This window comes from Dryobates pubescens, chromosome 11 (genome assembly GCF_014839835.1).
Source record: "Dryobates pubescens isolate bDryPub1 chromosome 11, bDryPub1.pri, whole genome shotgun sequence".
Lineage (NCBI taxonomy): Eukaryota > Metazoa > Chordata > Aves > Piciformes > Picidae > Dryobates > Dryobates pubescens.
Window position 1 is genome coordinate 17,745,670 of NC_071622.1, and position 72,089 is coordinate 17,817,758.

Below are 72,089 nucleotides of genomic sequence, written 5' to 3' on the forward strand. Positions count from 1 at the left end.
ACAGTCAAAACAGTGGTCTAAATTATGTATACCATACTCATATGAAGTGGACATGGGTTTATTCTTAGACATCAGTAGGGACAGTAGCAGAAACACCAAAAAAAAAAAAAAAAATAAAAGCTTTTAAAAGATGAATCAATCCATGGTAGCATTTTGTGTGACTCTGCTATTAAACTACGACAAAAAAAGATGAAAACCCCCCTAATTTTCTAGATACTTTCATTACTTTGTCATCCTCCACTCTTCTCCTCCCTCCTACACACAACTTCTTGGAAGTTGAAATGACACTCAACGGCAGATACAAAGCATACATCAATAGTATATTCCACAGTTCTTCTGAAGAGTCAGTAGTCCAGCAATTGTAAAGTGATCTATGTGCAAAAAACAAACACATGGAACAGTTTCTTGGGGAAAAAAAAAAAGAAAGAAAAGGTAATCCACTGCAGCCTTAACTGCTACTTAAAAAACATTCTGAGGATTAGCACTACATTTCCCAGTGGAGGACACATCAGTTAACTGCAAGCATTCTCCCAAACCTGTGATTTGCTCTTGCAGGACTGTCAACATCCCAAGTTTACTACCTGCTGGCAAGTAGAAAACATTGTATCCCCAACAGAAGGGGGAAAACCACTGTTCATAAACTGGCCTTCTGATAAACTTACCACACAGGTATGTATTCGGAGACTGCTACCTACAGCTGAGAGCAGTCCTCCCAGCATGACTAACAGTAAATGATTAACAATATAATGCGCAAGATTCAGAAGAGCAGTATTTGAATTGTTCCCGACTGCTCAATGCCCCTAGGCTTAAACTATCCCATCATGAATAGTGGTATAAGTCAGGGCAGCTCTGGTGAAGTTACAGTAGAAATCACTGTGCATGAGGATTTCTGTGTGAGAACAACAGTCCCTTGAACTACAGACTAGTTCAGTCCTGACTGCACTACAATAGGGAATTGTGTTTAAACCATGAGTAATCATGTAATCATCTCCCAGCATAGTACTTCTTTTCTGCACACATGGAATGTAAATGGCCAAGATTTACAACTGATGATACTGCAGATTTAACGGATTATATTTCTTTAATAGTTCTGGCAATGCAAACTCAGTTAAAAAGAAATACCAGCAGGGAAAAAAAAAAAAAAGAAGAAGAAGAAAAAAGAAGGGTTAAAAAAAACCCAAACCACCCCAACCACCCCACCCCCCCATACTTACTGCTCTCTGCTTTCTTCTTTATTTGTTTGATAAATTCTCTGGCACACAGTTAGGGTTCTCTAACAGTGCATAAGTATTAAAAAACATCAAACTACTTGGGCTGGGGTGGGGGAAGCAGAGTGGTTCTATGGTTTAAGACCAGGTGTGGAAGCCATACCACAATAGGTGATAAAGCTAAATCCTGTTTGGGTAAATCGTACCTCTTATGTCTCTGTCATTAGTCCAGTAAATGGAGCAGATGCACCAGTTCTTAAGCAAGGGCTGTGAAATAATACAATCACCAACTTAAGATTTACCAGATGAAAACTCAGAAGAGTGGCAGAACATGAGCAGTGAAGTCACTTGGTGTTTAATGGCTTTCAAAGTCACCTTGAAAACAGTTCAAAACTATCCCCAACTAGAAAGCCAAGTGCCAGTATTCTCGCTTTTACCACCCACTGCTGTGTGGGACAGAGGGACATTACAGAAGCTGAAGGGAAAACCAGCTGCAGAGGTGAGACCAGTCTTTGCAGGTGTGAAGGAATAGCACACTAAACCACAGGAGGAACCTCATCCAACAACATGAGGCCTTGAGAATGAGGAATGAAGGCGAACACACTGGGCCTGATGCAAACCACATACCTTAATGCAGGAAAACAGTGAATCTGGTGCAGTTCAGGAGCACAGCCAAACTGGTTTAATTTGCTGAGAATGGCTAAACACTAACAACACACGTTACCATGTGTTCCAAGTGCTGTTAGAACCATACCACATACAACATTTGTCCTTGTTTCCCCGCCCCCCATAATGCACTAAAGTAAATCCAGACCTTAAGGACTAACTTGCATAGTAAGAAAAGGTCAATTTAATCATTTACTTTAAGCAGGCAAGCAAATTTGTAAACATTCAAAAGCGGCAGCATCCAAGTTACAAACAATTTAAGGAAAAAATAATTGAGATTATTAAGGTTCTTTATCCTTTCAAAAATTTTGGAAAGAATCTTTTAAAACACTGCAAACATTGAACACTCAGTTACACCTCTTCTAATTCTGCTAGTAGCCCTGCCTCCCAAGGAATTTTGCTTTCTAAAATGCATGGTCTCAACAACTGCCATGCTTCTCAGCATTTGCCATTTGGAAGTCTGCTACCAAGCGTTTCACCTCAGCCTAAATCCCATTAGCAAAAGGAATGCTTGTGTCTTGATTCAACATCTCTTTAACTTTTGAGGGCAAAGTGTCAAAAAGGTGATCTTCCACCACGAGCCCGCTTTTCCTGAGAAGCTGACACTGCCCCAGAGTGGCTGGCAGATACTCCAAGCAGTTTCCCTTCAGTTCCAGATGAGTCAGCTGCAACAGTTGACTAACTTTATCTGGGATTGAGGTAATACAGTTTTGTCCCAGACACAAAGTCCTCAATTTAACACATTTAAACAACTGTTTTGGCAAAGTGTCGATTTTATTTCCCGTGATGTAGAAATGCTGCAGATTTTGAAGCAAACCTATTTCTGCCGGAATCAACGCGATGGAGTTGTAGCTTACATCTAAACACCTAAGTTTCTGTAAACTGAACACTGCGGCTGGTAAGGATTCGAGTTTGTTATTGGAGAGATAGAGAGACTCTAAATTCCTTATGTGAGTAATGGAGGAAGGAATGTTAACTATTTTATTGTGCCACAGCTTTAAACAAGTCAATCTTTTTAAGTGCTGGAAACTAATGATTTCTTCAATTGTGCGTATGCTATTTGACTTTAAATCCAGTTCCTGTAAGTTAGAGAGGCTGAAGATGGCGTGGGGGATTCTCTCCAGTTCACAGTTCTGCAGTTCCAACTCCGCAACATTAGTCATCTTCTTAAGGCTATTGAGTACCACGAGCTTAGTGCCGTCATTCAGAATGACTAGCTTGGTCAGATGCGGTGCCACATCTGTGATATTCGGGGGGATTTTGGTCAAATTGCTCTTCACATAGAGAATTTTAAGGTGTCTCAACTCTCTGAGAGATTCAAGCCCTATCATTTTATTGTTTTCAGAGTTCAAGTTGCCTATCAAGTACAATTCACGGAGGTTTTTGAGCAAGTACACCCACGCGGGAATTTCTGCAACATCTGTGAATTTCACATGAAGGCATCTCAAGTGGTCCCGGAGGAAGCTGAAAGCAGTCTGCTCGACCTTCGCAGGGCAGTGGCAGAGATGAAGCTCTTGAAGATTTGTCATCTGAGAAATTTTCGCTGGTATCTTTGCTTCAGGAATCAGCTCGAGCTTCAAAACATCCAGGTCCGTCAGGTCGAACACTGCATCGGGGACCCCCGACAGCATGAAGAGATGCAGCTCCTGCTTGTCTTGGGCGTTGCGGGAAACGTGCTGCCGCAGCTTTTCAAAAGTCCATTCGTGGTTTAAACTGATTTCCCGGAGCTTGTTCTCACTCACCTCTGACAAAAAGACACCGAATCGCTTAGAATACAGCTGGTCGTACTGATCTACCATATGCAAGAGAAACGCAAAGTCATTTTTGACATCGGGAATATCACTGAAGCTACTCTCTTCTCTGACCTTTTCAAAGGAGTATTCTTTCAGAGGTATTCGGAACAGCCAGAAGAGTGTGTAGAGACAGATAAAACCATACACACAAATGAGGGAAATATAGCTGATAAGCAACTTCTTCAACATGTAAGCCATGTTGTGCGTACATTCAAACTGTGTGTAGCCAATCAAGTGCTCCACTTTTGGGTTGCATATGTGTTCAAAGCTAATAGTGTTGACGAAGTTTGCAGTATAGCAGAGAATAAATATGAACTTGACAGTCTTGATGATGGTCTGGCCAACATAGAGCTTGTAGATCAGATCACTGTCTTCCACATGAGCACGGAACTTGCGGACTTTCTCAAACAGCGCTTTGGCTTGCTCTCCATCTTTCTTATCTAAAATAGTGACACTGGGAACCTCAATCATTGGCTTGTCTGCTGAAAATTTGAAGCCAGACTTTGTAATCATGGCAGTGTTGGCACTCGGGCTTCCTTCATCGCTGCTAGTGGAGACGTACTTGGGCAGGGACTGGGCACCAGTTAACCTCTGTTTGTTCTCCTCCGAGTCTTCACATGCCGTTTCAGACAATGCTTTTGTAGTCCATGGGGACTCAAAACACTTCCCTAATATAGACACAAAATGCTCAATTTTTGAGCAAGTCTTGGGATACTTGAACCAAAAATTGCTACTGACTATTAAAATGATAGTATGGATGAGAACCAGATAGGGAAAGTACTTCGAATACCAAGGAAGAGCCAAATGGTAGCACATCTGATTAATAAATACGTATTGCTGAAAATCCAAATTTGTTTTACGGCCTGAAGAATCTTTCTGCTCCTTCTTCAGCTGCTGGCCCGACTCAGGGGGTTGAAACTGATCTGAGGCAGGTCTGCTCAGATGTACATTAGGTGTTACCGTAGATGCACTTTCAAAGGAAACCGTTCTCATTGACATGTCTTCTCCTTGACCAGTGGTTGTTTCAACAGTGGTAAAGTCAGCCTTCCCTGACATGCCAGGTTGTGCTTTTGAATTTACAGTAGACTGCAAAACGGGCAAGCAGACCACCTGGTCTTTGGTCAGCTGCATGGTTCCAGCAAAAATGGCAACCATTAACATTACAACTGCTAGATAATCCATAAACACATCCCACCATGGTTTCAAGATACGATAGGTTGGCTGGATGTCATTGAGCGATGCAACTTCTGCAAGGGTGAACATTCCTAGAAGAGAACAAAGACAAAATCAGTATTGTTGATCAGGTTATTCTCCTATTTAATATCAATCACACCATAACATACAGATCCTCAGAAGGTTCCAGCTTTCACTGTTTTGGTGCCTGTCACAGACTGTCCATCATTCCATTCAACACTGTTAGCTCAAAGGATATGTACTGAAATGATGCATTACTTCAGCAAGAAAATAGAAGTCTTCTCATTTCAGGACACGCGATATTTACAAATATTTGCCACTTCACAATACAAGCACTAAAGGCTTGGTCTGGACAGATAAAGTGCTGTTGCTGATATGTATTAATAATAGGAATAACTGATCACACAAAATAAATTCTGTCACAATGACTGCTTGTGTCTGAATGTGTGAAATCCATTATTTTGTGTTTAAATAAAACAGCCTTGTATTTTTTTTTTTTTAACATGCTTTGCACCATGTTCCTACCTAGCACAGCACATTTCAGATCATACTGCATTATGAGCAAGGTCTCATGTTTGTTTTCATCTAACAACAACAGTCAGTATATCTCCCACTCCTTGCTACTGAGCATCCACATTGCTTACCAGATTGACTGGGTCCTTTCCCTCAAGTAGCACTGCACAAGTTAAAGTCTTGCAGTCACAATGTGAATATTTGCCACATTTTTTTTTTTTAAAATATGCCTAGATGCTTTACAATGATAAACAGTTGTCACTTACTCATTGGACCAAATTGTACTGTACACATTTTTTAAATGAAGAAATAATCCTCTCTCAGAAAAATCCAACCCAGATAATAAAGGAAAAACTCTTCTAACTCTCTTAGCATAATGGGGGAAACGATTATATTGTTTTCCCTTGACTCTCATCCCAGGTCGTGAGTGTAAGCAGCTGGTTTTTTTTCTGGGCTAGGAGAAGGTTGAAAAGCCTTTCACTTTAAATGAAACATACGCACTGTGAGACAAAGTAGCAAAGTGATGATGTGAGACTCCAAACCTCTTTGGAGCTTTAAATAGCTTGCTTTGCTTTTTGTTTTGACAAAAATCGAGGACTCAACTTATCATCTTTTTTAAAAATAAGCTTCCTGCGCAAGAAGGATGTGGTAAAATCATCATTTTAACTGCTGAACTTATGACCCAAATTTGCCATTTCTGAAGTAAAATATGCAGCTTGTGTGCACACAGAATAGGGAGGCAGGCAGGCAGGATATACATTATCACAGTCTGGTTCCCCTTGGTTCAGAGAAGAAAGGCTTAGCAGAGCACAAGGAGATCAAAACATGGTATAAAGATGCATGAGATTAACTTGTAACATATCAGTTAGTATAGACCTGCACCTTACAGACTGTAAGGGACAATGAACACATAACATGATAATTATTTCTAGCCTACACAACAGACGTTTTAGCAGAACTCAAGTATCAGCCACTGTTTACATGGTCAAAGGCATGTATTAGCCCCTCTCCTTCCCCACACCAGCCCAAGCAACTCCCATGACCTCAGTCTCTGGGAAAAGCCAGTGGTCACTGTAACCGAGGTCAGCACGGAGCTCATGAAAGTGCCTCCTCCAGCAGAAGGAGGAATACAGCCCCTGGCCTCCCACACACCCTATTCCCGGGAGCTTTTACCAGTTCTGCATACCTAGACAGCATTTGATGAAGGCAGCCAGACAGGAGAGGGTTTTATCTCACTGCAGCACTCCTCTCAGTAGCTGCTCTTGGCACAGCTGCCAAAATACAAAAATTTACAGCTCAGTTTCTCCGAGAATGGACATAAAGAACTTCCATCTCTATTTATTTTCCAGTGGACAAATAAATGTCAAATACTCATCTCTTATTAGTAACACAAGTTTGTTGGGGTGTTACATTTCTCCTAGCTCCACAAGAGCTTCGTTCCAGCAGCACGGTTCCTGAGCTTCACCCCAGGTACCTTCTCAGGGCTGTAGTTGCTACAAGGAAATGCTGAAGGATACAGACCAGTAACACACCCCACAGCTATCAAAGCCTCACAGTGCTCGACTTAAAGTTAGCTACCAACTCCCCTTTTCTTTAATGTCTCCCAGTGCTTACCTAGATTGAGTCACAGCATGACTGCTTGCCCTAGAATTGCTACCTTTGACATTTAAATAACAATCGTGTGCAAAACAATAGCATTAGTCATGTGTACTCATGAGAGTAGATAGATTTAAAAGAACCCTCCTTAATCCCAAGGCACAACTACCACCTGCCCAGGACAAGAGAACCACAGAACAGCAACAGAGGTGTCAGGATTTTTTTCTGCATGGACTTTTCTTTCTTGGAAGCTGTTTGGAAGGGATGCTCTTGCAGATCTCTAGGCAATTTTCACTGTGGTCTTGATTACCTTGGCAGCCACAAGAACTTCTCAGTCACAAAGTAGTGCAATAGTTCAGCAGAAGAGCACAGCCAAACGCTTAGCAAAGACAAATCATCCACAACTAGTAAAGCCATGCCTCTGCACATATTGCTGGGCACCGTGCAAGGAGGAGGCAAGCAATGAGATGCCTGCTGTAAGAACATTGATAGCTCCTACTGCTTGTGCCTCTGGGGCTAGTCTTTCCCTCCACTCTGTACTAACTAATCACATGGGAAGTTACTTCATTGTGGTTTGGGGCACAACACGTAGAATTCCTTGCACAGAAAGAAGGTGATTTCCCCCCTTCTCACCGCCCCCCCCCCCCCCCCCCCCTTACTTACTTGTTCTTACAGAACACGAGTAATACACTGAAACCGCAGATGGGGTTGCTCTAAGAAACTGAAATAATGGGAAAGAAATGAGAACACAAAGTGGTTCAGACAGACACTTAGAAAGAACGATAATAAAAGCCAAAGCTAAAAATCACTTCTACCAGACCTCTGTCTTGCCCACATGCCAAATGATTTCAAAAAAGGTTAGGAGACACAACAGAGCCTGTGTAATCATCTTTCTGAGGCTGCAGGCAGCATAGTGTAATAGGAGCTTTACAGCGAGAAGCACCACATTCAATGCTCTGAACATGTCTTTTCTTTCAAGTTACTGATACTCACAGAGAGCTGCTGTTTTCACAGAGATTAGCAGTTATAAAACAAAAAATCCCTCTGTGGCATTGCTGTCTAACACTGCCTCTCATGAAAAAACAAAAGAGGCAGACTGTTTTCTAGGTAGTCAAAAAAAAAAATCAATTTCAGGAGCTGAAAATCTGTCATTGCAGTTATTTAACTGCTTTAAACAACAACAAAGTGAAAAGTATAAACCTCTATGCAGTGTAAGACAAATTCTGACTGACAGAATGCAAATAAATTTGATCTTTTCTCTCTCAAGTGCATCATTATATGTGATGGTGTTTGATTATACTGAAGTTGACATTTCTGCAGATACTAGGAAATCAAACTATTAAGAGGTACTCCAAACAAGTCTCCTACACTATTGTAATGTTTTGGGGTTTTCTTTAGTCCACAGATAAATATAAACTATTCAAAGCTTTTAAAACCTATTTTACAGCCTACTATCCAGACCATTCCCTGGAAGCAGGTAGACAGCATTTCACCACTTCTTGTAAAGGTACTGGATTGGGGATGGGGGTTCACAAGTGACAGTGATTAGACAGACCAAAAGAACCCACCAGTCTGTGTCTGGCAGACATAGCCAGCAACTTCCTGCTGTAGGTACCCTCGACTCAAGACCCATACAGATGTAAGCAAAAAGTCTGTAAGCAGGTAGTTGGAGATGGAGAGCAAAGTACTCTGCAGCTGAAAAGCCAAAATGTAGAAAACTGGTTCATGAAGAATTTTTAATTCCCAATACAGAATTTCAAGACAGTCTCCTTTTTAAAATACCATATTTCAGTTTAGTTTTAATAAGCACAGATTTTAACTCTGTAACACTGCAGTATGATCTTTTGGGCTAGACAGCTACACAAAACGAGGAAGATCTTTAATTTCACAAATAATCCTTTTCGTCCCACACCCATTGTCTCCAGTTATGTAATGTGGATGACACTTTGCTATGACATTGACCTCTTCTGGCTCCATCTATGACCTCTAGCTATCTACTGGGTGCATTCTCCCTCCTGGAGGGAAAAGAGAACATTTGCATTTGTTGAAGCTGAAGAATTTCCTAAAGCACAACTCTTTCTTGCTACTGTCTAACGAATAACTTGAAAAGTTCTGAAAGCATAATACTGCCTCCCTTTTCACTGTTAATGTGATTTGGAACTCTAGAACTAAACCCACTTTGTTTTGCAGAGAAAATGGAATATAAAAAGAAAAAAAAAAAAGTGACAATACAGTTGTTCTAGGTTACAGGCCCATATTAAATCATCAAGGGTAACAACTAACTTAATAAATCATAATTCCTACCCAGTTATAATCCTTTCATTGAAGAAAAGCTGTAACAGAAAAAGCTCAGAATGTGATTAACCTGCTGACTTTTTTCCTGACGTATTTCAGACTGTAAGTGCTGAAATACAAAGTAGATATACTGTTGGTTTATTTTTCCTAAGAAACTGTTCTAGCTTAAATACAGAAGTTTGAGGAAAAGGAAGAAGCAGATTGCTATGTCGCTACTGTTTATTTTCATCCTACTTCTTCCTGTACTTCATGATAAAAACTTCATCCATCTGCCCCCTATAATTCACTGGCCCTCCTGTTTTAAAAGCGTATTCAAACTTAAAGCAAATCCAAAGTTAGAACAAACAAATAGCATTGTAACACATGAACTCCTCATTTTGCTTTCAGGTTCCCAAGACTCTGAACAAGCCCACTTTGTTTCAGGAAACAAAAAGATTCTTGAATTAACCTTGTACCACAACTGGTCAAGAATTTCCTAAAGAAAAAAAACAACCATTTCTAGTTGAAAAGAAAAAGTGCTACCATGAACAAAATTGTTTTCTCCCTTCCCACAGGAAATCAGGGAGAAGAGAAGTTTTCCCATAACTAAAAGGCTTTGCTAGCTTGCTTTTGATCAGGAGACCATAGGTTTAAATTTATTTCCGCTGTATATTTTACTCTCTCTTTCCACCAACTATTTCTACTTCCTTTGTTTTTCTATTGCCATAATATCCTATTAAGGCAGACAATTAGACCTTAATGTGATAAGAATGGATTATGAGATTCCTCTTAGCCAGGAGCTGAGAATATCAATTGTTTCACAGACAATCTGCAAAGATCATCTTTTTTTCCCCGTTTCTTCCCCCACCGAACAAAGCAGCAGCCCATTTGAAAGAGAGAAATTAACTATCTGCTGCTTTCTTCTACAGAGGATTATTGTTCAGACCCAACTGAAGTGACAAAACCAGTTTTAGGTACAACTGTGACTGCAGCTTCTCCTCTCAAGCATTGTGCAAATCAAATCCCCAGATTCAGCTAAGCATAGATTTTGATGTTGAGTGCCTCTATTGCCTGAAAAACCCAGGAAACATTCCACAATAAAATACATCACAGGTAATTTCATAGTGTTTCTCTATATGTTTTACTACTACTTCAGCAACAGAAGTTATCAGCAGAACATTAACACCAAATACTTTCTGATTAGTGCTTTTGTTTAGGGAAGACTAGAAACAGATTTAGCCTAAAACAACCTGCATGGAAACATTTCTGTTTTTCTTTCCCCACCAAATTAGAATGGTAAGTTCCCGCTTGCTATTTCTTCCCTTAACATCCGATAGTAGCCCAATCTACCTTGTTTAGATCCATCTGCAAGATCTGGGCTCGTTCAGTTTTGTTTGGCTACCTCTTGACCAAACAAATAGTTATTTGTTTGGCCTATCTGATGTTCCAGCCTAAAGGCAAAATTCTGTGGGATGGGATATTTAACTGCATGGTTTGACTTTCTTAAAATCAATTGCCTATCATCCTGAAGGTAGCATTTTAGAGATGGTGTACCACAAGATGTGAATGAAATGGATGACAACTGAGTAAGGAGAAAGCAAAACACACAAAGCTGAAAGGTTTCCTAAAGAGAAAAACACTGCAACTAACTAAATTTCATTACATAAATATATATGAGAAAACACAATGCTGTTATTTGGTAACGTACTCTTATGATTAAGGATGGTTAATTAGCACCAGTCATGCACTCGTAACTTGAGACACAAACAAAACCCAAACCCCGTAACTAGCCCATATTCCCAACTCCCCCATCCCACTGCCCAAATTTTGGAATTTCCCTTAAAGGGAAAACAATCTCTGATACAGAATGTAAATAAATTCCCCAACTAAGGTATCATCTTTATGAACAACGGTAAGCTGACTCGGAGTAATTTAGTAATCAAAAACTTATCAAAATCCAATTTCTCTCAGACTGCATGCAGAAGTATTAGGCTTCAGTAAGCCAGTGACAAAAATAAGATTCTTGCTTTATATAACCAATGCAAAATTAGTGCTCATTTACAAAAATTAAATCTACAAAACCTTTTTTTTTGGTTTTCTAAAATCTTAATTCTGCCCTTCAAAACTGGGCTTTTCCAGCCTGTGTAACACCATAACCTACTTTTAGATACAGCTATTTCAGTGTTTACACTGAATTTTCCTTGTTTACCAGCTCTTTGAAGGTCTACGACTATACACCACTCCTACACAGATGGTTTTGTAAATCAATGTGATATTTAAAAAGCAGTATTAATTTGTCTAACAATAAACTCTTGACTCATACTTCATTCTTGCCTTGCTGTAAATGACTGGAGAGGTCTGTTTTAGGATGACTTTTGCAACAGAAGCCAAATGTACTTCTTACTAGCTCTCCACAGCACCCTAAGATTATTAACACAATTAACTCTCCATTGACCACATGGGAGGTGTGTTCAGAACTCATAACTTCCCATTTTTGCCTGCTGCAGTACTCACACTCTTATGAAATAGCTGCTTTGACCAAAAGTGTAAACTTCAGTTTTTATTCACATTTATCCCCAGGCTTCAGATTTCAGTGCAGGAGGGTCAGTATCTTTCAGAATATGACTTTTCAGTTTGTGACCTCAAACAGCTTGGAGAGATCTGAACGTTCAGGAAAACTGCTCCATCCTTACTTTGCACAGGTAGCATCAGAGATCATAAAGGGCATGAGATGGGAGAAGGAAAGAGTGGAGAATGGCCCCTGAACATCCCTCTGCAGCTGACAGAGCTCAGTATTGTAATTATCTGTGTTACAGTTCAAGTCAGTTAACCACATGTTATTTTAGTTATAAAGCAAGCTACCAAGCAAGGCAACATGCAAGAAATTGAGAGATGACTAATGAGGTTATATCCCAGCAAGGGTAAATACTGAACTTAAGTTTCATATCTGTAACAGTCCGTGAGTGCACTGACATTTGACAGGCAATTTCTCTTGGGAAGAACATGAATCTTGCATAGTTCAACTGCCTAAATCCTACATCAGAGAAACAAGGACTTTGCAGACAAAGGCAAAGTACATAGCTTGGTGTAGCTCAGAAGGTGCATACCAAACCTTACATTGCTGTTACAACTATCATTATTTACAACAATAGCATTTTACCCTTCTTTTATCTGAGGCAGCACATCACCGCTGATCGTGAAGGCCGAGCAATCCATATTTCCAACAGCATTTTCTGTTTTACCTCGCCAAGCTAGGGCAAAAACAATGAGCCAACAGCCTGTATCTCATTTCACAATTTCCTAAGCATGTCAAAAATTAACCAGCCCAACTTGTGTGTGCAAAAGCCTCAGTTTAACACTAAGTGCTTATATTCAAGTACAAACACAGCTGAAAGTTACTGCAGTTGATTTAACTTGTGCCTACATGGATGAACACACAATGCAATTAAAAGTTACACCATCCAGCAAAAGCCTAACAGCTGCTTGCACTCAAGTGTTAAACATTTAATCCTTTTGCCATTTCAAAAATCTGCTGTTCCCCTATCTTTTAGCCAGTGATGTTTCTTCACTGTTTTCATGTCTGCTATCAGAAGTACAGCAACACGTAGTAAACATCTGGCACTTCTACTGACCAGAGTACTTTGGGAATTTAATCAAGATGCAGAAGCAAGCTGCACCAAAATAAAAGCACATCTGGTAACTCTAGTCCCTAGAGGCTGCCTTTTATCTCTAAAAAAGCCTAAAACCCAGTGATATGAAGTTTTTTTTTTTAAAAAGTAATAAGGACTGGAAGAGGAAAAGGAAGAAAACTGTAAAAAAATTTTATTTCCTTTTTTGTTCTGAAATCTGAAAACAGAACACTTAATGGCTTAGACCTTAAGATGTCACTTAAATTTGCTGTTATATAAATAAGTCCACATGGCTATAAAGTTTGTTACATGCAATAGTTTGATCTCAGGTAGAGATGGCATTGAGCAACTCATGCAATTACTCTGAAAATTACTCATTTCTCCTCTACAGCCACAGGCTGTCTCATCTTGTTCTGGATTCAACTTGGAACTGGAGCAACTTCAAAACCTGTAAGAAATTGAACTGAGCTGCTAGTTTGATGATTTTAAGCCACAGAATACAAAGATACAAATCTTACTACAGAACGTATTACTACCTTTAACTACACATCCTAAGCATACCTAAACAATAGGAAGGAGAGTCTACCAAACAGAAATGTGTTGCTGAAGTTCACATTGTTGTAGGCTTTAATAGCCCCGCTTAAGAGCAAAATGACCTTTCCACATTAAGTCATGGTACTCAAGTCTAGGTTTACTTAATTTCTAGACTGTATTCCCATCAGAACGGTAGCAGGTTTACTGAGTAACTCAAGTTATTTTCAATGAACACTTCCCTTTTTAATAGACATGAGAGCAACCTTACACTGGAGCATTTACAGAATCCTCATGGAGATCTACAGACAAAAGTAGGGGAAAAAAAAAAGTTCCTTTAACTAAAGAACAGGCTCAGTTGTTCCCTGCCTGAGCTGGTTCATCTCGTCAGACAAAGGAGCAAATACAGTGAGTGACTCTCACTAGGTTACATATATAGGAAACTTCTGTTTAATAAGATTTACACACATATAAGCTACTGTATTTTTAAGTAGCTGCAGTGACACTTTCATTACAACCATTCAGTAAGTGATCTAGGACAGGTCACACTTAAATTTTATAAAATAAACCAACAAAGGCAAATTAAACACATTCAACACCCCACATCGCCAAAAAGCACAAGCTACAAGTAAGCACTAGCCTCCTACTTGCACATCTGAGTTCATCTCTTTCTGCCAATATCTTTTATGCGGCAAAATGCAGCACAGAATCTGGGTATGAAAAAGCAGACTAATTCCTGCTTACTCACTATGCCAACATAGTGGCTTGACTAGGGGGAAAAAAAGAGGCAACTTTACAACTCAACAAATTGGTTGCACCCTTAGTTTTCAAATACACAGTGTCTTCAACTCTTTAAGGGACAATAGTCAAACGGTGCTCCTACTTAAGTGTCATACACCTTATTTTCTTCCCAGGGAGACAGGAAGATTTCCTCATTCAAGCCAAGGTCTAGCTGTAAAGCCATGTCACAGAAACTGCTCAAGGTTAACTGCTATGCTGCCTCCAACACCACCTCTCCCCACCATCCTGTCTCCCCCCACCCTGGGTAGACTCCACACAGTGAAGAGCCCAACCCTACCTGCTCTTTATCAAGTGAAGAGGTCTTCTATACTTTGGACATCCTGACAGAAGGATAACAATGATGACTTCTCACAACACGCTGATCATCAGAAGATGAAGGATGACTTATTAATGTTACTGCATTCCTGCTAAGTTTCAAATAGCTGAATCTCCAGTGGTTTTGTGCCAGGAAAAATGCCTGCAGCTGAAGCATTTATCCTCAAAGGGATTTAAGTTTACTATATTTCTTTTTCCTCCTCTAAAGTTAAGCTGCTTTCTGTAAGAGGTAAGCTATTTATGTAGTCCATCTAGGCCCCTAATTGTTTTTTTCAGGGTGTGTACTTCAATCTCAGTACTTAAGCATAAAAAGAAATTATGCTACAACACATATTTTAGAGGCTGTAATTCTGAAATTTTGCTGACAAGTTCATACCACCTTCTTGCTTTTTATGCTTTATTTTCTCAAAACACCATTCAAAATCTTGCCTTAAGAACAGCAAGTTCCAAAAGGCTTGCTGTCTTCCCTGACACTGCAGCTACCAAACAAGCTTCTAGCTCTGCAAAAAGGTTCAATAAGGCTCCGTTGTGTTACTTGTTGCCATTCACCAGCACAAACAGATCCATACGGCCCCCAATTTAAATATTTACTACTGCTAATTTTATATTATGATTTGATCTAGATGCTCCAGCTGGAATTGTAACCTCTGCACTGAGGCCTCTCCAGCAGGGAGTGGGCAGACAACCCTTGCCCCTGCAGGCTTATAATCTAGCAGTGATTATTTGTTAGGCAATGACAAGCATGTCTGTGGTTGTAAAATTCAAAGCAAAAAACCAAACCACATCAGGCTTCCAGAAAAGCATAGGAAATGTGGGACAGCAGCATGATTAGAAGCATAAGCAAACTTAACATTTTTAATGTACGGCTATCTTTGAAAAAGCTTATCATGTCCAAATAAATCTATTTACAGTTAGAGCATTCCAACATACTTAGCCATACTCCTTCCCACTAGCTTGAGGATGATGCTGTTTCAGAAATAAGGCACCAAACATACCAGCTTTTGAAAACTACCTCTCCAGTAAAATAGACAATGAAGTTTTCATTCCAGTCAAATCTGGTTTAAAGCACACAATGAAGCTTTCCAAGCATGCTCTTCAACTCAAATGAACTAAATAAAAATATAGAAAGAAGATGTTTTACTCAAATCCCACTTATAGACAGATGCCACTCCTGCTCCAGCACTTACCACCTTGTCTAAATTACTACAGGCTTCCCTAAGCACTAGCAATAACGTTTTTGGCAGCCACCTTCACAGACATGCAGTCATGTACCATGTCACTGTCTGTCTGACTTTCACAGCCAACTTGCTTTCTGCTGGGATGGTCAAATGGGGAAATCAGTTCAGAAGCAGCTTTTCTTGTTCTGCAGGCAGCTTCCCCTTACCCCAGGTGCTCAGCATCCGAACTAGTTTTGGCAGGTTACTGATCACTTAGAGCAGCACAATAGCCCCTTTCCAGTTGCTGCAAGAAGAAAAGGAGAATTGCCCTGTAACTGGAGGAAAACAAAACAGGTTTTGTTGTCGCCCTTGTTTCAAAACGCATTCAGACTAGTAATTTGCACATCCTCCAGCAGCCCTAGTCGAGTTCCCAGGAGTTTTTGTGCAAGCATGGGTAACCACCAAGGCAAGTTTAAGACACAGCACTAGGTATCATACTGACCTGGGCAAAGGGTCCTCTCCTTCTAATTCATCTGACCCTTCCACCAGCATACTCAGATTTCAAAAATACTTTGAGAAACTGAAAGCCTGAGCTTGTGCAAGTACATCACCACAGATTTCAGTGTCCTGGCTTTCACTGTGCCTTTCACCAAGCACAACGCCAGGCCTTCTGAAAGAGCTGCAGTCCAGCCGTCTTGCTGCCTCACTGTCCTGTGCAGAACAGCAGAGATTGAGGAATTATCCCAGAGCAAATATTGGGGCTTCTTTTTAACATTATTTCCAGCAGTATTTCTATAGTCATGCATGACGGACAGGGCACCACTTACTCACATAAATGAAGTAGGAACGTTTGGAGCAAATCTTAATTTATCTTGTAACAGCACTGGAAAACATCAGTTCCAGTGCAGTGATGGCAGTGGAAGACAAGACCACTACAGTGCCTCTCTCCTATAGGCATGCTGAGGCCTCCTCTCACTCCTGCATGATCAGGTGGCACAGATCTACGGGCCTGCAAAGACCCCTCTCTTGGAACAGGCTGAAGGCAACCTGTAACTATCAAGGGACAGCAGGGATTACTTGAGCTCTTGGTCTGCATTTCAAAACAGCCACAAATTGCCCACGCAGTGGTCTTCCATTCACCAGATCTATTCGTAAGGCTGACTGGCACTAAGTTAATAAGGATCTACTCAAGAATGTTAGGACAACTAGCCAACCACTTTATTTATGAGTTCCTGTTATCTCAACCGCACACTTGGATTACTGCCTGTGCATGTGGGTGTACAGCAACAATATACATATGACTACATTCCCATAAACCATCAGTTAAGAGTCTAGGATTTGTCATGGCCAAACCAAAACATGAACAAAACTGTCCATCTAATTCATCATCAAGTTTTGTAGTAGCCTGTTTCTGACAAGAATTTGACTGTCAAATTATGCTTCAAGGATGTGTTTTTTAATAAGAAAAATGTTATCAAGGCCCAGAGCTCCATGATAGATTTTGTTCCCCGTTGGCTAGACAGCAACTTTAATCTCCAAGTTCCTCAAAGGCTAACGATAAAATCCCTTTCTCTTAGATATAAAACCATCAAGTGACTTTGGATTAACAAAACTTAATTATATAACTGCTTTAAGCCTTCACTTGTTTTAGTGTCCCAAGAGCTGACTTGCTTGAGGAAGCCAAAATGAGGGATTGTTCTCTATCCCTGTCACAAGCCTGAGACATCCATACACACCATCACAGGCTTAAAATGATGACATTTAAAAGGCAGGTGATGTGGTACTTAAGCTGTAAATTCTTGTACGTGGATATGACCGCACCCATGTTCATAGGGAAGCAACCTTAGATCACAAGGCTTTTGCAGAAATATTGAAGTTGGATCCTTGCTCACCACTCATAAGCAGATGTGAGATTAATGTTATTTTGGGTTTTAAGCCATGAAAAGGAAAAATTGCCTGGCAGTCTGACAGACATTGTCTTTACACTTGATATTTCTATCTTTATAGCCTTGCCACAAAATATGGCTAATAGCTTATTGTATTGCCTGCTCTGTTACAAACAGCAGGGCAACTTTCGGGTTAAAACATTCTTTGTAAGACAGACCATTATAGCAATACTGCTAATGACTCATCAGGGGTGTCCTCTCTGCCTCATCCTGCCACGCATCAGATACCACTACCTTTCACAATACCTGCATTGTGTGCTCTGTGTTCCTTGTCCAGTGCACATGTCCCGGACCTTGGTCAGAGTCCCTTCATATTCAAACAAAAAAAATACTGTGATTTTTGGACTAAGAGCTAGACTCTGCTAGCACTTGGTATTTACACTGTAGGAAAGGTTTAGTTTGTTACTCCGTATCAAAGCCTTACTGCATTATGCATTGTGTAATCCTGTCTCAAAAAGATTACAGCCCAGAAATTCCGTTGAATTGCATCAGACTTCATACTGTATAACATGGCAGAGTGTCTGAGGAAGGCAAAGTTTTGAGTGTGATTAGTCATAGACAGAAGAACCTTCAAGTTTATGCTGTGGGCTAGAAACAGGAACAAACATCCTTTTATCTTTTACAGTAGCAACACTTAGACCACATTAAAAAAAAAAAAATCACAAAGTAAAGGCACCCTAAAAGAGCTTTGCCAGGATTAGCAGAGTGTTGGAATTGTTCCTTAATATGTGAGGCTTCTGAAAATTGATTTAACAAGGAAATCATTGAAAGACAGAAGATAGAAGGAAATTTTGCTATTTCCATGGGAGTGTAAAATTCACAAATAGAACTATTTCTCCCCAGTTCTTTGAACTCTTCCTCAGGGACTGTAACTGAAGTTTACACAATTAATCTGAGAATAGCACTTCTTAGTGCTCTGCATAGACTGACTTACACAACCACCTACAACTACCTGAAAGGTGGTTGTGGCCAGGAAAGGGTTGGTCTCTTCTCCCAGGCAACCAGCACCAGAACAAGGGGACACAGTCTCAAGCTGCGCCAGGGGAGGTTTAGACTCGAGGTGAGGAGAAAGTTCTTCACCCAGCGAGTCGTTCGTCATTGGAATGGGCTGCCCAGGGAGGTGGTGGAGTCACCGTCCCTGGAGGTGTTCAAGAGGAGATTGGACGTGGCACTTGGTGCCATGGTCTAGTCATGAGGTCTGTGGAGACAGGTTGGACTCGATGATCCTCGAGGTCTCTTCCAACCTTAGTTATACTGTGATACTTGCTGAAGCTGGCCCTATTCATTGATACTTGCCTTGTCAAATTAAGAGAAAATGAATTGTAATAAAGCTTTACTTCCACCCCGGAAGGGAGAAGACACAATTCACTGTATTTGTATAAGAAACAAACAAGTAATCATGAAGTAGCTTTAAAACAAAACCAATCTGCTATGAAAAAAAATAAAGCATTCATGGAGGTAAAGGCCAACAAGCTTAGACAAGATCTCAATTTATAAAAGAGAAATTATACTATTGTGACTCATTTATTAGGGAATCTTTACTGCCTTCAATTAACAACAACAAAAAAGTAAGTTGTGTGATGATAGCATGCTTGAAACCATAGTTACATGAATGATTTATTATTTCTGAGCTCCTGTTTTGTGAATAGCTGCAATTTGAACAGAGATCTGAATAAAGACCCTTATACCCACTCAAACAGAAAATATATTAGTAATAAACAAAAGCATCAGCACATGAACAGAAAACATTCAAACTTCACAGGTTCGACTTGCATTTAAACTTTTTGATTAGGTGCTCAACACCTGTATAGTCCAAGGAAAAGGTCAGCAAGGAATAATCTATTAGGTTACATCATCACAGCCAGCTACTCTACTCTCCTCTCCCCTTTGAGACGGCTGTCACAACCAACTACAGGTCTAATCCTCCAATTCTTATACAGGGACCTCCTGACAACTCTAACACCATCTCACCAACTACCACAGGACTATTTCTTATTCCAGTTTAAGTCACTGTAAACCCACATGGAATAAAACTAAAAATTACCACAACTATACCAAAAACCAGTATGTCCAAAACCTATCAGCAAAGTGGTTTTTCCTTTATACAAAAAACAAAATGGCAGCATGTTCCTTGGTGGAAGCCCAGAGACCACTTAACAAAAAAGGTCTCTGTTTTCAAGATGTATTAGGACTACAAAACTTATTTCACTACTTTCCCCCCCCCCCAAAGGACAAAAGCAGCTTCAGTTTCCTCTGTAATCCTGTCTGACTCTTGGAACTCCTGCAGGCAGACAAGAACACCAAGAACTATGACTATAGCTCATATTGGGCATTAACTGAGTATTTTTAATTCAAGATTTACACCTACACTACAAAAAAAGCACATTATACAAATGTGTCAAGCCCTCTTTCCACAGTTACCAAGTAATGCAGACATATTCAGTCACCACAGTCCAGATCAGACCGGTGACACTATAAGACATCACACAGGCAATACAACACCACACACTGAAAACTCATTTAACAAAATCCATAAAAAAAATAAAATCCCATGGGAGTCTTTTGCCTCAGTGTATCACCTGCTTCAGATTCAGCATTCCAAATATTTAAGCTTTTTCTACAACAAAAAAATTTTGTTGGAATGACTGCATGCAGGGAAAAATGGAATTCATACCAGAGCCAAAAAATAATCACACTTATCACCTGTGCTTCTTGATGCCGCTCTTAAGACCCAATTCATAGCAGATATGGCTTTCACAATGTATTTTCCCCTGTTCAAAGGACTAGTATCCTTACTTGATGCTTTGCCAGATTAGTGCTATAATCAAGCCAGACTGTCCAGGGAGGTAGAACTGAGCTGTTTCTTTAAAGCTCTCTGTAAGTCCCCTCACTGCCCACCCTTGAACCATGAACAGGATGACCATAAAATAACCATACCCACCTACAAGAACAAGAGATGCTAACATGCTTCACTTTTTGCATTTGCTCAAGTTTTAAAACTTTGATTGCATTAACATTCTTCTGATCTCATTTTAAGACTTCCTTCCTGCTCCTTGCAATTCTGCAGCTTTCTTTCCACCAAGACACCTTAGAGAGTACAAAGATGTTGGTCACAAGACACATCCAGAAGCTAATTGGTTTTCTTTGAGCATCTATATGTGTTTTTGTATGGACAAACAGGGAAGAGCTCCCTGCTCTTCAAGTGACATCTCAGGAGCATACCAAAGTAGACAACGACACAAGGATGAACAGCTACTCCCAGTGCTTGGAGACCATGAAAGGGAAGAAGCAATGAAACAACCCTCAAGTCATTATGCCTGTACTTACACCTTCCTGTGAAAAATTTCTACCCATTAGGATTTACCAGACGCAGCTGTCTTACACACACACAAGAAAAAAAGAAAGATGTGAGCACACCTGTGTGCGTCTGCACAGAACTTTGTGTCACATTACAGTTAAGATCCCAATGTCTGACTGTTTCAGAGTCCAGGACATTTACTGGACCTATTTGATAAATTTAATATTTGCCTCTCCTTTTCCAGTGCCCCCAAAAAGGCTTGGACTTATGCAGGTTCATAAAGTAATAAAAATGTTTAATTTATTAAATATAAACATAGCAAAAGTTAAGCCATATGGTGAATGTGCAGTTCTTAACAAGAAAGGGTTCCTGTTACCCCAACCCCAGGTGTCTCTACCTTCTAGGTGATGTTAAGCATGATTTGGGTGGAGAGTTGAGTAATATAGTCATATATGTTCAGCATGTACTCAGTTTGGCTCATCATACTGTGGGGTGTCAACTTAGTATTAAAATTGCAGTTAATTAGGCAAAGGTCTTCACTTGGGCACAAAATTAACTTTTCAGGCTCTCCTTGTGGTACCTGAACATCACCCAGCCTTCAAGTATCTCCTGACTTTTCAACAGGGTGCTCACGACCCCCAAATCATAGACAATTCACTTTCTCCCACCTGTTGTCCCTCCTATATATACACCCAAACTGATACACATTTGCTGTCCTGCAAGAGGGCAGTAATTTCCAGTTGGTTACTTACTGTACCCCCAAGCAGTCTCTTCCCCTCAAGACCTTATTACATCACTACATTGAAGTGCAGCACCTGAAGACTCCATGATTGTGCAAACTGTATCCAAATGCACTTTTGATTCATATAGCCCATTAGGATACCCAGATCACTCTGGAAAGGCTTCCCTGTCCTTGCTCCTTACCCCACTGCCTAGCATGATATGGCCTGCTATTTAAATCAGTACAGATCCTGTCTTGTCTCCGTGTTCTTGATTAAAAGTTTCAGTGCAATCTGGCCTTACTTCAATCCTCAAAACAGATTTCTAGAAGCATTTCCATTTGACAATGATTCACCACCATTGACTAACTTTTGAACATCAGTTAGTTCTTAATTCATTTACTTTTGCAATAGCACTGACATGTCAAGACAGGAGTCCCAAAGAAGTATGTGTCAAAGTCCTGACTACCTCTGCTGCTGCTGAGAGCGCACTATAGGTTCCACTTGGCTGGAGCTAGGGAGTACAGGGGACTGCAAGGGTTGCACTGTCTCCCTCCCCCTATATCAGGTGCCTCTTGAAGACACAGCTTCACTAACATCTCATGCAGGTGCGTCTCAAGCAAAACTCAAGTTCCCAGCAAGTCACCCTATTTGCTAAGACATTTTCCAAGGTGATGCAGACTGATATTCTGGATAATGCTTTATCAACTGAATTTTGCAATAACTTTTCCAATCTTTTGATGAGCCTCAATGTCAAGCCAGTTGGAACATGGTTAAATTGGTCACCCACCCTTCCCTTGTCTTCTCTGGCCCAGTTAATTTTAAGACACTCAATACCAAGCTAAAACAATCAAGTCATAGTGTTGCTGATTTTAAATACATCTATTTGTAGAAGGCAATAAATCTGAATAAATCTGTAGGAATGGCATTTATGGTATCACATTCTGCACCTTCCTAAATACAGAACAGTACTAACAATATTTCTACTTTTCTTGCATTCTTCTTTCTTCCTAATGTACTTCAGCTGTAGAAAATATGCAGATTTAATTCTCTAGCTTGCTTTGTAACTTCTAATGTGCACTAATTCTCATGTATGCATTTTTCCCTAATCACTGTACTTTGCTTTGAAATGTCTAGATGTGTTCTGAAGCCACAGGGCTGTTAGGGGAGTAGTTGTCTTTTTTCTTTAAACCAAAACTCCATTTTTTTGGCTATTTAGTATCTTCCATAGAGATCTCCGTTTCTAGTCACAGGTTTTTTTCTTCCTACAATAACATCAAATTCTCTATGATGACAAATATGCTCTTTCAAAGCAACAAGTATAATTTCTTTGGGGCTGCTCTCTGTTTGCCCATCCTGCACATAATTGAGTCCCATGGAAACCATCAGCTTCCAGTTGTGTGATACCAAAGTCCACAGTAGCTCTCAGCTGAAGAGCTGAAACAAGAGCTGGCCTGCAATTGTCCAAGTTTCCAAGGCACGGAACACGCTTCCATGTTGCAAATAGCACGCTCAGCACCTCAGAATCAACAAAACAAGAGTGCGTAAAGAGAAACAAACGTGTATGTTTACTGATTAGTCAATTTGGACACCTCCAAAACCCATTAAGCAAAAATAAAATCTGTGTTATTTCTTCCTCTTCCTTGACTGTAAAGGTAAGGCATTTACCAAGTCACCAATCTGTGAGTCAGACTGGACTACAAACATGTTCAGGCTCCTCCTTCTCAGCTTGACCCTCACCCAGGTTAATACCTTCTGCATATTACCAGCCATCTGCTGCTTGTTTACTGAACAAGGGAAAACAAACTGACCTCAATTCCACCCGAGGATGGCACAGAAACTGCAGTGCTCCTCAGCAGTCTAAGCAAAGAAAAGCAGTGCAAAGCACACACTCCCGAGTGTAGGCACAACACACCTTAGTTGCCCAAGGTAGAAGCACCTATGTTCTACCTGGATTTGCATATGCGGTCAATTGACTTTAGTACAGAATCAGTGTTTAGCCTCTAGGATCAAATCTTTCACAGGGCAATAAAACTTCAAATATTCAAGTGAGAAAACCACAACATCCGGTTTTGTGATAGCCACAACAGTAAGAAAAGCATTCAGAACCTCCCAGTTCCACAACTTTATTTAAATAAATGCTAATTATTCACATCTCTGAAGTCTCTTCAGCATGGTGATAGCAGTCTACAGATTTATTGCTGCAGTTTAACATACATGGTAGACTTTTCCACAGAATCAGTAGTCCCACATGGCTCTTGAAACACACACATTGCAAGCATTTAGTTAGATTAGAAATTCCTTATGATACTTAACCAATAGCTGAAAAGGAAATAACCTGGGTTCTTGCTGTACAGGAGGCAGTGCAACATTCTGCACAACCAATAATGACTTAAGGAAAAATATGTACAGCAGTTCAGTCATTTCCCTTCTTATTAAAACAGCAAAATGGAAAGGAAAATGAAGGAGGGGGGATAAGACTCCAGCAGTAAACTAAAAAGCAAAATCGAGAGCCTCACCCATACTTTCCACAACAAATTCCCCCTAAATTAGGCAGCGAGTATTCAAAACCACCAGTCTGCACAGACAATTCAGTCTAAAGTCTACACTCCCTGTGCTGGATTCCTCTGTACCCTGCTCTCAGGCCTAAGGTAAGGGTAGCTATGTGGGTTGCCCAAAGCCTGCCCATTCAGCCTCTCTCTTCTGTTCAGATTTTGATAAAGTTCTCTGTTTCATACACTTATCTAAAAAATGGCTTTGTAGGTGATGGGAAGAATAGAAGTTGAAGATGAGCTGGCAGGGCTTGTACTCCTTAACTTCCTTCATGCTCCTCCCCATCAGCTTAGAAAAATCTCACAAGGAATCAGTAGTTTTACCCACTTAAGTAGCTTGTTTTATTTACTATAAAATATCAAATATGTGAAGTAGACGCTTCTGCTGAAACTGTCAGTCACCAGAGTTAATGACAATTTGAAGAACCATAACAGTGTTTCAAAGGTCTAGCACGATGACTAAAATCAGTTCACATTCCTCTCATAATTTCTGATTAAGGTTAGCAGAGTCTGAAGGAGTTGCCTGAATATTAAATTCAGATGACAGCACAGAGTGACTTTAAAATACAAGTGCTATTCCTGATTAGTAATACACATGCATTCACATAAACCTCCCAAATCCTTATGATCAGCCTTCCTATACTATAATCCACTTTGGATTACTTCTTAAGAGACAAAAAAACATGCAAATTAAAAAATTGATTGATTAAACTGCTTGAGACTCTTCAGATACCCTTATCCAGATCCAGAGTGACTCTCGATTTTTCTGCTTGATACGTAGGGCAGTTGAAGCACTTCACTTTAAATTTAAACCTTCAGCTGACTCAATTTCTCAATGGCATGTGAAGACAAGTCCTAAGCTCCAGAACCACACAGAGGATTTACTCAGGAGTAACTGTTTGAAATATCTTCCTCAGGAGACAGACAGACAACACAACACATCAGAATGTTGGTTCAACACCAAATCAACAATGCAGGAAACCACACAATCAGAAAAGCCTGGTTCTGGTAAGTAAATGTGTAACTATTTGCCAGGTTTGTTTTAGTGAAGCACTTCCCTCAGACACCTACCCTTAGTTTGAAAAGCCTCTTATTCTGACACAAATTTTCAAGGCTCCTCTCTATTCCTTCCCTCCCTCCCTCCCTGTCCCTACCCTTCCTCCCCAAGCTGCATCCCCCAGCTGCTCTTTTCCAACCTCAGCCTGTAGCTCTGACAGCTGACAACACACAGGGCACAATCTAACATTAAAACACATCAGTCCCTTGTTTTAAGGTTTCAAGCATCACCTGAATCCAACTCAATGCAGCCTGGAAAAGGAATTGAAGGTTCAGATCCAGCAGAGAGGTGCCTTGAATTCGGATGCTCCCTCCCCCGCAGCTAGGCTCACATTGTTTTTTTTCCTGGGGATACATTTTCAGATCAGAGGCACAGCCTGCTGCAGATACAGATCAGCTTTGCTCATCCCACAGTTCTCTGTCGATGACAAAAAATAGCTCTGGAGGGAGAGGAGGAGGTTTTCAGCTGTTTCCTTCTCCAGTCCTCTCTAGCTCTTTCCTCTTTGTCCTTTTATACCTTGCAATAACGGAGAAGCCACTTTCTCATACTCATGGTTTGATGTCAGAGTAACTGACTGCTTACTTTGTGGAGCCACTACATACCCAGATGTGCCTTTAAAATGAGTTTAATAGTAGCCACAATGTTCCAGCAGCACCCTCAACAACACGATCACCAGGATTTTCATAGAAGAGCTGAAAAAGCTGTCACTTTGTTTTCTTATCAGAGGCAGCCTAGACAAGCAGCTGCAGGCAAACTGAAGTGGTCCAGAGACATGCTTCTACTAGGCATCACTGAAACTCTACTGGGCTCAGAAGAATCACAGAAAAGGGACATTTTCCTGAACAGGACCAAAAATAGATGGCTTTAAGATAGCTAGAAAGCATGTAATTGACTAATAGTATATTTTCCTCATAAGCAGTAGCTTTATTCTTCCTGAAACATTGATTGACATTTGGTCCTGTTACAAACAATTCCAAGGCCTCCCCCACAGAGCATCTAAGCTGCATCACACTAAAGCTGTTCCTTTCTCCTTGCCTCCAGCATATTCCTAACATGTAAACAACTCTGCTCTGCACAGAAGCAAAAGCACAGCTAGCTAGTGAAAGCTGCAGCACTAAGGACACTATCGGAACCCATGCAACCCTAATAACCCATTATTTCCACAGGGCACTGTATTTATTAACTAGAACTGCTCTTAATGCAAATGTACATGTGAAAAATTATTCCATTAGAACTATTTTTCAGATAGTAATGGGCTTTGTAATAGCCAACCCACACCCGCATCATCCAAATGCACAAGAGAAGTCAGTCTGAACGATGGAAGAATTGTGATGGAAGGCGAGAAGAAAGGCAAGTGTCAGAAAATCCAAGCAGGCTTACTGTCTGAGGATTTCTTGGTTGATGTATCACCACAATGACAAGTAACTTTCTCATGGCCAATCCTGAAAACCTATAGGGACTATTTCCATCTCAGCTTAAAATAAAGACTGTTTGGATTTTTTCCCCTCACCTATTCAGCAGTGATTAGCAGAAGAGACACTAACAGAAAAGCCACAGAAGTTTAATGCAAAAGCATTGTCTAGCCACACGATTTGTGCATGTTAACTCTTGCTTTACAGGCTTTGGATCAAGCATACAAGGTGAGCTGCCCTGGTAAGCTGTGCTCCTTTGGGCAAGTTTCAACAGCCAGCTTGACCTACTCTGCCACAGAATGCCCTTAGAGCACCACTGCTCAACCCACAAATTGCTCTCCGCATGCAAGTCTGCAAGTACAAAAAAACTACGGTCTGGAGGAAACAGAGGTCATCTCTGACCTCTATCTCATCCGTCCAGGAGTTCTGCAGTGATCCCACAGGAAAAGCAAATGTGACTGCAACTACTTCTGTTTGGAGCCTTCTCTGCATTAGGTTTCCAACGGCAGGAATCCAGAATAATGCAACTCTGGAGTTCTGAACTGCATATAGCTGCACTGCCAGGCTCAAATACCAGGATCTAGAGCAGGCCAGGGTGCCTTGAGGCATTTCCTCCTGACCAGCACAGCTGCATAATCTTTTGCCTCTCATGTTAAAACATAGCCCAGTGATTTCTGGCTGTCCTTCTGTCCATACTTACTCTGCAAACTGGGAGGAAATCAGTCATGTCCCAACACCCACTACCTTCCTTTGGCTTACTTTACACGTTCAAAAACGTCAGACTACAAATTCCAGACCCTGCTTCTTCCTTCCATGATGCAAAGCATCAACCTAGTCACACATATCCTTCTACCCTCCCACTTCTTGTCAAATTCCACTGCTCCTAATGCCACCAGATAAAGTCTTATTTAACTGAAGCCATGAAATCATGTACTTGTGCCCAGCACCTATCAAGGGCAAACTGCTTCCCTGTCCTACTCTCTCTGCAGCCCAGCAGGTAAATACCCAACCCAATCTTGCACATGTCCTTTATCCAAGCAAGTTCCACTGGAATAAAACAAGCATTCAAGGAGGTCTAGTTTTATAAACAAAATTACATATCCTTATCCACAGCAAGAGTTTCTTCATGATCTCCACATTTCCCATTTTCCACCCTTTTAACAAAAATTAAATAGAACCCCCCCCTTCTCCTTTCACAAATGATTTATTACAAAGGCCAAGCAACCTCTTCTTACAAAACTAACTGTAGTCTAACTTGGATGCTCTCCTTGCAAAGCAGTCCTGCACACATTTTTTCCTGCTCTAAAAATCCTACTCATGGTAATGCTGCTTCACACAATTGATTTTATAAAGCATTCATACAGCAGTGCAACTAAATCTTAACTTCTGACTAAAGCAAATTAAAGTTCATGGTTAAAGTAGGCCAAAGTGTATCGCTATCTGAAAGATGGAAAATTTAGACATCTCTTCACAGATTCAGGCCTTGAAAAGTGCAAGGTTCAGCTGCTGCACCCTACATATCTGATAAAATATCATGTCACAAACGCCAACGCCAAAAGATTGTAGCTATCTCTCAGTGCCAAATACCTGACGGCCATCTCCTTTTTTAGCGGATACTGATCAGACAACTGCAGCTGAGCCATAAATCAGGATTTAATGGCTAAGGGGACCACTGAACTGAAAACATGAAGCTTTTCAAGTTCAAATTATGAATGATAGTGACAGTTCAAGTTAAAATCATTACACATTTTCATTTGCCTTTCACATTTACAAAATAAAAATGAAATGAAGGTTGGAGAGTGGCTTTTTGTACGCTGTCACCTAACAAATACCTTGGATGTGTATTCACCAGGCCTTCAACGTTCAAAATTCAGTACCAAAAATGCTCAGGACTGTACATAGCATGGTTTTCATTAAAAAAGCAAAACCAATTTTATTACCTCAAGATCAGAGACTACCCTTGTATCAAAGATCTGCCCTGGATGGGAGCACTCAGCGGGTATTGATTTACATCTTCAAGGGTTTCATAGGGTTGCTGAAGCTTCCACATCTTTCATGAACTGTTTTTTATTGACCCCCTGCCTTTGACCTACTATAGCTGAAAAACTCCTGAAGTAAAGATTATTTATCTTAATTTACCTGAATTTAAAGGGCCAGTTTTGAGTCATCCTTTCAAGGTCACATTGCCAACTGCAGCACTCTCCACTTTTAACACAAAATCATAAAGGCAAAAAGGCACGATAGCCCTAGGGCTTTCTGTTAGACACACAGCTCAAAAAAACCTGTATAAATAGAAGGTCCTGACTGACAAATGCCTGTTGAGGAAAAGCTGATGAACCTGTATGCAAGAGCATGTAAACACTGAAGTACCAGAATGCCTTTATCCATGAAGCACCTAGTATGCCAGTGCAATTCAAAAAGATTATGAAGCAAGTATAATTAATCCTAACACTCATAGCAAAATGAGAACATTTGGCTTTTTCAGTGTGCTCTAACCTCATCAAAAAGTTTTAACAAAATTTGACATCTCTCTCTCTTATAAGTAACATATAAGCCAAAGTAAAGAAAAAGCAAATTTGCATTCAGGGAAAGACATTGAAACAAACATCTATAGACAGCAAACATGTCACATGCTAAACTGTATGTGGGAATCTGATGGATCTTTCAAATGGCTGAAAGCTGGGACACAGGAAAGGGCTTCTTGTTTTCAAATTAATTATTAATCAATCTTTTGGGCCATCAAACCCTATAATGACTCATCCACTTTCTTTACCAAAGTCTAAATGGTTACGAGAAGACTGAAGTTCTACTGGTACATTACCCTCCTGAGTGCAATACTTAACCCTGCATGAGAGAAAGGATTTTAGAAAGTTCATTCCTCTCTCCCACAAAAAAAAAGAAAAATAACTTTTAAAAAAATCAATGAACCTGAAAGGGGAAAAAAAAATAATCACAAATACTTCCATAAAGACAAAACAGTATCTAGAACTTTTGCAATGAATGGAACAAGAGAAGGCAAAGTCCAGCTCAGTTACGCAGAAAATCCAGTACTCTTGCAGTACCAGTATGCACTGCAAGCAATGACAGAATTCACATAATCAGAAATCCTCATCCCAATAGTTTAACATGCATACAAAAACTTCCTCCTGTCTGTAAAGGAACTGAGCTTTACGGAGATATGGCTTGACAGGAATTGCTTTTTAAGCTTACAAAATTAAGAACTTGATCCTATATCCCACATCCACATAAACCTCTTTTCAGAGTTAACAGCTCTATTAAATAAACTAAGCTGCAAGACTAGAGCTCAGTTGATGATACCTATGTACAGAGCTTGCTCTCTTCCTGTGCTAAAATTATATCAAAACATTAAAAGGTATTTCCATATCTCCCACATATGCAATTTTTTGCCAGCAGTAACAAGAGGATGACATCAAGGCTCAGAAAACATACCAGACACAGACAGAACAAGAGGGTGGAGTTTCCTGCAGCAACACCCAGACTTAAGTCCAGCAGCTCCCAGGGAAGGTGTTGCCTTTCTACCAGCCCAATGCCTTTGGAGCTGGCTCCCACTTATCAGTGTCAAATGTGAAACTCCATCCAGGAAACAAAAAGCTTCCTATTGTTTCTCCCTCCTCCACAGCCTCCTGGCTACTATCTATCCAAGCTACTATCTCTCAACCCTTTTTCCACGAAAACAGCTTCAATTTTTGACTTTTGCTATGCTCAACCTTGGAGCTACAGTAGAAAAAAAGGAACAGTAAAAAGCAGCATCTGCTGATTTATCCCCCACTAGCCTCTATTGCATGGTTTTGCTAAGACTATTTCTTGCAGCAGTCCACATAGCTGCCCTTGAATTTAATCATGCAGAAGTAACACGAAATTCACATGACTCTTGTCAGTTTTCCAGCTACGCCAGTTTTGCAAAAATGTCAATTAAAACAATCAGACCTTCCAACATTACCTTTGCAAAGGTATTAAGAGGTAGCAGACCTCTTGAAAGAGTTTGATTTACACATTGCTGCACAGTTACTTTCAGAAAAGCTTTTAGTTCAAACATAAAAATGACGACAGTGCTGAAGATTGCTGGGTCCTTGCCTTCTCCTAAGCTGCCCATAAATAAATAAAATAATGTTAACTGATCCAAGTAAAAGAAGTAATAAAAAGTTATGCTCAGAGGAAAATACCTGACCTGCCGTGAATAACGTGTTACTACAGTATGAGGTAAATTCAAGTGATTTGGAAAGTCAGTAGTGGAATCCAGTGCTGCAATTCAATATGTGCTACACACTAGAAATTGTAACTAGAATGCTTAAGTTGTACAAGCCTTCCCTCTTTATAGGGGCCCATTTTTCCCAGTCCCAGCGTACCATGGCATCCCATTAGCAAAGCTCAGTTAAAATACAAGTAGAAGCTGCCAATTAGTCTGAAACTCAGAAAAGTCTCAAATATTGTGCAGGAAACATGGCAAACAAGCCCACACAACTGAGGCAGTATAACAATAAGACTAAATTGGATACCCTCACAAATGATGAATAATAAGTTTTATTGGTGAGCATGCTAGCTGCAGGGAAAGTGTCTTCATACAATAATTTGATGGAAGACCCAACTAGAAAGAAATCAAATAATTAAAAAAACTAAATTGCATTTGCCAGTATCTAATCAGCCTGCACACACATCATGCACATGGGGCTGAGACACTGCTCTAGGAAGCAGGCTTTCTAACACCAGAACACTTTATATCTATATTACCATGGACGAGGGAATGGAAAAATGTAAAACCACATTCAAGAAAGGCAAAGTCTGCTTACAAAACAACAGTGACTCAGCTCCTGAAAACCAGTCTATGACTGGTCTGAAAACAAGATGTGCATTCCTTATGTGCCCTCTGGTTGTACAGAATGAGAACAAGTCCATCTTGTAAATACACTTTTAGGATGATAGATGATATTCCAGAAAAGGTGTTAAGAAACATCTGCAGCATTGTTTAACCCATTCAAACTTCAGAAAACATTTTCAACCAGTGCTGATCGATACCACCTTTTAACTCTGTACACATCTATCAATGTTTGATGTATTCAATAAGCAAGAAACACTCATAACCCTGGCCTCAGATCAATCAGAAACAGCTTATCTTGGGGACCCCTCCAACCCTAAGAGGTCATTCAGTTATTTTTAAGAGAATCTTCAGTTTTTTTAAGAGAATCTTTCTCAAATGCCATGACCCTTAACCTGCTGAGTTCCATCATCTTTGACTACCCAGCAAGCAAAGAAGCAGCTCCAAGGTCTTTTGTGACAAGCTGTGAAGCTCAGCCATTTAGTATTGTAACAAACACTTGGTAACACGGCTACTCAAAGCATTTATTTGTAGAACCAACTACATCTGTCCTCTTTCAAAAATTAAAGATAACTGTCAGGTTTTCATAACCCATCTCTCCCTTAGCAAGAAACTTTGGCTGCAAGCAGCTCTCTCCTTGACTGCTTTATAGCTCATTATATTGTTGTTTAGCGTCTAGGGGAGGGCTTCCAGGTCTTCTGCTCTTTTTTGTTGTTTTCTAGTGTTAATGGTGACTAGGGCTTTTCCTGGTACATTATTTGGGGGAAAAAAAACAAACAAACAAACCAAAAACCACAAGCAAACAAAAACAATAAACCCCCAAAATACATCTACTAAAAGAATTACTGCAGCACACTTGCAGGGGAAAAAAAGAAAAGGCAACTAAATCACCCCTCGATATTACTTTGCTGACAAGCATTAAAAAATGCTGGCTCCTGAGTATCACTTCAGTATACACTGAGTGAAAACACCCTCTCCAGCCTCTCCCAAAAGAACAGAAACCTTGAAACTGGCTCATTCCAGGGAAAAGATTAAAGGTTGCTTTTTCAGGTGTTGTTCATGCACACTGAATCTCTGTGCCAGACAGCGCCATTTAGCATCGCTAAACAGTTATACTGCAGAAGTACCTAGAGCGCTCAAATAGGTCAGGGCCTCAGCATACAAGGTACAGAGTATATGCATAATACTTGACACCCCTTGCCTTATCATATTTTTCTATTTCAAGTGTTTGTCTTGCCACTAACACAGTTATGTGAGCAATCCACACAAACAAAAGAAACTCAATGATACCGAGGCGGGGGGGAAAAACCACCACACCACAAAAAACCAACACATCCAAGTCCTACCAATGATGATATGTACTATCCAACATACAAGGAAAACAGAAGTAACTCTACCCCTCATACTGCATACAAGGGTCTAGCTAAATGTCAAAATAAAGCGGGTTTGTGGCTTTTAGGTTGGTATAACTCCGGTTATTATAGCAAAGACAGAAGTGGCTGTTGAACTAAGTTTTGGTAAATGCCTACTGATGACAGTTCTCATTTTCCCATTCCTTTACAATTCCCTTCCCTTCTAGAGGTGAAAGTTTCTCAGTTGTTGCCTTCAGACTGACCCTGGTTGAGGTAAATCAAGGGTGCAAAGCCCAAACCAAAAAGTTTGACAAGAGCTGCAGGGAGAGAAACTACAACCAGAGTGCTAAAAACCACACTGGCATATCTTTAACATTGACAAATATGCCATTGCCATAAATTTGGAACGATGCTTAAAAAGATAGAGCTCTTGGCAACCTGATTATTTTACCAAGCCGACAGCCAGACTGTCTCAGTCTAAACACACATACCAGGACAGCACAATCCAGAGGAGAAATGAGTCAATACATTCCCATAACTTCACCAAGGTTTTTGCTCCACGATGCTGTCCCTTCCAATAGCTTCCTGCTCCACCACTACCCACCTCTGCCTTCTCAAATACTCATCCATATCATGCAGAGCTTCCCTGCAGTTCCTCTGCCACAGTCACTGCAGGGTCTTTGGGTTCCTTTTGGCACACAGCAGGACCCCTGTATTGGTTGTGGAGGCAGCTGGCAATGACTGGCACAAGGCAGCCTTGCCCTCCTCCCTCAGCCCAGGCTGCCAAAGCCACACCAACCACTGATGTAATTAGATATGTGAACAGACAGACCTGCAAAGAGCTCCTACAACATGGTGGAAACATATCTCAGTGTTAAAGTAGCCACTAATCTATAGGCTTAAATATCTAGGGAAGTCTGCCATTTACAGCACTTCTGAACTGCACACCCTCCCCCAGAGGCTGGGGAATGCTTCAAAACACACAGCTCTTCAGGACACCCATCTTTTGTTTGCCCTTTCGTAGCCATTGTCCAAAATTGACTTCACTTTCACAAGCAAGCTAGTTCCAGGCTCAACCTCCACCTCTGCCCCAAACTTACATGGCTGGAACACATGAAACACTAAGGACCATCTGGCACTCACTCCATGAGCAGATCAGAGCAAGCTAACAGGTTGCCTCCTAACATTAAGTTTGTCATCAATATATTCTTTACAATTAACTAAATGAAAGTGCTGATGTATAGCAAGCAAATCCATCAGATTTGCCTACCTCTGGAGAAAGAACACTGTCGTAGACCACACGAAGGAGCTGCACGCTGAAACGCCAGTAAAGCGGGACAAGAGAAGTTAAAAATAACCAAAGCAAACCCACTCTTCCCTGGGTTCCTTCATTCTGTGAACAGCAGAGGAGGCACCATGTGCCAGCCCTGTTGTCTCCCTGCCAGTACCTGGTACAGCAAGGGGACTGGAGAGCAAAGACTGTTCCTCTCAGTGTTTCAATACCAGAAGCAATAATTATTACTTTATGAACTGACAAATAAATTAAATTGACTTAAATTCCCCCCCAAAGCAATAAAGTAGTTTCTACTTGCAACAATGTTATTGACAAGGCTGCCTCAAGGCAGAAGTAAGTTTTTCCTTAGGTGTATATATAGAGATGTAATTTTGACTTAAGCTCCACTAAAGAGGTTTCCTGACAAATATATTTTATATATACACACATACTCCATTACAGCAACTGAATACAGAACACTTGCACTGGAAAGCCCCTAGCCACAGTCTAACATTTTGCTGATTTAGCGGTATCAGCCCAAACTTTTTCTTTTTTTTTTAACTTGCTTCTCAACTATGCCAGCAAAAAACCTTACTGCAGAAGCCTTTCTAGTGGCTGTGAAATCTTCCTGCCTGTATAAACTCCCCCTGTCACAGTACACATTTTAAGCAGCACCAGCCACCAGCGGAAAAAATCCTCTAGTAGCCATAGCAGCACCTCAGGAGGAAGTGGCAAAATTGGGTAATGAAAGCATACACACAGGAGGGGTGAAGGCAAAGGAGAGCATTGCAGTAGTCAATGTAAGGGTGGAAATTGTCTGCCTTCACACCAGATTTGCACCAGCAGAAACTAAACTGCAGTCACAATCCTCCTACAAGAAGTTAACAGCAGTAAATTCTGCACACAGGTTGGTACCGACCAACTTTACTGTGACATACACGGTGTTTCATCTTCTGTTTGGATTTTTGTGTCATGTTTTGTGTGCAATCTATAACCTTGAGAAACAGTCTGCCTAAATATGTAGATGCAAGACATTCCATTTATGTCACATAGATACTAATCTTATTCCTCCCCATCAAGAGATGGTTGTCAGCTGGGACAATTATTTCCCTACCAAGAAAATATATATTTTATACATTATGTCTCAAGAGATGCATTATTTCTAAGGAAAGGCTGAGAGACCTGGGTCTATTTAGCTTGGAGAAAACTGAGAAGAGATTTTATCAATACTTATAAATATCTAAGGGCAAATGTGAGGAGGACAGGGCCAGACCCTTCAGTGGTGCCCAGCAACAGGAGAAGGAGGATCGAGCATAAACCGGAATACAGGAAGTTCCATCTGAACGTAAGGAAATATTTTGGAGGTGACAGAGCACTGACACAGGCTGCCCAAAGAGGCTGATGAGTCTTCTCTAGAGATAATCAAAACCCACCTCAGCAAGTTGCTCTGGGTGAACCTGCTTTAGCAGAAGAGTTGAACTAAAGCTGCAGAGGTTCCTTCTAAACCCCACCACTCCGTGATACCACCATTTCTTTACTAAAGCTTATCTCACAACTTCACACCACCTGTAAAAACCTATTATGAATAAAACCACCCATCCTGGAGTAAATCTCTCCACTCTTCCTAATGAGTGTCCTTACAATACAAATGCATCCTGACTGTATGAAAAGCACACAATGTAAAAAAACATAGAGAAGTATGGGTTAGAAAACAAAACTTAAGATAGATTGAGTAGTTATAAAGACTGCCTTGTCTGTGTTTTTACTCAAATATAATTATTTTCTGTCCTCTTGTTTTTTCTAAAATCTCAGACCTGCTGCAGGTTATCCAGCCTGTCATATCACATCATCACAGAAACCAGTAAGGCCTGGCTGCAGAAATTAGGTCAGCTTGCCTATGGTCATAAGGTCTTGTATACATAAGGTCTTGTATACAGCCATGAACTTCCTAGTAATGCTTCAGTAATCCCTCTTCATCCTGCCATGCAGCTGTTTTACTAGTAGCTGCTAGCTTTCTTCTAACTCCCCAACAAAGCCTCTCCACAGGAGGGATGTTTGCAGGCGAAGGAGCCGCTATCTCTTCCTTGGGAAGCAGGAAGCTGGATGTTAAATCAAATAAATGCTGAGTCTTATTTCCCAAGACAAAAAAAGAAAGGCAAAGGATTCCCAATGCATACTATAAAAGGACTTCCTTTTAACCACATAAGGAAAATAAAATTGGACAGGCCTAGAAATTATCCCTAGACTATTAGGAACAATTTTCTTAAGAGATCATCTAAACAAATACCTAGCTTACACATGGGTCAATTAAAAAACAAACCAACCACCCAAACAAACAAACCAACCAACCCCCCCGAAAAAACACCCAACCACCCACACATCAAAATGTGACTAAAATTCAGACAGCCTAAGGGACAGATGTTGGTGTTTCTGGAGAGGAAGCATCGCTTAAGGTGAAAAAACCCACGCCTCTTCAAATAATGCTTCCCTCTAGAAGTAAACTGCAGGCCACTGCCATGCCAAGCACTGAATGACTACATAGGTAGTAGCCCTGTTCTTAAAGTACCTCTAAAGGTGCATATAAATATGCAATGGTTTTGGTTGTAAGGCCTGTGTTCTGAAGAGTTCTACATGAACTGCAAAGTATAATTATGTAAGAAAAAAAATATTCAAATGCAATAAACCAAAGCCTTCAACTTCTGTCTTTGTATAACCAAATGAACCTAATTGCACCTTTTTGAGTGTGACAATCTGAAAGATGTGAATGCATAAATAACAGTTTCTAGGAACAGGTCACTGGAATCTCAGAAAACAAAAACACAGCTAACAAGCTTGTCAGTTGGTTTGGTCTTAAAACTCATCACTCTGCAACCTTTCCATGCTCTATGGTTGTCATTTAATATTGTCCTCAAAGTTTGCATTTATCTCCCTATTAGGATAGATAATAAAGCTGAGGAAAAACTCTTTCCTCAGAACATCAAATTGTGCTTCAACATTCAGACATTTGTTAAAAGCATTCCTGACCTGTTCTTTTCAACTCACAAGGAGTCTGGATACAGGTTCTTGCAAATACACTGATATGCACTGCACATGAGATATGCAAGTTAAATACCCTAGGAAAGGTAAGATTGCAGTAGTTTATTTCAGATGTATTACAGAAATCAAGCATGTAACACGTACCCATACCAGGCACACAAATGATGTGGCTGTCATTACTGGGGCACCATTGTATCACACACATTAACAAGACTTTATAACAAACAAAACTCTATTTTTATAATGATCATCCACAACTTCACTTCAACTCGGCATCAGGCAACTTTTGCCGTTCCTGGCTCACTACCTGATCAGGCTGCGCTTCTCCTCCTTCCTCCTCTGGCTTCAGCTGGGCTAAGCACTGGCTCCAGGAGGCTCTGCTGACAGGAATACCAAGCCAAGTGCTGATGGTCACTTTCTCATTTTGACAAGAGCCACAGAACTCCTCCTGTACAAAAACAAACTATTGTGAATCAAAGTGGCCAAATAAAGGGTTCACGTTAGCGGAGTGTCAAAGAAATGCCGAAACTCTGTCACACAGAAGCAGAATGTTACTCAACCTTTTGCCACCAGCGCCCAACATCTGGGGAAGACTGAGCATGAGTCTTATTTTAATAATTTCAGAAATACTCAGAGTTGCCATATTTCTGAAAAGCAGAGATCCCTCAAACTAACAATTTGCCCTTTCCCACATTGTCTTCAGTATGTTGGCTCATCCAAATCTAACTAAGAGCATTGCTATTTCTACGCCACCACTTCCACACACCACCATAAAAGCTAGACTTGGCTCCAACGATGAGGTAGTTGCATGCTGCATGTGCTCCACACAGCCACTTTGCTCACATTTGAACTGCTGCAGTTCAGAAGTATGCCAGGCAAGCAGCCCACCTTGAGTCAATAAGCTGCCTGGAAAAACTCAGGATGACACCTCTATTCCTGGGATGAACAAAATGGATGAAGAAAGATTCTCACCCTTTCTCCTTTAGCCAACATTTCCACCAGCCAAGAACCCAGCACAGCTGTGTTACCACAAGCTACTCCGAGACTCCAGGGCTGAACAGAGCTCACAGATGGAAACCAACAACACAGCAAAATGAACAGCCAGCCTCCAGCAGGTAATTCACGAGTATTTATTTTAGTTTGCTGCTTATTAAGTATGCCTCATTATAAATCAAGTATTTTACAGTAATTGCCTCCAATCAACAAACACTGAGAAAGCTGCTATGTAGACCAATGCTGCTCCATAACTGAAAAAAATCCCCTAGCAACAGGAATGACCCTGCAAGACTTTCCATGCACAGCAGGCTGGCTACCACCACTGCGTCACTGCCCTTCTCATGCCTCTTCTGCCCTGGCTGTGCCAAGCTGCAGTGCTGTGTGCATGAACCCTTCCCCAGCACCGCCAACCACCACATACTGCGGCCAGAGTGCAAATGCCAGCACAAAAAGGTGCTCACTGCAAGGCTAGCAAGCCCCAGCTGGCAGCAACACCTTGCCACAAATGGGGACAGACCCCCAAAATGAGGAACAGGGCTCACAGGGAGGGACAACTGGCTGCATGCCCTGTCCCTGCCACATTGGTTGCAGCTGCAGTGGAAAGCTGCTCTGCTGTTAACGGACTATGCCCACTGCCAAGAACAGTGCACTCACTCACCCGAGCTGCCCCCTGGCCACTGCAGTCAAAGAAACACCCCAAATCAACACACACACACACTTCTCTCTTCATTTATTTTTCAAGGCCTTTTCAGGGTTGGCACCTGCTGGCACACAGAAGTCCACAGCAACAAGCCCTGTGTCATGCTTTCCACAGAGAGCACTTTAAAGGTCAACAGGAACCTGCTGTTCCTGGTTTCTTCTTAGCAGTAGGGATGCAGGATAAGGAGACAGGAGAGATACTGCCAAATACACAAATAAAATATTTATCTTGAAAAATTTATTCCTTCAAAAGAGTGGGGGGTGGTCAAGCAGTCTCTAGAGGACTAAATCCCTTTTACCAGCATACCCCACTGGAGCTGGAGTTTTCAGAGACTGTTGGGTTTTTTTAAATACACAGGAGTGAAAAAGCTCTGATTAGATACTTCACAAAGGTTTATTCCAAGCAGGTTTCAGAACAGACCCTTGGATTGTACTTAAGTTCTGACAGAAAATGCTGTCACAGCCACAGGACCCATCACAGTATCACAATATCACCAAGGTTGGAAGAGACCTCAAAGATCATCGAGCCTAACCTCATGACTAGACCATGGCACCAAGTGCCACATCCAATCCCCTCTTGAACACTTCCAGGGATGGTGACTCCACCACCTCCCTGGGCAGCCCATTCCAATGACGAACGACTCAGTGAACAACTTTCTCCTCACCTCGAGCCAAAACTTCCCCTGGCGCAGCTTGAGACTGTGTCCTCTTGTTCTGGTGCTGGTTGCTAGAGAGAAGAGATCGACCCCTTCCTGGCTACAACCACCTTTCAGGTAGCTGTAGAGAGCAATGAGGTCTCCCCTGAGCCTCCTCTTCTCCAGGCTAAACAACACCTCAGCTGTTTCTGTAACTTTTTTTGACAAGAAAGACCCAACTAAGAAGGGCCTAAGCAGAGCCCAGCCCCTCTTCAGCAGCCACCTCAAAGACAACAAACAGTTTTTGAAAACAGAAGGCAAAGCCAGCCCCCACCTCTAAAGCAGGAAGGCTGTGTTTTTTGAAAATGCATCAGCTTTTAAGGAAGGGTGTCAGGAGAGGCCAAACAGCAGCACCACCACACTTGCTAAGGCACGGAAAGACAGGATAGCTCGTCTTCAAGAGCTGTATCACAATATGAAAGACTGCTGAAGTCCATCACCACCACCCTCCCCTTCCCAGAAGGGACTGAGCACATGAGCTGGAACATACCTGCAGCGAGGTGGAAGGAAACAAATGACAAAAAACACAGTTGTAAGTTTTTTAAACAAAATTCAAGACAAACGAACAAAAATATCCCACACCAAAACGCCACCTAAAGCAGAAATTCTCATGAAAACTGGATCAGTGCACAAGCAGATACAAGACCAGCGAAGGAATCTTTCCCACAGTTTTTGCCACAGAAATCCCTGTTGATTTTGTTCCAAATCCTACTTGAAGGATTCTCTTTACGCTTCTTCCTTTAGCTCCCCCTTCCATTTTTGAAGTGACAACCACAATTTATTAAAGCAAAGCAATCCCTTACTTAAAGAAACATCTGCTCTAAGAACACACATCCACTGTTAGAGTAAGTATGTGGGACAGTGGGTACTGAGAAGATTAAAGGGAATGAAAGAGGGCCAGAGGGGACTAGATTATAAGAAGTGGTACATGTGCTCCTTATTTAATACTTCTTACAGACCTCTTCAGCAGAAGGAAAGACTTAGACTCCACTTACATGGGAGTGCTGGCAATACCCAGTGCCAATTCAGTCTCAAATCACAGCGAGACACTTGGCACTTCAGACAGAACACGTGAAACCTGCAAATGCCACATCCTATATACATGGCTGCCTTCATACATGCAGTCACTTAGACATATTTTCCACTAAGGAAAACATTACTTCTGTTGTGCTTAACAGGGAAGAAAAAAAAGATAAATCTTTGCTAATAGTGAAAAGACTCAGACAATGTACTTCGAGAACAAATTGCTATGAATTTTGTAAAGAAAGCAGAAGGGGGAATATTCACACTATCTCACTATCGGGGGGGGGGGGGGGGGGGGGGGGGGGGGGGGGGGGGGGAACCACCTGCCAGTAAGTAAAGCATTTCCAGTCATTAGAGGTTTCATTTTGGCACAACCAAGTAATTCTCAGTTCTACACGTATCTCCAAGTATCCAGCCAAGAGCAGACATTTGACAATCACTTTGGCTAAAATGCCATCTTCCTTCCTTGTTGCTGCATAAGAACAACAACAAACCACCACACAGGAACCCCAAACCAGCACAGAAACCTACTGCAGAAGTATTGTCAAAAGCAGCATGTAACCTAAACAGATAAATACCACATTTTGCAGCTGAGCTGGGGTTTGTAATCAGCTTAAGGCAATTTGTGGTCATTCTGCTGCTGAACACTCCCACTCTCTCCCCTGGTGTATGCCTGGGAGAAGCATCCTGCCCCACGGAGGCAGAGGTGGGTGGACAGGAAGGCAGATCTCCCCTTTGAACAGCAGTATGAACTCAAATTTGCTCCAGCTGGTCTTGAAACCTCCCTTGTCCACACCTCCCTTTGGAAGGCACTTTACACATTGCTCCTACTCCATGTGAGCCTGCAGGATCTCACTGCTGCTCCCTGCAGAATTCATTGTCCACACTAGGATTTTACTGTAGCTTTTCACATACCACCCAACACCTTCTTTATATTGGGAGCTGCCTGTAATTTTTTTCTTCTCTTTGCACCTACCCTGTCTTCCCCTCTGCATGAGCCAGCACTTTCTGCAACAGAAGAGAGGAAGCAAGGAGAAGTTTGCAGAAGGCAGGAATATAACCACAACATAACAAATTAAACCTTGAGGAGCAAAGCAGGCAAAATTTCCCAGTGCTACATATTAAGCTGTTTGATGCACAGGCAGCAAGAGAGTGGGCTGCTGCTGGTAGCTCTAGCATGACATTCTTTAGCAGATAGCAAGCCAGATCTATGACCTTACAATTTCAGACAGCAAGCAGGAAAATAATCAGATACTGAAAAAGCTTAACATGGTTGGGCTGACAGAAAGCAGAAGCTATCAGAGCATAGAAGGCCACCATCCTCTCTTCATTCACAAAACAAACAGCAGAGGAGGAGCACTGACCAGCTGCATACTAGTCATGATCAGGCTGCTCTGGACTTCTCTGCACATAGACTGCAATTTCACAACACAAACTAGGCAGGTGCAGAACTACTCAGCCAAACCCAGGCTTGTACTGTACTAATTCAAGCTGTAACATTACAGGTACCCATTCAATCTAATGAATACGTATGTCCACACAGGGTTCTGCATTACTTGGCAACATGCTTTCAAGCTGATTGCAAACTGGCAGAGCCCGGCCACTCAGCTGCAAGCATGAAAGCCCTATTTCTGGAGAAAAGACTCCCTCAAAAGAACAGATTTCCTGTACTTTAAGTGCCAAACACTACATAAAAATTCATCCTTTAAGACTTTCTTTTATATTTATTTACTCACATTTACCTCAGCATTTTTGCTCTTTCTTTTCCTTTGCCACACTGCCACTATTTTCTTTTGCATTTTTACATGCCCCATTTTCTGGGTTTACTGCATGTTTTACTGTTTCTGTGCTCCTGTAACCCCAGCCTGGTTTAAAACACCTTTCAGTTAAACTAATTGATGTTAATAAGGACACTCTTAAATTCATCTTTCAACATAGGTACATCCCAAATCAAATTACACTAAAAACAAAGCACAGTGCAACCACAAATATTAACCACTGCAAATACAGTCTTGTCCAAACCACTGCATTTTTCATTTTCCTGATTTATTATTACTATACTTCTGTCAAATTCCCAGTCCACTTGTTTCCCAGGAATTACTCTTCTCCCATTATTCTCATTAGACATGCTTTCCATCAAGGCACTACCACTGACCAAACTCACAATTTCTGCAGCACCAACAAGCATTTGTGTATCTACCCTCCTCCACCTCCTGATTTTAAGAGCCAATGTATTTGTTGTCAGAGGAGTAGGAGGAGAGGAGCACAACTACCAAGCCAGTTTTCCTTTTGTGCCTGCTAACAATGCTGCCAATGAGGTAAAGCAGTGAAGAAATTTAGTACGGCTTACAAACCAGCAAATGTTACTTTAAAAAAACTTGGGCATGAAAACTTTCATTTCCCCTTTGTCTGTTCCTTTTCTATTCTAGATTGTTTAGTCTTTATTTCTTAATTTAATTAGACAGAAGCAAGTACATCAAAGTTTGTGGATGGCAGCCATTGAGAGGAACCCCGTATGTAGACTTCTTGGTTTGTGTTTTTAAAGAGCAGTCAGATTAAGCATGAAGTCTGGTTCTTCCATGGATCTTTATGAAGGCAATTGCTAATGCATGTGGAAAGTGTTTGTAACCACAGTGGTGCCCAACAACAAAGCAAGCCACTGCACTACCTTTCACACTTCTCACTCAAGTTTTAACGCAGAGACTGCCAGGATAGAACAATTCTTATCCTCCCCTTCCATGATCTCTGTACAAATACACAAGATTTACTCTAATCATTCACTGACACTTGCATTGGTTTAGTGGACAAATTTATACTGAACAATCCAAAGGACATCAGCTTAACAGCATGTTCCTCCATGCTGGGCTGTAATGGTGACACAATGTCGATTACATAATACTTCTGTATAAAATATTGATATTCACAGGGAAAGCTTTTTAACTGAAAAGTTATTTTCAATGATCAGCAAACCAGCATTGTATAAACAGTGTGTTTGAGACAGACCATGAACTATATTTTTCATTGCCAAAATGATGAAATCAACTTTGCAGGGGCATACAACAAGGTATATGAAAAATCTCCAGCTTCTCTTTTGCCTTTAAGGTACTGCAAGATTACAGAACTGCATCAATCTCTAGCACATCAATCTCTTCAGCAAGTCTGCAATGGGGTTATTTCAAGTGTTCTTTATACAAGTTCTCACATCAACTGAAGTGTGCAAGTTCACTTTTCTTCCCATCCCTGGATGGCTGATGAACAGATATTTAGACATCATATTCATATACACTTCCTACAAATTTGTTTTCTCCTATGGAGCCATTAGAGTTCTCATCCCAGGCTTATAATCACTGCAGCAAGAATAAAGTACTTCAACTAAAGGCCACCCAACAAAACAGAGCTGCTTTTGGTGAGCATGTTGGTACCTGCAGCATTGACCAGGCTTGAAGAGGCAGAAGGTGCATCAGCCATGGCTTCTGTAGAACCCAAGGGCACTCATGAACACCTTTTACCGATAAGTTTATCTCAGTTCTGACTTGCAAAGAATGAAGTCCAAAGGAAACAAACAAAACCCCAAAAGCCAAAACAACACACACACAAAACCACAACACCAACACAACACCAAATCCTGCATCTTGTCTGTGGCATAGTAGCCATTAATTTCCATGGGGGTGGGTAGGAGCCTGCCTTGCTGCTTCTCTGCTGGGCTGTAACAATCCTTTATGGTTTGTTTGGGTTTTTTAAACTTTCTGTATGCATTTTTACATCATTAATTTAGGGAAAGGGTCCATATAGCAGATGCTCCAGGACACCATTTGCTCTGAGTCTTACTGCATTTATTGGCTCCAATTGAATGTCATAGATGAGACATCTGTATTTAGGTGTCCCCATCCATAATCTCAACATACAAGGGAGACCACCAGGAGACACACCTGGGGAAAAAAAAAAGTCCTGAGAGCAAATGAGTAGAGAGATTTTAAAACCCCAGTTTGGAAAATGTGCCATTTCTTTAAAAAATTTAAATTCACAGCAAACAGTTTGAAGAGATGTTTGATAGAAAAAAGAAGCAAAAGCATTTCATTATCTCTTAAGACCACCCTTTAGGTGTGAGAATTTTCATTGCATTTTCCTTCAAAGAGGAGCTTCATAAGAAACAACACCCAAGATGCCTAACTCATGACAAAAAGACCATATAGAGAGAGCTCTTTTTAAACACCAAGGCAGGTGACAAGAAACAAACCGTCACTTTTTCTGTTGATAACACAATACAAAATGCAGGACCATGGTAAACAGAGGTGATTACTAGCCTCATCCATTGCAGGCTACCACACACATTCAGCTTGCTTATTTTTTCTGCTTCATCAGAGCTACCCTCACCAAGAAAAGGGTCTGTAAAAAGAAAAAAATCTGAGCAATAAACTTTCCTCCTTCCCTAAGGGATGGGTCTATTTTACACTATGATTGTTTCTGAAGTCTTGAATATCACAACTCCTTCCATCTTAGAAGTGTTATTTTTCTGAGGAAAGAGCTCAAGTAGAAACAAGGAAAATTATAGATAGGCAACAGTTTTGAGACTACAGGAACATGTTTTCATACCCTGATATATACTTAAAGAGAAGAAAGAAGAAAAAAGAATGTTTTGTTGGTTGTTTTTAGTTTGGGCTTTTTTTTTTAACCAGTGCAAACAAACAGGTCCCTGGTGCAACCATACTGTCTTCCCATGCTACTGCTCACCTCCAAGTGTTGGGCAGAAGTGGCATTTTGCTGGCTTGATTCCAAGAAAACAAGATTCCTCCTTCCAAGGATATTTCCCTGAACATTCTGGCAACTGCTACATGAAGGTCTTTGAGCTTCTCTTCCCTTCCTTTTCCTAAAGGGGGACAGGAAGCTCTTCTTTCAAGACTGGAAGAATACAGCTGAAGAGAACATAGAAACAAGCAAGAAGAGCTTCAATTCTTTTAATTAAAGAATTCTGTGGTGAAACGAATATTGAAGCAGCGTCAGTAAAAATTAATGATGTGGAAATGAGCATTACTGATGATATGAGACAGTGCCAGTTTGACTTGTGACGCACTTTCCTTTTCATCAAGCCAAAACCCAGGATGATTCTCAAGAAGTTAAACACTAGGAATACTGGCTTTGCTCTTTCCTAAATTTGTTTGGAAACTCTGATGGGGAAAAATGTTTGACACGCCATCAGTACCTATTCTTTGCCATATGGTCAAAAGAAAAATGCACTCGATTTGCTTAGACCAAAAGATGTTGAGCCAAACCCATCCCCAGCAGAAGCAAGTCAGACTTTGGTAAAACATGTCTCAAAGTGCTCTCAAGGTAAGATGTACAGAATAGTTTAGAAACACTAATTACAATCACCTGTAAAAATATAATGCTGGTATCTGCTAGAAGACTGCATTTCACAAACACTGATCTCTGCATTTCATTTCTTGTCTGGGAAACACGTAAAAGCGTAGGCTCACAGCACCTCAACATCACAGCCAATCATAAACACTTCCAAGATCAAGCACTTTTACCATGACACCAGAGAGCCTTAGTGAATACACGCGTGCTCATGAGACTGCGTGTGTGTGGAAAACTAATCATGTGCACAAGTCTTTATATAGTAAAGTCACAGTATCACAGTATAACTAAGGTTGGAAGAGAGCCCAAGGATCATCAAGTCCAACCTGTCCCAACAGACCTCACAACTAGACCATGGCACCAAGTGCCATGTCCAATCTCCCCTTGAACACCTCCAGGGATGGCGACTCCACCACCTCCCTGGGCAGCACATTCCAATGACGAATGACTCGCTCAGTGAAGAACTTTTCCCTCACCTCAAGTCTAAACCTCCCCTGGCACAGCTTGAGTCGTCAGACTCTTCACTGCTTGAGATATAATTAGTAAAAAAACCCACCCAAAAAACCCAACCCAACCAATCACCCAAAAACCCCTCCACCATATTAAAATATTACTTATGTGAAAGCACAGACAAGTCTTTATCTAAATGTAAAGCTTCTGAAGAAGATTATTTCCATTTTCCTTAATACATTGGTAGCATTTTTCTAACAGGATATACACCTCCCACCTCCAAGAGACAAGAAATAAGCAAAATAAAACTAAAACAAAAGAAAAAAACCACAAAAATAACCCCAGAGAAGCACGTAATCTAGCAAAAAAAAAAATAGAGAAAATGAAACAGCAGAAAATGAAATAACGTGTTTTGCTCTTTTCGCTTTATACGTATTTGAGTACAACACAAATACTGCTACATGAGGTTTATAAAATTTAGGCATCCATAGCAATTTTACAAATTGACTGGCAGATGCAAATTATTTTTTTAAAAAAAGAAATTAAAAACCTCCAGAGTTCATTATTTGGTAAAACACTAACTCTCAAACTCTACTGTGTGCATCCAGTTGAGAAACCGGCTTACTGGGCTCTCTCATGACATCATTTGTGACTTGGGCCACTTCTGGATAAAACAGCCCTTACCGGCCCCACACTGATTAAACATTTTAAGCATTAGAACACTAATTCATCCTCAGTGGTCACTGTGTCCATGTATCTGTATCAAAACTTCTCTCTGGCTCTTCGTGGTGTAGACGAAAGCGAAGGGCGATTCTGAGCTGAGGTGCTGAGTCAGCACTCTGGCTGCAAGTCATCCCAAGACAGCCCACTGGTGTGCAGCAAGAGGAACTAGCAAAGCAGCCAGTGCCATCAGAGCACAAGGAGGGAAAAGATATTCAGCCAGTGACACAAGACCAGATTAGAAATCCACTTATAGCCCTGCTGGCTTCAACAGAGTTTCAATTGGGACCTCGACACACAGAAGGAACGGGAGGACCTGGAGAAATTAAAAGAACTTCAGGATTGGAAATTTCAGTACAGTGGCTTCTTATAAAAATTGCAGCAAGCCACCACACACTCCATTACAAACGCTTTTGACCACAGGGATGTATGTATCCTTTTCTCTACTAGTGTTCGCTCTTACCCTCCTGTCACCGGCAGGACCTACTGCAAGCATATCACCAACAGCATTAGCTGTTTTCTTACGGTCTCTGAGCATGCAGTCAAAAAAACCTGTCCACACACAAGATGTAGAGTATCTCCATCCCACCACCTACCTTCTGCTACAGAAGAGAGAGACTTGTCTGAGGTAACAGGAACACAGGACTAAGAGCTGGAATACAAGAACTGTACTTCACATTTGGCTGTGTTAGTGCAACACACGCCAGTTAATCTTTCCTCAGTAAGCACCTAAACACTTTCACTCTCTTTGCATTGTTGTGATACAGGTTTGTTCTATTAATAATTACTCTTCTGTGATCCCAGCACACAGACATTCTCTGCTGCCCATGCTGCTGCTTTAGAATTCTTCTTCCAGATCCAAACATGTTGGACAGGTTACTATCCCCCCACAGATGTCAATGCTGATACAGAGATCTTATTGTGCATATCTGAATCTCAGAAAATAAATTACTGCTTAATGCTGCTCTACCCCCCGTTACCTCAGGTAGCCTTTGCAAACTTTGTTTTGATAAAGATACAATCTCGACTGCAAATGACAGTATCTGTTTAAATATTTCTTGCTTGTTATGTGCAAGAAAATGGAGCAGACGTAACACAACTGTTTTTCACACTAAGCAAGATACAGACAAAGCAACAAATTAATTTACTTAATAAAGGCAATGCTTGCTCAGAAACATCAAGAATTTGATGTACAGAATACATAGCCTGAGTAGCATATTCCTAGTTCAGGACCTCATAAATCAGTTTCAACTAACAATAAAAGGTTTATAGGGGATTTCTAAATCACAAAGAATGAATACAACCCTGGTCTCTCACCAAGACTTGAGGAATTAATTTAAGATAGCAATCAAGAGCAAAGAACACTAACCCAAAGTTTGAGAAAAGGGCAGAGGAGAGTTAAAAAAACAAACAAACAAACAAAAGTGCTTTTTTGAAAACTCAGAGCGGTGGCATCAAAATCTGTTCTGTTCCTGCAAATTTCTGACATCCTAATGCACTCTCTCATTCCCCACCTTGTCTTAGAGGCAGAAAAGATGAGTCTTTCCTATCACAGCTGATAGACATAATACTAAAAAATACAAAATGCTTCTGCCTTTTTCAAAAAAAACAACCCAAAGCTCCAACAATGCTTATGAGTAGCTAGCATCCCAAAACGATTACTTAGGATGTTTCATTCCAGCACCAGCAACTAAACCAAGTAAAACCTCACTTTCAGCACCACCACCATTACAGGAAGTACTGCTGAGACTTACTCCACCAAACAACAGGCTGGTTACCACTACCGTCCTCCATTTTCCAGTCTGAGTAACCTACCTCATGGTTTTTAGACACTGGGAACGTCCAGAAGAGAAACTGGCACGGACTGCAAATGCACAGCCTGCATCCCCCCACTGACCGCAGACCGACTTCCCTAAAGGATGCTGGGCAAGCCACAAGCTTTCTGTGCTCGAATTGTGTTTAACAGCAGTGGCAGTACTGATAACGAGGACGGGGGGGGAAATGGAGGTTGCAAGACAGCGGAGCTGCTGTGCCAGGCTGAGATCCTCACGGAGTCGATATTGCCACGTATCGGAGAGCTGGGGGAAGGGAGGAGACATGCCTCGAAAAAACACGGACGATTCTCTGACATAAGCTGGTTTTATCCTCGATATATGTTTTATTGACTGGCTTAGGCCTCTTTTATCTGCGTGTGGTGCAGCACCGAGAACAGTTGACCCCATACAAAAGACCCACAGCTGGCGGTCCGCACATGGATTTAACGCCACCGGTCTTAGAAGGGGGCTCTCTTGTTTTTTTCAGCCGCATTTTGCGGACGCGGAGCCGGGGTTGGCCGTGCTATCGCCGCCGCCCGGCACAACAGATCTCGGGCCCCGCTCGCCCCCCGCACATGTGGGCACGTCCAGCGTGGATGCGCACCCCCGGCGAGACACCGAGGCGAGCAACAGCGCTCCTCGGGATCCCACCGGCGGCTGCATCAACGGGCCGAGGAGCCCCGGAGGCACACCGGCTCTGGCAGCACCACCATCAAACCAATGCAGGCCGTTCTGAACGCAGGAAAAAAGAGGAGGGCAAGCACGACGGAAGGCGCCTGGAGGAAAAAGCGGCAGGTACGGTGCCGATGCCGCCCCCTCCTGCTTCTCCTCAGCAGCCCCTCTGACCTCTGCCCTACAGCCTCCCGCCAGCCCCACGCTCGCCTCACCTCAGGGACGACCCCACGGGCTGGGGGACCCGGAGAGCCGCCCGGCCGGGCCGGGCTGTGCGGTTCGTGCCGTGGGGACACAAACAGTCTCCGGGGCGGTCACTCCCGTGGAGCTGCCATGCGAGCGGCGGAGGCAGGCGCAGCGGCGTCGGGTTCGGCTCCTAGCAGCGCTCTGCAGCGCGCTCTCCGCATGCAACACGCACCAGCATGGGCCGGCGCACGGACAGCACCGGCGGCGGGGGCCGGCCTCGCACCCGAGAGCGCCGCCCGCGGCCCAGCGGCGGCCAATGGCTCCCGCGGCGCCGCGCATGTGAGAGCCTGGGCGGGCCTGCCTGCTCACCCCCCGCGCAGCTGCCGAGCTCAGGTGCCCGCGGGGCGTCGGAGTTGCAGGCATATGACCACGGGGAAGCCGGGGGGGTGTTAAGTGAGGCTCGAGCAAATCCTCATGCGGGGCGCCGAGCTGTGTCTGCGGGGCGCGCCTAGGAGCGATAGCGGTGACAAGCGCAACGTCCAACGGCTTAGAGAGTCACCGAGTCACGTTATTCTCATTGTGCAGGTTAATGAGGTGTAGTACGTGAGGTAACTAGTGACAAGCTAAACTTATGTTTCAATTATTACAATGTTATCTGGGGGGACAAACTCCATTCTTTTCTTGCATCTATCTTGAGCCTCTTAGGGAAGCAAAAAGTCAAAGGCAGCTTTAGCTTGGGGGTAAGAGACGAGTGGCAGCTGTTTGGGTCGCAGGAACCAATTTCTCCACTGCGATCCTAGAGACTGAACACTGCACACTGCAGAAGGAGTCGAACTGACACCCCAAAATCATTAGAAACTTCTTTCCTCATTTTAATGAAATAGTACAACGTCCTGAAGTCGTTGTTGAACACTAACTTGACAAGTGACCAGAGCTGGTGGGGATTTTAGCTTGAACTGGGCATAACCTACCACTTTTGAAATTATATTGAACTTCATCATAAGAAAGTACTGACTAATCTTCTTCCAAAATTTTCTCCATTTTGGAGATGGAAAATGGTCCTTAGGCGCTTGTCCAGAATAGTTTTTCAGCCTTTTAAAGATTGGGAATCGCCCCTTTATATTTTAGAGTAATTTTTAATGAGACCTTCTGGTCTAAATGACTCTAAAACGTATCTAGGGTTACAAATGAAAGCACTTTTTAGCAGCACTTCAACTTCTGAGAGCAGAGAAAATCAGGCCAGCTTGTCCTGCTCTCAGCTGTTCAGCACTATTTTCATACCAGCATTTTCATCTGGTGGAGAATTTTAGCAGAGTTCAGATTTAGTCTAATGAGCTGTCAATTATTTTAAGCTTTGATTTTTAATACCTTCATTTGGCCTTTAGTTATTCTCTTCCATGAGATCATCATCAATGCTTGCATTATTTTTGGCTAGCATTTTAGACCTTGCTGTTTCCTCCATGAGGTGAATCTATTACCTATTTATTTATTTTTTTGCTTGGAACCTGGTGCCCAAGCTGCATGTAGTGCAACAGTGGAACTCCACAGTGATGTAGGGTTAACAGAGATAAAAGCAGTCCAATCTGGTAAACATCAAGGCAAGTGAAAACGGATAATAACAAGAGCTGTTGGCTGGGAAATCCTGAGTCGCAGGCAGCTGGCAGAGAAAATCAAGCGGAAGAAAAAGGATTTTTTTCAAATGCCAGAGCTGGTCAGAGCTAGCTGAATCCACATTCACTTGGCAATCAAGACACCAAGCTAAGCAGAGGCACACCAGCAAAAACAAGCAAATAGCTCTAGGGACCTGAGGCAGAAGACACCTGGAACTAGGTAGATCCAGATGCAATTAGGGTTCCCTTCTGATGGGGCAATCATAAGTGTGAAGGAATGTGTGCTGGGTTGCTTGGGGATTTTTGGTTTGGTTTGTGGTTTTGGGTTTTTTTTTCCTAATATGTATTTAAAGGTAACTCAAATTTTAATTTAAAACTCATGTTCCTTCATTTCAAGCTTCTCTAGCAAAGACCTCTCCCACTGTCTCAGGTTTGGTCTTTGGGCTCAAGCCTTAGTGCTTTTGGGCAGCTCTTTCCAGATTGCTTTTTCTGGTTCTGTCTGCCCTGGGACACACTGAGGTAGGACAGAAGAGAGAGGAGGAGAGTTAAAAACCTGGAAGAGCTCTGTTTGGGGCAAATATATGTCCCAGCTGTTATCCTGCTATAGAGTTGTTTCAGCAGAAGTACAAATCAGCTCCACATTACTCCATGTGACAAGAGAGGTGCCAGAAAAACAGTGGAGGAAAAATGGCTTCTTTCCACTTGCACAGTTTTGATGTTGGCCCTTTACAATTAAAATAAAATCATATTGTTATTTTCATCTGTGGCTCAGAGGACTGAGTTAGTGATTGTATTAACAAGCAATAGTTAGGCAGCCAGATTCCTCACAGGATACATCTATTCTGTTTGTTTTTAAAGCTGCATTTTAGCTTCAATTGTTCAAATGACCTAACCTTTGCTAGCCAGAAAATGCCAGATATTTCTACATTAGCATTATCCCCATTTTTTAATCATTAAAAATTTTTAGTGTATATAGGTCCCCCAGTCAGTAGAGTTACTGTTTCAGTGATGTTGAAAAGCTAATAATTTATTCTGATATGTTTTCCAGTTCTTCCTTTCTTTCACTCAGACAGCCATCCTGTGCATCTCAGCTATGCCTACTTGACATTGTCTAGTGTGTGTCCAAGCTCAGTTCAAAGGAGCCAAGTGCAGGAGGGACACCAGCAGAAGGTGAACAGAAGGAAGAAATTGTGCCAAAAATAATGATTGCCAGTGGTTCCTCCAAGAACAGTGAGGAAACTGAGGAATATTTCAGTCCTGGCTTTGAGTGGAATAACATATTTTTCTCCCAAGCAAATTTAAGATGAAGGGTAATACTTAAAGTATTACTTGGGAAGAAATACAGATGGCAACACAGAAGGGAGATACAGGTAGGGGCTGGCTTTCCTCTCTCCAGAAACATAGCAATTCAGCTCCATGGAATGGGCAAAACTTGAAGGGGAAGACTCCAGTTTAAATAAGGAGGAGTGTATGAGTCACATCTCTTGGATACTGGTCATCTGTGCCAAGAAAAATGGTTTCTAAGTGCTGAACAGTTCAGCCCATGGTGCTCATCTCAGTCACGTGGGCAGGAAGATGGGGCTGGGCATGCAGCTGTGTTTATCAGCTCTGATCTGCCACTTGCCACCCAGGCAGCCATTAGTGCCACCTCCGTGCCCCATGCTCTCCCACAGCAGCAGTGCAGTTAATTTCCCAGGCAAAACTAAACAATGTGTTGGCAGCCTTTTTATTGCCCTGAGGTCAGGTGGTGTTGGCAAAGGTCTATGCTGAAAAAAAAGGATTCTCCCTGTCTTAAAACATTAGAACAACTGTTTTAGATAAAAAGCAGTTTCTTCTCCCTTCTAATTATGTCCAGGACTCCACATTGTGCTCACCAGTTCTTCTGTGTCATTTGCAATAATACAAAGCCACAGAATCACAGAATAGTTGGGTTTGGAAGGGACCTCAAGACTATCACAGTATCACAGTATCATCGAGCCCAACCATGCGCTAGAGCAGGATCACTTAGAGTAAGTCACCCAGGAACACATCCAGGCAGGTTATGAATGCCTCCAGAGACTCCACAACCATTTTGGGCAGCCTGTTCCAGTGCTCTGCCACCCTCAAAGTGAAAGGAGGTTAGTCTGTGACTGAGTCCATTTCACCTGTGTAGTTCTTCCTATTTTCTTAATTTTGCACTTTACTACTTCTACAATCTCTACCTCTTCTGCTTACTCTGTTTTCCACAAATACTAGATGCTAAGCATGGAGGCTGGATAGGAAATGAAAATTAAAAACCTGGGATTAAACTGGGGTTGTTTAATCTGGAGAAGAAGAGGCTGAGGGGAGACCTTATTGTTTACAACTATCTGAAATGAGGTGGTAGTGACATGGTTGTTGGTCTCTTCTCCCAAGTAACAAGGGATAGGACAAGAGGAAGTGGCCTCAGGTTGCACCAGAGGAGGTTTAGAATGGGTATAAGGAAAAATTTATTTACTGAAAGAGTGACCAGGCATTGAAACAGGCTGCCCAGGTGTGAGAAATGTTATATTTGGCTTTTGCAAGGGGAAGGTGGGTGCTGGTGGGTGCCATTGTTGCTTGGGACCTCAGGGTTCGATCCTAAAGCTGATTGGCTTGTTGTAGTCTGTGTTGTGTAGGATGTGTCTTGGGAGAGAAATGGAGGGAGGGTAAGGCATCGAGATGTCTGAGACTGGCCAAGTCAAGAGTGCAAACCTTTGTCCCAGCCCTGACCATAGCCAGCAACAGGCAGGACTGGGAATGAGGGGTATGGGAGCATGCTTGGGAAATGTAAAGGGATTTGTGGAGATATGTATGAATATGTATGTTTGATGTCTATATAAGCTCAGCTCGTGCTGTTATGGTGCCTCTAGTGAATCTGCTATGGGCCCAGCGCTGTTTTGCCTTTATTTTATAATAAACTGTATTTAAAATCTAGCAGTGAACTCGTTTCTCACACAGGGAAGTTGTGGAGTCACTCTCTCTGTAGATGTTAAAAAAAAAACATTTGGACATGGCACTTCAGGATGTGTTTTAGTGAGCATAGTGGTGTTGGGTTGACAGTTGGACTTGATGATCTTAGATTTCTTGTCCAGATGAAATTGTTCTATGATTCTATCATAACCATAATCAGCAGAGTAAGACTAAAAAAATTTACAGCTTTCACAGCTTGTCCAGCCCAGCTGGCTGGAACAATTTACACAAACACCCCTCCCCTGTCCCCCCAGACATTTAGTCTATTATTTCTTTCTTCATATCATGCCTAAAAATCCTTCTTTCTTCAGATCTTGATTGGCTTTCTCAGTGAAATGGCTGTGCCTAGCTGTACCTATACTAGCACTTAACCTTTACTTGCCTCATCCCACAGTTACAGTAGTTAAGCACTTGCTGGCTTTGTTATTTCTTCAGTAGAAGTTTTCTTTAAAATAGCCTAGCCGCAAGGGCGTAATGAGGTACACAGCTGGGTACAGCTTTCTGAGCGTCAGGAGGAAAGAGAAAGAACATAGTGGCACCAAAATGCTTAGTCCCTGCAAATGACTGATCTCCAGATTAAGGACTCACTCAGCTGGACCATTAAAAGAAACAACAAAATAAACCAAAACCACATAAACCAGAACAGTTGAGAAGGAGCAGGGGGGGAGGTGGGGAGGTGATAAGGGAACAATATATAATTTCTTTTTCACAAGCTCCATCTTCTGTCTTCCTATTCTCCCACAGAGCAAAGAAACCACCAGTCATTCTGTAGGAGAATAGAGAAAGCTTGCTTAAAAATGAGATTCCTTGAGCAGGGACTTGGAGCAGTTTTTTGACCTCACCAACTGCAACAGGGCTGCTGTGTTTGTGCTTGGGAGCTTGCAGAACCCAGACTTGCCACCATAGCACTAGGAGAAGCTGATTTTGCTTGAAATGGCTATACTAATCTTTTCCCTTCAACTGCAGCAGTTTCTGCTGGTTATGTGTACATATTATAGATCAAACAAAATCAATTGCTCCATTCTAGAGACTCTACCCAAGGGAAAACATAGCAACAGCATGATATAATTCCACCTCTGAAATCCTCTTCCCAATACTTTTTCAAGTACAATGAGAACAAAACAAAGTATGCCAGTCCCTAAAACTCTGATGATCTTCGAGATCATTTCCAACTGAAACAATTCTATGGTTCTGCAATTAGATATCCACTCTCTCTTCAGCATCACACTATCCACTCTACTTCAAGATGAAACACCTTAAAGATTCCAAGCATTCACAGAATCATAGAATTGTCAGGGCTGGAAGAGACCTCAAGGATCATCTAGTTCCAACCCCCTTGCCATGGGCAGGGACACCCTCCACTAGACCAGGTTACCCAGAGCCACATCCAGCCTGGACATAAAAACCTCCATGGATGAGGCTTCCACCACCTCCTTGGGCAACCTGTTCCAGTGTCTCACGACCTTCATGGAGAAGAACTTTTTCCTGATGTCTGATCTACTTCCACCCTCTTCTAGCTTGGATCTATTTCCCCCAGTCCTATCACTACCTGAAACCCTAAAAAGTTCCTCACCAGCTTTCTTGTAGGCCCCCTTCAGATATTGGAAGGCCACAATAAGGTCTTCTCGGAGCCTTCTCTTCTCCAAACTGAACAATTCCAACTTTTTCAGCCTGTCCTCATAGGAGAGGTGCTCCAGCCCTCTGATCATCCTTGTGGCCCTTCTCTGGATATGTTCCAGCACATCCATATCTTTCTGGTAATAGGGGTTCCAGAACTGGACACAGTACTCCAGATGGGGTCTCACGAGAGTGGTGCAGAGGGGGGAAAACACCTCCCTCGGCCTGCTGGCCACACTTCTCTTGATGCAGCCCATGATATGGTTGGCTTTCTGGGCTGCAAGTGTATTCCTGTGACTCCTATCCACAGCTGCAGTGGCAATCAGCACACACTGAAAACCTGCTTCATCTCCTGCTCAAAGGCAAAGAAGGAGTATTGCATGTATGTGTACTGTCAGGGAAATAGGTTACTGTAATCTACAAATCATTCTCTCTTCTCTTTACCTCGAATGTAAATTAATTTGAGACAGCACTGGTGATGTTTTTATGTGTTACACAGCAGTGAATTCACTGCTAACATTGTATAGCCACCATAAACCAACTAAACATGTATCTCCCCTGCTCCCAAACACCTCCAACTCATTTTATCTCCACATGGGAAAAGGTAGTGGGATAAAGGTCTGATCATGCCTTAACCCAAAATAACATTTTGCTTTGTCAGGTTAATTATACGTTCTGACATCAGAAACTGAGATTAGCAGGCGGTTTTCCCCTGAGTTGCCCAGGGACTGTAGGATGAATCATGTCTGCTCTTGTGCTATACCCAGGATCATGGGGAACAAGAGATGGAAAGACCAGGGTATTTATTTTCCTGCTCAGGCCATGTTCTGGCTTTGTAGGTGCTGTGATGTGGCTGGTTGGTATTGCTGTCATGCCATGTGTGTCAGAAATGGCCATCATCTTCCAATAGATGCATTTATACAGCCACAAAGGCATATTCACTGCTTTGCTTTGATCTGCCACTGAAACTTTCTGAAATTTGACTTGAGAACAGTGCTCCACACAGAGCATTCCCCTTGGGGGTGGGGGGAGGGAGAATAGCCAGACCTTTTTAACATTTAAATACAGAGAAAACACTCCCTGAGTAACTAAGATACCCTCCTCGTGCTTTGAGCTATTTAGAACCAGACACTCTGAAGTTAGCCTAAGTCTTAAATCTTACAAGAGAAAGAGCACTGACACTTCTTTTGCTTGCCTCTTTCATATCTTTTTATAGCTAGAGCTCTTCTGGCATTGCGTTTCCATGGTGGTTGCTTTTCAACCACTTCTCCCTGTCTCAGGCGCCTTTTCTTCACATCTCTCTACACTGTTTAAAACCTCCCTTACCTGGGTGCAGCAGAGCTGCCCGCAGTTACCTCTGCCAAACGCCTGCCTCCCTCGCTCCTTTTTTGGGGCAGCTCCTTCCAGGCTTCGCCTGCTGTTCTTCCTCTCCCAGAGCTCCCTCTGCTGTTAGATGCCGCCGCACTGTGGAGTAACCTGGGTAAACCGCGGGAAACCCCAGACATGATTTTGGACAACTCACACAGGATCAAGGCTACTCTGGGTGATAGGGAGCAGCCTGGACAACATTGCCTGGCTGGGTTGGCCTCCTCCTACCAGCTGTCTCCTCTGCCAGGATGCCTCTTGAAGACAAATGGAGCAGCATCTTTGCCAAGCACCTATTAGGGATGTCATTCCTGTTGGGAGTCAGTAGATTAGGAAACCCTGCTCCTTTAGACAGAAAAAAATGGCCTTTGTGCTGTGCCTCCAGCTGTTTACTGTAGGACATTAGCATAATGCTGTGGAGTAGCTGTACATCCAAAGTACTGGTTAATTACAGGAGATGCAATAGGAGTGGAAGGGAGAATTATGCCAAAAAATACTGAGTGAAGAATAAGGGTCCAGCCTGTGAAATATATGTGCTATTTCTGCCTGCCTGTAAGCAGGCTGGCCCTGCACTGTGACAGCCTCTTTGCAGGGCACCGACTCACTGTAGGTGCCTGGAGGTATGTGCCAGTGAAGCAGGCCTGGCTGAGCCAGGGCACTGGAGATTTAAGCCCCCAGCCCCCTGGTGCATGGGCATGAGGGGCCGGAAGGGGGCATGCTCATTCTCCCATTGCCCACTCCAGAGGTCATGTGCTGCAGAGCTGCCTCCTCTCCATACAGTTGACCTTGCTGCTGACAAGATGCTCAGCAGCTCTTGTTCTGCTGGGCTTTGGGATGCATGGAGTTGAGGATAAAGAAAGCAAGAAATCCATTGCTCAGTAGTGTGGAGACCTAGCCTCAAAATATGCTAGTAACTTGTGCTGGGTTTGACAGAGGCAGTATCCTGCAGCTATGGTACCCAGGGGTGGTGCATGGCTCGGCTCCCACCCTGAGGGGCACGACAGGAAAACACACCAAGCTATCCCCTGCTAACACATTTGCACACTTGTTGTATTTGCCTACGTATTGTTGCCATAGGAACTGCAGCCTCAGCATCTGCTGCTGCCTCCGAGCCCAGGTGGTTTTGGCCCACCACTGCTCTTCTGCCTGCCTGCTCTGCTGGCTTCATCATGTGCCTCCTGTGCTGCTCATGAATTACCTGCCTCATCCTCCTTTTTTGGGCAACAATCAGATAACTGCTGTAGCTGCTAATTACTGCATTAGTTATAATTTGCCTATTAATTTGTCTCTCTCCTTCCTCCTACCCTGGCATATTTCCATCTCTTCACCCTTTCCACCTTCACACTAGATCTGCTCTCTGACTCCCATCCCCCTTACTCTTGCACTCCTCAAGCACACAAAGTCTTGCACTGCTTGTTTCCTTCCTCTCCACCTCCCTATTACTCACAGCTTCTGTGGTCTTCCCAAGCATGTCTCCTCCACCCCTTCTCCCAGTCCTCCTCCAGTTTCCTTTCCTTTAGACAGCCTGCCCACCACCTCAGGCTACTCCTTCATACACTCCTCTTTATTCTAGCCCTGTGCAGGACACTGCCAGCTTCTCCCAGAACTGAGGCAGCCTTGCTTCTATCCTGTACTCTCTCTGGATCTTACAGTGTCAACATTTGTTGCTCTTGTTTCTTCAGATACTCCCGAAACTATATTTTCCACCTCCTAATAGCTTGTACTTCAAGCCCTTCTCCATCCTTTACCTCTCCAAATCCTCACTTTCCTCCATTCTCCTTTACCAGCCTCTCCAAGGTAAGCATGTTATAATCTCTCACTATCCTCAAATCCCACTACGACCCACCTTTCTTCTTCCTTATTCTCTGAATGGGAAATTCCAGCCAGCACCACAGCCAGCTCTGCTCAGCCTAAGAGCCCTGATGTAAACCTTTATTGCAGGACTTGCACCATCATCTTTCCCACCTTCTTACTCCTCTGTCCCCATACTCTTGGCTTTTGGTGCCATTGACTGCGAATTCCCTTTGAAGTCATATTCCTGTAGAAGAGCTGTTTTCAGATAGCTTTGGAAGGTTATGGTTAGTCTTTGACTCAGAAAAGAATGTAAACATCTTGTGACTGAGGAGAGAAATTGGGCAGAATTTGGTTAGATGTGTTAAAATACTGTTTTGTTATTTTAGCCTATCGTATGCCTTAACTACATGCACGCCAGTAGAAAATGACCAATTCACATGTGACACATGCGCCTTCTGATAGGCTATATAACTTTGATGTATAATGTAATAAACATCTTTGCCTGCTTACATCTTGTCCTGGAAGCTGTGCTCAGGGTGATTCAAACACCTATACAACAACCCTATGTTACAACAAAAGCTGATCCCCGACAACAATGCTATGCAACAACATATTGCCTCCTAACTCCCAGAATCACTTTTCCTCTTATCACCTCCTCCCTTTCCACACAGCCCCTTGGACCAGTGTCTTCCCTCCATCCCCACCTGAGGCACATTATTCATCCTTCTTTGCTGCCATCTGTGCCCTGCTTTCTCCATCTGTGAGTCTCTGGAACTCCTGCCCTCTCCTTCCTCCCATGTAAAGGAAACAGATGTCTCCTGGGGTGCTTTGTGAAGACCATCTCATCTGCCTAGAGGCTTTAGCTAGCATCTACAGTTGTGCTGACTCCCACTTTTGGTGGGTGTCTCTCCATCTTGCATCTCAGACAACTGCTACCTTCTCCTAGGTATACTTGAGTGCTGCTGATACCACATTCCACTAATCCTCTCATTTCCATGCAAGTCCTTCCATTTCTACACTCTGTTTTTCTACTGGGAACATTACTCTTTCTTGCTAAGTTTCTTCTGCTTTCAATTTTCCAGTCTCATCTCACCACCTCAAACCTCCTAGTGGTCATGAAATCATTACATTTAGACTGTTGCTGCAGGACATGCAGAAGATGTGCACATGAGAGAGAACATAGAGAAGGAATTTCCCACTTGTATTATATCTTCTTACATGCTTCAGACCATCTGTGGAAAGCTGTCAAATGACTAGTTGGAAACATATCATAAAATCTTGTTATTTTACTAAAAACATTAATTTAGCAGGCTTAGATCTGAGAACTCAGCAGAATGCCAGCAGTTTTCTTATGCTTCCCAATTTTGCTTGTCTTTTTAAACCAAAGAGGTCTCCTAGTTTATTGTGTCCCAGAATCTTCCTGTACCCCCCGAAACTTTTGAGCCCCCATTTTGCTGCTGGCTGGGCATGTGTTATGCATTGTTGCAGTCCCAGGTCCGTGTGTGCTTGTTAATAGAGCCTGGAGAAATTTTCGTGTGTGTTCTCAAGCCAGTAAAAGTGTAACAGCACTTCATTATTTGTAGTGACACCTCTGGGTCCTGAGATCAGTACATTATCATCTCATTTTTAAGCCTTTTTGCACTGTTCTTTTACGTTTGTTGTGGTTTTGGGATCAGATAGGTCCTTAGAAGCACAGGCTTTATCCACAAAATTTTCCCATGAAATTTTCTATCATAAGTCAAATATTTTTATGTGCACTGGCCAGCCCTCTGCAGTAACATCAGACATCAGGCAAATGTTTCCTCCTGCTGTCTTTGTATCTCCCAAAAACCCTTTGACTCGAATGTCTTTGCCAACAAAAAAGAAGTAGCAAAATCAGTTAACAGATCGAGATCATCGATGATGGTAGAAGTGAGCTGACTGTGGTGCTGTTGCTGTTTATTCTTCTGAACAAAGTACAACCAGTTTGCCCAGAGCAATGTTTTGCCAGTTACCTCTCCCAGTTACTATTCTTACCTCAAATTCCTCATGCTTCATTGGTTGTCCTGGCTATGTCCCCTCCCAAGATCTTGCCCACTTTCAGCCTACTGGTGAGGGGCGGAATGTTAGAGGGACAACCTTGATGCTGTGCCAGCACTGTTCAGCAGTAACCAAAATACTGACGTGTTATCAACACCTCTCTAGCTACCAATACAAAGCATGGCCATCACAAGAAAAATTGACTTCATCTCAGCCAGACCCAGTACATACAGCTAGATCACATAAGGAGCACTGAAGGGACATGTAGGCCTCCCTTTCTTCCCATCATTGTGTTTGGAATATGTTTCCAATTGTCCTAGTCACAAAGCAATAAACCAAACCAAAACAACAACAACAACAACACCCACCAAACAAACCAAAACAAAAGCCAACCAAAAAAACCAACAAAACTTGTCTACAGTGGTAAATTGAAGTTGTCCTATCAGACCACATTATAGAGAGCTACACACTATTAAATTTTTAGTTACATCAGAAAAATCAACATCCACATGGCTTCAGGACACAATGTAGTTATTTCCATATGCCCTGGTAGAAAAGAAAGAATGGATCTTGAAAGCAAATGAAATCTTTCTTGGGAAGATACCCATTAACATGCTCTTCTACTCCCTGACATGTCTGCACAGAATCCAACCTTCCCTTGCAGGAGATGAAGGAAGTTGGCCACCCCCTGCAAGGCAGCAAGTTCATCCAGCCAGGGGTCCTCATTCCAGGCTCCCCAGCATTCTCTAGGCCCAGCACATCCTCCTCTCCATCCATCAGCTGTGTTGAGGGGCTGTTTTCAGGGTGGAAGAGTAAGCAAGTGCCTTGCTGCATGTCACATTTAACGTTCCCAGCCTTGTTCTACTAACCTGACACCATCTGCTGGTTCCACCAGCCCTGTGAAGTGAAATCAAAAGTGAAATTATCTAACAACTCAGCCACAGCTGTAGTACAATAGCTGGAATTTGCCACTGTCAGAGGGAGCAGGGATCCTAAGATGGTTCACAACCTACCATGCATGGTGGGAGCCCTGATTATAAAAAACTCACTGGTTCCCTTTGTGCTGTGGTGCTCCATAATGAATCAGGAGATAACTGCAGCCTCTGACTGGTATCTTCCAATAATTGGAAAATGTTCTTGTTTTCATGAGGCCACTCTAGCAGCACAACCAACATAAACATTTTGCCTTTGCAGCTTTCACTTACTTTATTACTACAAAGATACTCAAAAGATGATGAGGCTTTGGAAATAAACTCTTCTCCAGCTACAATTGTTCTCTGATCTGGGTCAGGGCTCTGTGCAAATCGTACTAAGTTGTTGTTACATAGCTGTCCCGGGAGCCTATGTGGGAAGGTATTTCTGCAGCCCTTTGCCGCTTAAAATAGTGGCTCAGATTCTCAGGCAGGCCAAACCCCCACTGAAACGAAGGAACGAGGTTCTCAACCCAGCCTGAATCCTACCGGCTGGGTCGAGTGAAATAAATTGTCCCTGGTGTCTGGCAAATGGACTGTCACAGCAGGGCTGCAGGGTGGTGGCGCTGCCGGGCCCCGGCAGCAGGTGCCACTGCGGACCGCGGCTGGCCGTGCGACGCCGGCACCGCCACCAGCACCGCCACCGCCACCAGCACCGCCACCGCCACCAGCACCGCCACCGCCCGGCATGAAAGCCCATCGGGCCTCGGCGCTGGGCGGGCGGTGCTGTAGCCGGGGTGGGGGGCTGGGACACCGCGGCCATCAGCTCCGGCGAGGGAATGGCCCCACGGATGCGGTGGCTGAAGCAGGGCTTGAGCGGTCCGTCGGTAGGAGGCGCCCGGGCTTCATCGCGGGCTTTAGACCTTTAAAGGTCACTGCGCTGCACTCCAGGAGCATCACTACTACTCCGAGGGTTCATGATAATGCTCTGGAAAAAGGCAACATTTTCCGGTTTCCATGACCGGCACCCAAAGGACAGTGTGCTTTGTTAGAGCTGTGTTTGGTTTATACCTGCACTATGAATGAATTTCAGAGTGGCATCAGGTTTTTTAACTTCTGTTTTCTTTCCAACTGACTTTTGTGGTCAGGAAAGCATTGCACACCTAAATATTTAAAAGATACTGCCAGGGAGAGAAAAGAGAATGAAAGGGACAGGGGAAAATCCTACCCTGCATACAGTTAATGGTTTTATTCTAGTGTTAGGGATGGAGGAAGTTACAAAGACTTCTCATGGAAGTTTATATGGACAGATCCTCCAGAGGACCTATCCCATTTAGACCCCTGCCCTCACTCACCTGGGAGGGCTAGATGATGACAGGAAGTAAAGAACCATAGAACTATAAAACTGTTGAGGCTGGAAGAGACCTTTGAGATCAAGTGCAACCTCTTGCCTAGATCTTTCAATCCCACCACTGCTGCTGAGCCACTGCCACTAAACCATGTACCTAAGCAGACACAGACACATTGTGCCCTTACCTGCCAATAATGAATATTGCTAGTGCTGGGCACCTGAATCCACAAACAAGTGAAATTACTTCTATGAACACACTTTGCTAGTTGATAATTTTTCTTCCAGCTCTTACCTTTCAAGGAAAGGAAGGAGATTTGCTTTCAGTGTCACCAGTGAGCTTTTTCAGGGCAGATACCCAACATCATCAGCCTTCCCCACTTGCTTCACTGCTGCAGTAAACATGGCTTTAATGTGGACTCTGCCAGCAGCCACAATTCTGCTGAAACACTTGAGAATTTGGAGATCATGTACAGCTTCTTGATATGCCAGTGAAGCTTGGATGGAAGCCAGAGAAGGGGACAGGAAGAGTCCACAGGAAATGGAGGAGGGGCTGGCAATATAGCTGCAGATAAACAGAACACAATTTGCCTGCTCACCACTTCAGAGAGCCCAAAATTTCTGAGACAAGTTTCTGCACAGAGCTGCAAGACAGTTTTTAAACTCCTGAGACTGGTCCATGCAGGAGAGCAGAGCTGGAGAGCAGAGAGGACACCTAAGGAGGTATTTGAGACCTGCAGTCCTAAAGATGGGAGTGGAGCATGAGAGATGGTTAATTCAGAGACCCAGCAGAAAGGATAGGAAAAAAGCAGGACCAAATGCTGTAACAGGTCCTAGATCTTCTGTTTTCTCTCTTTAGGATCTCTCCATACTGATGCCTTCCAAGGCAACAGGTTAAAAACTGGCTGCTACTCTGTGCTATGAAAGATAGGTTTGCTGTGACCAAACAGAGCAGCATTGTCCCCTCAGGTGCTGCCTGAGAGACTGGAGACAACACTCATTTGCTTAGCAAGTGTGTTACATGATGGAGTGCTACATATCTGTGGCTTTTTATTACTTTTTTTTTTTTTTTTTTTTTTTTTAATAGCACTCTCTGCTGCTGGCCAGGTCTCCCCAAGTCCATTACTCTGCCTGTGCCAGTCACCCATCTCAGCTTTGTTTCTTGATGGAAGCTACTGGATCACTCAGTACTTCTGGAGCTCTTCCTTTGGGTTGTCCAGGTTCAGTTTCTACAGGTGCTTTCTATAAAGGGGACAGTATAAGCCATCTGCACTGGATGTGCATAGCCAGGAGCCTCCTCAGCCCAGCTGCTTACTACTCTGGCACTCAGCCTGGAGAAATGAACCCCAGATCACCTCAAAGTCACGTCAACTTGTCAGCTGTGCATAGGCAGGCATGGAAGGGATGATGCTGTGCAGGGATGGGGCAGAAGAGTATCTATCACACACAGCAGGCTCCAGTAGTGTAAAAGCACAACCTGTTCTGAGCACTGATGGGGTAACAGGAATCACCTCTCTGCAAGAAATGTGGGTGGTACAAAGAAGGCAGCTTGCAGTTTAACCCACCAAGGGGCCAGTGGCAGCACAGCCATATCAAAGGCTTTTGCCCTGAGCAGCACATCCTGTTAGCAGGAGAGGCAAGAAATCTGGCCTTAAGGTACAGCTTCATACCAGCTGACACTATTAACTGGATTTGACTTACTCTTTACATCCATGAAGACAAATTAAACAGCTGGAAGTCTCTCCAGTCAATGCAGATTAATCCACATGAGGGTTTGTACCAGTAAACTGTAGAGGTTTGAAGGTGTGCTGCACCATGAGCCTCTCCTGTGGACTTTCCACTCGTTCTGACACCTTGTCTTGAGACTTTTCTGCATCATGGACATATATGTTCACTCTCCAGAGCAGGAAGGTTTTTCAGATTTCCGTGTTGTTGCTGCTAGAAATCCATACACCTCCCTGTATTAATGGCTTCATCTCACACTACTTCCTTTTTAGCAGCAGCGAAAATCAATAAAAGATGCCCACATGATATAATTACATGTAATAATGACACATGATTACTGAATGACCCAGTTTCCACTTACCGAGGCTGCGCAGTCTTAGTGATGTGGGACTGTTCACAGAGTTAGGGCACCATTGTTTTGGCCCTTGCAATACCAGAACAGTGTCACTCTCTGCCTGCCTTGGCCATGTGTTGAGGTTTGCTTCCACAAACCTGAGAAACTTTCTGTTAGTTCAGCTAGATCCCTTTCCCAGTGCTTTGGAAAGCCCCTGTTGCTGTCTGTCTTGGCCTCAAAGCTGTTTTCTCAGAAAGTGCCATCCTTTTTCTGCTTCCAGAAAGCTTTGCTGATGGGTGAAGGACTTCTGGGTTATCAGGCTCTAATTTGACATTTTACTGGGTTGGTCTTTTTTTTCTTTTTTTTTTTTCCCTGGCTGCTCAATCAGACTCCAAGTCTTCCTGCAATTCAGTGATCTAAGAATCCAGTGATCTAAGAAACCATATCTATCAGAGCTGCTTCCTCCTCCACTTTTGCTGAGCTGCTCACAGATCTTCCTTCTTCCTGGGCAGACCTCTATGCTCCTCAGGCAGCACCTGCAGATGTGGTACCTCTCTCCGCTGTACACGATGTCTCCAGCTGCCCTCATGGTTTTCCTCTTTGAATTAAAAACAACAATCAGTTGAACAATTCCTGCCAGAAATATTTCTTTGGTGCCTGAAGTTTATGAGACTCAACACTCTTCAGGAGTCCCCAAAGTAAGAGCAGCTGCTGACAAGCTTTGTGCGTGGATGTGAACAAGCACCCAACATATCTCATTTGTTGACTTGCATTCCACACAACTTCCACCAGGACATTATGTCCTCCCTCCTCATGCTTATGTCAAGGTTGATGGTGCACCCAGATACCTCTCTGACCCACTGGCATCCTCAAGACCTGTATCCCTGCCCATGGCCCAGCAGCTCAATTTTGGGAAGCCTCCAGGCTTGGCATGACTGCCCTTGTAGTTGAGGCTGCATCTAGGCTTGTCCCAAGCCTGTACTGACTCACTGGCCTAGCTCAAGGACTGACTGCCCAGGATGGCCAAGCCTACTGCTGCCACCAGCCCTGGGAACCATGACATTGCCAGCCTGGCTTCACCCTGCCAGCATCATGGCCCCCATGGTCCCACTTGCCTTTCTGCCTGTAAGTCCCAGCTGCTCACAAGGCCCACATCTTTCAGCCCCATACACCTCTCCAGCTCCACAGCTGTAACAGCCTGTGCTGGTGCATCCCTCCCCGAGCTACAGGCAGTAGCCCAGGCACGTAGTATGGAAGAAGCACTGGAGGGGCTGCCTGCTCCCAAACCTGAAGCTTTCGTTTGTATTGCCAGCCTCCAACACTATTGTTCAGGGTCAGATGCACCTCATCCCATGATAGCTTCAAATATTTTCATCGGTTCTGCTTTCTGTGGTGCCCACAGGAGAGCCTTTCAAGGCACTGTTTCTGCCAGAATAGTAGCAGTGTCCCATCACACCATCTGTACTGCAACAGGACAGCTGCTAGCTGCTATAGGTCTGCCTTCATGTTTCCCCCCTCCCTATATTTCCATGGGAAGCAAGAACCTTACCTCTTGAAATTCATCTATTGGCTGCTGCTTGATAAAAGCCAGTTCCTAAAGGAGTCTGCTCCACAAACCAACCCATGCTGAGATTCCCATTAATAATTACTCAGCCTGTCAGTCAGGTTTGAAGAGCAGGGGGGGTTCCTTACCTACAGATGTTTCTGTGTCTGTCTTACTTCCCTCTGGTTTTAACGTGATAGCACACACAGGCTGTGCTGTGAACAAGTGAAACTGCATGTTCCAACTTCGACAGAAGCCACTGACAGGCTCTGTATTTTACGATTCAAAGGTATTTATAATTCAGCAGGAGGCTTTCAAAGTGCATACATATGTACATACATTCTTCTTTCCCTTTGATTTAATATTTTGCTGCTTTTCAGAGGAAGTAGGTACTCATCACATACCTGAATCATCATAATTTTTTTAAGAAGTGGAAATATTTGAATGTCTGTTTCCTTTTTTCCCCTACTTGCCTGTTTTTCAAGTTGCATTCCAAGGAGTCTCTTTTAAATTCCTTTTTTCTATTCTTTAAAGACTGCTAGACATATCTTCTTTGCTCCTGCTGTGTTATCTATAATCCTTTACTGCTGCCTGCAGTCCAAGCCTTTCTCTCTCTGGGTAGTCCAAAGTCACTGTAACACAGGTCTGACCTCTGTTCTTTGGTCACATTAAAGGCATCTGACCTTTTTTTATAGGTGCAGATAACTGCACAGTGCTGGCATCCGCTTTTCCTGGGCTTTGTGTACTGAAGACTTGCAGTTGTGCACCTGAAAAAGAACACTCTCCACTAGATCTTATTCCCTGGCACTTACAGGGAATTCCTATTACAGACAATTCCAATTAATTCCTTACAGACAATTCCTATTACCCTCTTTTTTTCCCTGTTACATAAGAATACGCTTCTGCTTCATCATTTTCTGCAAGGACAAGAAAAATTATCTTTTAGTATCCTGGAAAATTTCATTATGAGGAGATTTCTGTGCTTGCTCTCCTTACATCTGTGTACCTTGACAGGTCTGAATAAAGTAATTCTCAGAGACAATGTCCAACAGCAATAGGGCAAAGAGCAACAGGGCAAAGGGGAAAAAAAAACAAACCCAAAGGGCAAAACCCCAACAAACCCACATTTGACATTCATAAAGCAAAATAAGCCTGTAAATGGAACAAATTACTGAAATCCCTTGCTCTGGCTCCTGTCACCAAACCTGTTTTACTTTTGCCTGAAGGGGTCCATCCCCTTGAGCCAGGTAATTCCTGATGATCTTTGTTTCCCCACTGGGTGCCCCAAACGCATGATGTCCTGTGGCTTTCTCATTCTGAAGGCTCCTTCCCAGAGCCTGGGGCCAGCCTGTTGCAGTCCTTTAGCAGCACTAAGCCAACCCTGGAGCTGTATCACCCAGCCATTGCAGAAATGTGGTTCTTGGGCACCCTTCACTGTACCGTGAGCAAATCCAGCGTGCAGGGTGAAAGGGAGAGTGAAGATGGCAATGTAGGTTAAAATAAATAAATAAATAAATTCTGCAGCTTCCTTTATTCTGGTTCCTAGTGTGAGACAGCAGCTGATATCATCTGGGATTGCCCACCACACTTGGACCAATAAAACATACGCTGTCTGAGCCCAAGGCATTTGCCATGGATCTTCAGGGGGAGGAACTGTAGGGTTGTCCTGGACCGCACTTAGAGCATGAGTATGCCCTACGAGCTCTGGAGCTGGTGGCTTTATACTGCAGCTCAGGAGGCCAGCTAGTTTCCAGGAGCTGTAGTTCTCATGCCATGACAGCTTCCATGTCAGACTCCCATTTAAGTATGTTAAGGAAGACTTGCTCAGGAGGAAAGAAGTTTCCCCATGCTCAGCCCTCACTACTAAGCATGGCATGTAGTACTCAGCTTTGCCAGCTATGTTGAGCAAGTGCCCCAGGAAGAGGGACCGGAAAGAAAGCAGAAGAGTTTGTATTTTGTGGCCACAGACATCTACTTATCTCCCAAGGGCCTGCAGAGCACTGGTCTCTCTATTTTTCTTCTAATAATAAAAGCAAACATGGCACAGCAAGAAAACCTTTGCTGTTGCTTTTATAATCAGCATGATGAAAACAACAGTTCCCAATGGCATTACAGTGCAGGGCTACTGTAAGAACTGCTGATCTAGAGCTACTTTCTAGACAAAGTATATTTAAAGCCTCTTTACCTCATGCTGCCAGTGCTTTGTGCAGTGGTTCTGAGCAGCGTAACCATATTCTGTTAGCCTGCAGGCACCTGGGGTTTCCGTGTTGGCCAAACCTCAGCTGGAGAGAGCAGCATTTCTCCCAGCTGATCCCATTTTGTGCAGAACTGCAGCACAGAAACTCTAGCTTTGAGCACCTTGAAGAAGCTGTGGGCTTTCTTTGTGCTGGCTGTTGTCACTCACTGTGCCTGAGATCCCTCACCCTGGCACCTCTCTGTGGGATGTCCCCAGTCTGTCTCCTGGCTTGAGACCAGCCTAGGAGTCCTAGCTGGTAGCACCAAGTCTGTGTAAGCATAGCTCTTAGGAAGCTGCCGTAAGCACTTAGGTAAGAGATGTTCGGTCTTAGATGTAGCTATGTGGCTCTCTAGTGCTAGGGGATAATTATGTCACTTGTGTCAAAAAACAAAAGGGGAAAAAAGAAGAAAAGTAGTGGGAACCAACACCCTGGTGCCCTGTTGCTGAGTAGACTCTTAAAAACTGTGGGAGGCATCACAGCCACCTCATAGATCTTCCAGAGGAAGCAGGTGCAGTTTTAATCCTGACATCAACTACCCAAATCTGCAATTAGGCAAAATGCTCTTTTGGAGTTGTCTCTATATCTGTAGTAAGTCTGCCCAAAGCGTGTAATTACTTGGACCAAACTGTCCCACTGAGGCCAAGCTGAGGATGGCCATGACAAGCTCCTCACAGCCATATCCCTGCTCTACAGCCCAGGCAGGTGGTGCTGGGGAGTGCAGGCACCCGCGACTCAGCCCTGGGCACTCCCAGGGATCAGGGACATTGCTGGCACCATGCCCTTGGTCCTGGTGACAGTTTCCATACCACTAAGAATGAATCTTGACGTGCTTTGCCATTGCATTACGGAATATTGCAACTGCTGTGTCTTCCTGACAGTGTCTGCTCTGCAAGTTGCCTTACTCTGCTCTGAGTCTGCCTGAGACGAACAAGGGAAATGCCACTTGACTGTCCGATATTTTTCTCCTGACTCCTTTCCAGCTTCTTGAATACTCTCCCTGTTTTCAGACTCACATGTGCTGAAGTAATTCACAGTCATGTTTAGGTTTTGCATTGCCACTAACTCCATTACTTCATGGATTTCTTCTGCCATGAAGTTCCTGCAGCTGCTGCTGTCTTGCCAGTTAATTTCTCATACATTTCCTTTCAAATCTGAATTGAATTAGCAAGCATACATAATGAGCACAATAGAAAGAAAAAAGGCAGATAAAAGCTGACACAGACCAGATGCCTCTTCCAGCCCCTACAACACCAAAAGAGAGTGTGGGTAAATGTCAGGTGAATGAGAGAAACCAGGACACAGACAAACAACTCGCCAGAATTTGATCATTAGCTACTTCCATGGGGGCTTTGAAAATTCCCTGCCCTCAGGGCATGAACATTTCTCTGAGCTTCCCAAGTATTGTGCAGTTCAAGCAAGACATTGAAAAGGAGCTCATTTGCATTAGAAGAATGTTGAATAATGTGGAAACCTATGACTGAAGGAAGAGCAGCAGCAAAGACCATCCTAAGCAGCATGTGAACAGTAACAAAAAACAACCCCAAAACCCCGCGCACTATCAGTCCCCCTTCACCTTCTCAGTAGGATACTCTGCCCATCTTTGAGACTGATCATTCTCAATTATATGAACCTTCATTAATTAGTGCCTACAGTATTGCAGCACACACACACACACACACAAAGCACTCAGTGCCCAGGAGATGTTAATTCTCCTCATCAGCAGCACCACAAGCTTACAATTCTATACTCCATTTTCTGCTCTAGCTTTCTATGGAAAATCCAATAAGGGTCAAAGCCCTTCAATTCAAGGCAGCTGGTGGCAGGGAGCAATGCAAGGCTGTGGGAAAGCCTGTGTTTGGGAGGTGGTATTCACAGATAGAGGTGTCCAGCAGCAGGGATGTGGGACACCTTTCTCCAGAGCAATCAGGAGACCCAGAACTCATCCTGAGATCAAATCTACCTCCTCCACAAAAAAACACCCACCAGCACAAAGGATCCCATCTGCACAGACTGCACCATACCACACAGCCCAGATTACTTGGTCCCCAGCTTCAGTGAAGCCATTTGAGCGCAGCACTGATCCTAGGCCAATGCCCTACACCTGCCACTGGCTTTCTGATTTAACCTGCATCAATACAGCTGCTTTATAGCTCCTTCCAGTGCAGAGAGAGCAACAGCACTGCCCTCAGCACCTCCAGTGCAAAGTCATTCATTCTTTATAAGCTGAGAAGAAAAATATGTACGCAACTGAAGTGTGTGATAGAAACATAGCTTTTCAAACCCTTCTCATCCTTTTTCTTGCTTCTAAGCCATGATGCTCTGCTTACATTTCAAACACATGTAAACATGCAAATAAATAGATACCTGTCTCTTTCTCCTAGGTCCCATTTTCCCTGACCTGTCTACTGCAGCAAATGCTCAGATGGACCCAGCTCCCTTAATGCTGCCCTCCTGCTGCCCAGAGCAGGACCCAAGGCTGACAAAGGACAATCAAGCAGTGGCAGCTGCCCCACTGCCTGCCTGCAAACCAAGGCTCTGTCCTCTGGGTCTTGTGCTGTCGTGCCACCAGCCCCACCAGACCTCTCAGATATCCTCAGCTGTGTTTTTACATTATTACAGAAGGCCTTGGAGAACAAATATCAGGAGGAACATACTGCTTCCACCATTCTCTGCATCCTCTTCTTCCCAGCCTTGTTCAAAGATGCTCCAAAATAGTTTATAGGCTTCTGTGAGTGTAGAAGTTCATTAAAAAATATTTCCTTCCCCAAGCAGAGTTTCAGCTTATTTCAAGGCTTCCTCACAGAAACTCCATTAGTGGCTGGCAGCAGCTCAGCTGACTGATGTTGAAGA

At 42.8% G+C, this 72,089-nt stretch overlaps 1 protein-coding gene across 5 annotated transcripts; it reads right to left on the reverse strand.

Annotated features, from left to right (window-relative positions):
• Positions 1-1,209: 1,209 nt before the first annotated feature.
• LRRC8D (leucine rich repeat containing 8 VRAC subunit D) lies at positions 1,210-49,837 on the reverse strand. Of its 5 annotated transcripts, XM_054165422.1 has the most exons (3): positions 49,796-49,837; positions 37,464-37,604; positions 1,210-4,932 (listed from the first exon to the last, which is right to left on the reverse strand). In XM_054165422.1, the coding sequence occupies exon 3, from the start codon at positions 4,928-4,930 to the stop codon at positions 2,360-2,362; it is 2,571 nt and encodes an 856-aa protein (XP_054021397.1). In that variant the 5' UTR covers positions 4,931-4,932; positions 37,464-37,604; positions 49,796-49,837; the 3' UTR covers positions 1,210-2,359. The 5 variants fall into 5 exon arrangements, with proteins under 5 accessions (XP_054021397.1, XP_054021401.1, XP_054021399.1 ...); XM_054165426.1 differs by lacking the exons at positions 37,464-37,604; positions 49,796-49,837 and adding an exon at positions 30,112-30,132; XM_054165424.1 differs by lacking the exons at positions 37,464-37,604; positions 49,796-49,837 and adding an exon at positions 25,480-25,594.
• Positions 49,838-72,089: the final 22,252 nt, after the last annotated feature.

Bases quoted from the DNA above. Each gene is read 5' to 3' on its own strand.
- LRRC8D (XM_054165422.1), bottom strand. From the start codon at position 4,930: ATGTTCACCCTTGCAGAAGTTGCATCGCTCAATGACATCCAGCCAACC.